This window comes from Pristiophorus japonicus, unplaced genomic scaffold (assembly GCF_044704955.1).
Source record: "Pristiophorus japonicus isolate sPriJap1 unplaced genomic scaffold, sPriJap1.hap1 HAP1_SCAFFOLD_267, whole genome shotgun sequence".
Classification (NCBI taxonomy): Eukaryota; Metazoa; Chordata; class Chondrichthyes; family Pristiophoridae; genus Pristiophorus; species Pristiophorus japonicus.
In genome coordinates, this window is record NW_027252417.1 from 154,038 (window position 1) to 226,126 (window position 72,089).

Sequence of the window (72,089 nt, forward strand, 5' to 3'; positions counted from 1 at the left end):
CTCTGAGTGAGGAATTCCTTCTCGTCACTATTTAAATGGCTTTCCCCTTATCCTGAGACTGTAAACCCTAATTATAGAAACTCCAGCTAGGGAAAACAACCTCGCAGCATCTACGATGTTAAGCCCCTTCCAAATATTGTATGTTTCAATGTGATCACCTCATATTCTTCTAAACTGCAGATAGTATAGTCCCATTTCGCAGAATCTCTCAGCATAAGACAGCCCTCTCATCTCAGGACATAATAGAGTGAACCTCTGTTGTACCATCTCAAAGGCAAATATATACTTCCTTCGAAAAGGAGACCAAATCTGTGCACAGTCTTCTAGGTGTCATCTCAGCAAAGCCCTGCATAATTGTAGCAAGACTCCATACACTTGTAATCTTAACCCCTTGCAATAAAGCACACAATTCCATTTGCCATTCTTATCAATTGCTGCAGATCTATGCTGGCTTTCTGTGTTTCTTTCACAAGGACACACAAATCTCTCTGAAGACCAACATTTCAACGTGTCTTATTATTTAAAACATATTTAGTTTTTCTATGCTTTCTACCAAAATGAATAACCTCCCATTTCGCTACATTAAGCTCCATCTGCCAGCATACTGCCCCTCACTCATTCTATCTGTATCCCTTTGCAGAGAATTTGTGTTCCCATCACAGTTTCCTGTTTCACCTAGCTTTGTATCATCAGCAATCTTGGATACATTACACTCGGTCCCTTTATCTGGGTCATTAATATAGATTGTAAATAGCTGAGGCCCCAGCAGTGATCCTTGTTGCACCCCACCAGTTACAGCCTCCAAAACCGCAACACACCCGATTATCCCAATTCACTGTTTTTTGTCCGTTAACCAATCATCTATCCATGCTAATACATTACCTCCATTCCCTTAATTACTTATCTTGTGCAATAACCTTTCAGGTGGCACTTTATCGAATGTCTTTTGCAATTCCAAATATATGACTTCCTTTGGTTGCCCTTGATCCACCATTCCAGTTACATCCTCAAAAAACTCTACTAATTTGTCAACAAGATTTTCCTTACATAAAACCACGTTGACGTATCCTAACCTTGTTTTGATTATCTCGGTGCCCTGACACCACGTCCTTATGATTGGATTCCAGCATTTTCCCGATGACTGATGTCAGTCCAACTGGCCTGTAGTTGCCTGTGTTCTCTCTCCCTCCTTTCTTTAATAGCTATGTTACATTTGCTATGTTACAATCCCCTGGGTGCTGCCCCTGGTCAGTCATTTTGGGATATATTGGGGAAATCCGCTGGATCCTGCCCCTGATCAGTGATGCTGATATATATTGGGGCAATCCCTTGGGTTCTGCTCCTGATCAATAATGCTTTTATATATTGGGGCAGTCCTCTGGGTCCTGCCCCTTCTCAGTGAGGCTGGGGCATATTTGGGCAGCGCCCTGTGTCATGCACCTGATCAGTGATGTTGGAATAAATCGGGACAATCCCCTGCGCCCTCCCCCTGACCAGTGATGCTGGTATATATTGGTGCAATCCCCTGGGACCTGCTCCTGATCAGTGATGCTGGTATATATTGGGGCAATCCCCTGGGACCTGCTCCTGATCAGTGATGCTGGTATATAGTGAGGCAATCCACTGTGTCCCTTCCTGATGAGTGATGTTGGGATATATACGGGCAATCTCGAGGTTCCGGCCCTGATCAGTAATAATGATTTTTTTTGGGGCAATCCCCGAGTCCTGCTCCTGATCAATGATGCTGGGATATATTGAGGCAACCCCCTCGGTCCTGCTACTGATCAGTGATCCTGGTATATATTGTTGCATTCCCCTGGGTCCTGCTCCTGATTAGTGATGCTGCGATATATTGGGATAATTCCCTGGGTTCTGCTCCTGATCCGTGATGCTATTATATATTGGGGTAATCCCCTGGGTCTGCTCCCGATCAGTGATTGTGATATATATTTGGGTAATCCCGTGGGTCCTGTTCGTGATCAGTGATACTGGGATACTTTGGATTAATCCCCTGGATCCTGCCCCTGATCAGTGGTGCTGGGATATAATGGAGTAATCCCCTTGGTTCAGGCCCTTGATCAGTGATGCTGTTATATATTGGGGTAATAACCTGGGTCCTGCTCCTGAGCAGTGATGTTGTGATATATTGGGGCAATCCCGTGGGTCCTGCCCCTGATCAGTGATGCTGGTATATATTGGGGTAATAACCTGGGCCCTGCTCCTAACCAGTGATGCTGTTATATATTGGATCAATCCCCTGGGTGCTGTTCCTGATCAGTGATGCTGGGATATATTGGGGCAATCCTATGGGTCCTGCACCTGATCACTGATACTGGTATATATTGGGGCAATCTCGTGGGTCGTGCCCCTGATCAGTGATGCTGATTTATTTTGGGCAATCCCCTGGTTCCGGCTCATGATCAATGATGCTGGTATATATTGGGGCTATCCTCTGGGTCCTGCACCTGATCAGTGATGCTGGGATATATTGGGGTGTTCCCCTGGGTTCTAACCCTGCTTAGTGACGCTGGGATATATTGGGGTAATCGCCAGGTTCCTGTTCTTGATCAGTGATGCTGGGGTATATTGTAGCAATCCTATGGGTCCTAGTCCTGATCAGTGATGCTGGCATATATTGGAGTAATCACCTGGGGCCTGTTCCTGATGAGTGATGCTGGTATATAGTGAGGCAATCCCCTGGGTCCCTCCCCGATGAGTGATGTTGGAATATATTGGGGCAATCTCGTGGGTCCTGCACCTGATCAGTGATGCTGATTTATTTTGGGGCAATCCCCTGTATCCTGCTAATGATCAGTGATGCTGCGATCAATTGGGACAACACTCTGGGTCCTACCCCTGATCATTGATGCTGGGATACATTGGGGCAATCCCGTGAGTCCTAATCAGTGATGCTGGGATATTTTGAGGCAACCCCCCTGTTTCCTGCTCCTGATCAGTGATGCTGAGATATATTGGGGCAATCCCATGGGTCCTGCCACTGATCAGCGATTCTGGTATATATTGGGGATATCCCCTGGGGCCTGACCCTGATCAGTGATGTTGGTATATTTTGGGGCAATTCCCTGGGTCCTGTTCCTCATCAGTGATGTTGGTATATTTGGGGAAATCCCCTGGGTCCTGTTCCTGATCAGTAATGTTGATATATATTGGGGTAATCCCCTGGGTCCTGACGCTGATCAGTGATTCTGGTATATATTGTGGCAATATCCTTGGTCCGGTTCCTGATCACTGATGCTCGTATATATTATGGCAATCCCCTGGGTGCTGCTCCTGATCAACATTGTTGGTGTATATTTGAGCAATCCCCGAGATCCTGCTCCTGATCGGTGATGCTGCTATATATTGGAGTAATCCACGTGGTTCCTGCCCCTGATCAGTGATACTGGGATATATTGGGGTAATAACCGTGGTCCTGCTGCTGACCAGTGAAGCTGGTATATATTGTGGCAATCCCCTGGGTTCTGCTCCTGATCCGTGAGGCTGGTATATATTGTGGCAAATCTCTGGGTCCTGCTCCTGATCAGTGAAACTAGGATATACTGTGTCCATCCCAAGGGTCCTGCTCCTGATCAGTGAGGCTGGTATATTTTGGGGCAATTCCCTGGGTTCTGCGCCTGATCAGTGATGCTGCGATATATTGTGGTAATTCCCTGGTTCCTGCCCCTAGTCACTGATGCTGAGATATATTGGGATAATCCCCTGGGTCCAGCTCCTGATCAGTAATGCTGGGATACTTTGGGATAATCCCGTGGGTTCTGCTCCAGATTCGTGATGTTGGTATATATTGGGGTAATCCCCTGGCTCCTGCCACTGATCAGCGATTCTGATATATATTGAGGAAATCCCCTGGGTCCTGCCCTTGATCAGTGATATTGGGATATATTGGGGTAATCACCTAGGTCCTGCTCCTGATCAGTGATGCTGGGAAATATTGAGGCAATCCCATGGGTCCTTCTCCTGATCAGTAATGCTGGGCTACAATGGGATAATCCCCTGGATTCTGCTCCTGATTAGTGATGCCGGTATATATTGGGGTAATCCCCTGGGTCCGTCTTCTGATCAGTGATGCTGGGATATATTGAGGCTGTCCCTTGGGTCCTGCCACTGATCAGCGATTCTGATATGTATTGTGGCAATACCCTTGGTCCGGTTCCTGATCAGTCATGCTGGTATATATTAGGGAAATCACCTGGGACCTGCTCCTGATCAGTGATGCTGGGATAAAATGGGGCAACCCCATCGGTCCAGCTCCTGATCAATGAAGCTTGGAAAAAATGGGGCAACCCCATCGATCCAGCTCCTGATCAGTGATGCTGGGATAAAATGGGGCAAACCCATGGGTCCAGCTCCTGATCAGTGATGCTGGGATAAAATGGGGCTAACCCATGGATCTAGCTCCTAATCAGTGATTCTGGTATATATTGGTGCAATCCACTGGGTCCTGCTCCTGATCAGTGATGCTGGGATAAATTGGTGCAATCCACTGGGTCCTGCTCCTGATCAGTGATGCTGGGATATATTGGTGCAATCCACTGGGTCCTGCTCCTGATCAGTGATGCTGCGATTATATTGGGATAATCACCTGGGTTCTGCTCCTGATCAGTGATGCTGGTATATATTGGGGTAACGCCGTGTTTTCTGCTCCAGATCAGCGATGCTGGTATATATTGGGGCAATCACCTGAGTTCTGCGTCGAATAAATGATGCGGGTATATATTGTGACAATCCCCTGAGCCCTGCTCCTGATCAGTGATGCTGCGATATATTGGGGAATTCCCTGGGTCCTGCTCCTTATCAGTGATTCTGGGATATAATGGGGTAATTTCCTGGGTCCTGCCCCTGATCAGTGATGCTGATATATATTGGGGCAATCCCCTGTGTCCTGCTCCTGATCAGTGATGCTGGGATATATTTGGGAAATCCCATGAGTCCTGCTCCTGATCAGTAATGCTGGGATACATTGTGATAATCCCCTGGGTCCTGCTCCTGATCAGTGATGCTGGGATATATTGGAGTAATCCCCTGTGTCCTACTCCTGATCAGTGAGGCTGTGATATATTGGAGTAATCCCCTTGGTCCTGTCCCTAATCAGTGATGCTGGGATATATGGGAGTAATCCCCTGAATCCTGGCCCTGATCAGTGAAGCTGGTATATATTGCAACAATTCCCTGGGTCCTGCTCCTGATCAGTGATGTTGGTATAAATTGGGGCAATCACCTGGGTCCTGCCCCTGATCAGTGATGCTGGGATATTTTGAAGCAACTCCCTGGGTCATGCTCCTGATCAGTGATGCTGGTATATAATGGAGCAATCCCCTGGGTCCTGCTCCTGATCAGTGATGCTGGTATATATTGGGGCAATCCTCTGGGTCCTGCTCCTGATCAGTGATGCTGGTATATATTGGGGCAATCCCCTGGGTCCTGTTCCTGATCAGTGATGCTGGTATATATTGGGGCTATCCCCTGGGTTCTGCTCCTGATCAGTGATGCTGGGATATATTGGGGCCATCCTCTGTGTCATGCACCTGATCACTGATGTTGGAATAAATCGGGACAACCTCCTGCTTCCTCCCCCTGACCAGTGATGCTGGGATATATTGGGGCAATCCGCTCGGAATGACACTGATCACTGATGCTGGTATATATTGGGTCAATCCCCTGGGTCCTACCCCTGATCAGTGAAGCTGGGATATATTAGGGCAATCCCCGAGGTCCTGCTCCTTATCGGTGAAGCTGGGATACATTGGAGTAATCCCCTGGATCCTGCTCCTGATCAGTGATGCTGGGATATATTGGGGCAATCCCCTGGGTCATGCTCCTGATCAGTGATGCTGCGATATATTGGGATAATCCGCTGGGTTCTGCACCTGATCAGTGATGCTGGTATATATTGTGTTAATCCCGTGGGTTCTGCCCCTGATCAGTGATGCTGGTATATATTGGGGCAATCCCCTGAGCCCGGTTCCTGATCAGTGATGCTGTGATCGATTGGGATAATCCACTGGGTTCTGCTCCTTATCAGTGAAGCTGGTATATATTGTGGCAATCCCCTGAGCCCGGCTCCTGATCAGTGATACTGATATATATTGTGTCAATCACATCGGCCATGCCCCTAATCAGTGATGCTGGGATATATTGGGGCAATCCCCTGGGTCCTGAACCTGATCATTTATGTTGCGATATTTTGGTGCAATCCCCTGGGCCATGATCCTGATCAGTCATGTTGGAATATATTGCAACAATTCCCTGGGTCCTGCCCCTGCTCAGTGATGCTGGGATATATTGAGTTAATCCCATTGTTCCGGCTCCTGATCAGTGATGCTGGGATATATTGGGGTAATCCCATTGGTCCTGCCCTTGCTCAGTGATGCTGTTATATATTGTGGCAATGTCCAGGGCCCTGCTCCTGATCAGTGATGCTGGTATATATTGGAATAATCCCCTGGGTTCTGCTCCTGATCAGTGATGCTGGGATATTTTGGGTCAACCCCCTGGGTCCTGCTCCTGATCAGTGATGCTGGTACATATTGGGCCAATCCCGTTGGGTCCTGTTCCTGATCAGTGATGCTGGTGTATATTCGGGCAATCCCCTGCGTCCTGCTCCTTATCTGTGATGCTGGTATATATTGGGGCAATACGCTGCATCCTGCCCCTGATCAGTGATGCTTGTATATATTGGGCAATCCACTGGGTCCTGCCTCTTTCAATTATTTGGGATATATTTGGGCAATCCCCTGGGAACAGCTCCTCACCAGTGAAACAGGGATATTTTGGGGCAACCCCTTGTGTCGAGCTCCTGATCAGTGATGCTGTTATATATTGGGACAATCACTGGGTCCTGCTCCTGATCAGTGATACTGGTGTATATTCGGGCAATCCCCTGCATCCTGCTCCTTATCTGTGATGCAGGTATATATTGGGGCAATATGCTGCGTCCTGCCCCTGATCAGTGATGCTTGTATATATTGGGGCAATACGATGCGACCTGCCCCTGATCAGTGATGCTTGTATATATTGGGCAATCCACTGGGTCCTGCACCGGATCAGTGATGCTGGTATATTTTCGTGCAATCCCCTGGGTCCTGCTCCTGATCAGTGATGTTGGGAAATATTGGTCAATCCCCTGGGTCCTGCTCCTGATCAGTGATGCTGGTATATATTCGGGCAATCCCCTTGGTCCTGCTCCTGATCAGTGATGCTGGCATAAATTGGGGCAATCCACTGGGTCCTGCTCCTGATCAGTGATGTTGGTATATATCGCATCAACCCCTTGTATCCTGTCCTGATCAGTGATGTTGGTGTATATCGGGGCAACCCCTGTGTCCTGCTCCTGATCAGTGATGCTGGTATATATTGGGGCCATCCCCTGGGTCCTGCTCATGATCAGTGATGCTGGAATATATTGGGGCAATCCCTTGTGTCCTGCTTCTGATCAGTGATGCTCGTATATATTGGGATAACCCCCTGGGTCCTGCTCCTAATCAGTGATGCTGATGTATATTGGCGCAATCCCCTGGGTCCTGCTCCTGATCAGTGATGCTGGGATATATTGGGTAAGACCCTGGGTACTGATCTACACCATTGATGCTGGTATATATTGTGGCAATCCCCTGGGTCCTTCTCCTGATCAGTGATGCTGGGATATATTGGGGCAACCCCCTGTGTCCTGCTCCTGATCAGTGATGCTGTAATATATCGGGGCAACCCCCTGTGTCCTGCTCCTGATCAATGACGCTGGGATATATTGGGGCAATCCACTGGGTTTTGCTTCTGATAAATGAAGCTGGTATATATTGGAGCAATCGCTTGGATCCTGCTCCTGATCAGTGAAGCTGGTGTATATTGGGGCAATCTCCTGTGGCCTGCTCCTGATCAGAGATGCTGGGATATGTTGCGGTAATCACCTGGGGGCTGACGCTGATCAGCAAAGCATTCGCTGGAAAGTGTTTGAATGTTCGAGGTGATAAATGTTTGGTCTGCCAGGTTAAGTGCAGTGGCAGAAGGACCTATTATAGCGAGTGCCTCGCCTCAAACTTTAAGAATTATAATTTCAGAATGGGCCTCGGAACCGAAACTATGCAAGGACCTGTTTAAATCACGATTTAAAATAACCCGGCCATCGGTAATGGGGCGGGTTCAAGTCTGACACCGGCTTTATTCCCCGTCAAATTGCACGCATCATTGAATTCAATGTGGATTAAACCGGCCGACCTGTAAAACTTGTCCATCCAGAATTCGCCTCGTTTCCGCCTGGCGGATCTGGTTCAAGTTTTACCTGAGATTAGAAGCAGGGACAGAAAACATGATGAATTAAAAGCATCAATTCGACAGTTGAAAATAAACATCAGCCATGAGATGTGTCCGAACAGCAGAGAGCGATAATCACTCTCAAAGGATATACTTCTAATCAAAGAGATCAGCACAAGAAGCAGAGGAGGACACCGGGCCATGAGGAGAGAGTGGTCTGTTTGAGTGGTCAAATTCCAGCAAACAGCAGAGACGGAGTAAGGCTGAATCGTCCCTATCTGTGCAAGAAACATCTGGGTTGTGAAACAACACCACCAAAATGCACCAAAGGAGAATATTATGAAATCACCTGTGGCACATGAGCTACCTCGATTGTAAAAACTCAAAAAGGACTCAACTCCTTTGGGGCAGGAAGAGGGAGACATTTTTTTTAAATGTGTATTGGCAATAATAGCGGATTTTTCCCTTTTGCTCCCGGATATGTAAAGGCAGCAACGTATTGACTGAGGGTTTTCAACTCTCCCCATTTCAGTCATTGATCACTGGGCAACCTTTCAACTTTCGGTGAAGAGGTAAACTGAATGCTGTCGCATGGGCTGATGTTTCTAAAATGCTACTCAGTTTTGTCATTGAAATCAATGAAAAGGAAATTACTGAGCTGTGCACAATCTTTATGTCTGTATGTCTAAATGTTTGTATATCTATCCATCTGTCTCTATCTCTCCATGTATCTATCTCTCTAAAAATGTATATCTTGCTATCCATATATATGTATCCATCTATATCTTTCTCTGCCTCTCCCTCTTTATATCACTGTCTGTCTCTGTCAATTTGTCCATAAAACTATATCTGTCTGACTGTCTGTCTCTCTGTCTCTTTATCTGTCTCTTTATCCATCCGTTTATCTCTATATATCTCTTTCTAATAACGCCTGAAAAGTGAGAATGTCCACTTACATCGCAAAGCTATTCACGCTCGTCACTATGAATGGGCTGGTGTTCTAACTAACAATGTGATCTTCCAACTTGAAATTGAGTTGGTATCTGAATGGAAGCCGATCACTGCTATTCTGTTGTTTTCCACTTGTGATTGAGAACTAAATAGCTTCCAATTTGGTCGAGGGAGTATAAAGCGATTAAACCATAACGGAATTTACTCTAAACATTATTCCATTTCCAATCAATTGGAAGTAAAATCTATTGGAATGACTTTTGGACAATTGCAAATCTCTATCATTCAGTTTACCCAGTATATCTAAAAATAATATCGTTAAAGCAAAGATTATCTGTCTGACTTGATGTGATAAGGTTTTCACTGTCTAACAATTAACACCCACTGTCCAGATCACACAATGATAATCGGGTGTGGAACAGACTGCTCAGCAATAATAGAACCCGGCCATTCACCTTCCCTTAAATTCAATGCAAGGACTATGGCTGGTTATATTCATCATTCTCCACTCACTTATGGTTCCACTGGCCTCATTAGTTATTGTTTAACGCCAAGATGATAACGATTCAAATCTGTTTCCAGGACTCAGAGCAGACAGCAGACTATAAACTATTCATTAAATAAATCTCCCAGTGACAATGTCGAGGAAACAATATACTTTAATTCACATAACAAGAGGAATAAACTGAATGCAATCGATTGCTGGATAAGGAGACTTGTGTAATAAGCACAAGGTTTACAGTTAAATATCGTTTACATAATAAAATAGGGATACCGTCATTTACAAGGAACAGTGACAGAAACTGGAATTTAAACGTTAGAATCCGCAATACAATTGAAATGATTACAGGATTAATATTTGGAAATGGAGACTTACCAGGAATACCAGTAAAAGCGAGGGCAGAAAAATACATTTTCTGTGGACGTGTAATTATCCTCCATTCCGTATATTCAACTGAAAACTCCGATCCATTCGTTCTACCTCTGCAGAACGCTGCTTCGGTTTGTTCTGCAGACCAAGCTCCGAGAGACAATTTGGGTTAACACATTGAGCGAATGCCCTTAAGTAAGGTGGGAGAAATCTCCACTGATATAATTAGGGAGTTCGGAGAATGAGTTTAGTTACAATGATAAACAAACAGATTCCATTCATCACTTTTTAAATAACATTTTGCAAAATCACATTTACATAAGTCAGATATTGAACAGTTGGAAAGTGAATCTCCCCAAAGGTCAGGGAAGAACAGACTATGTCAAATCTTCAGCCCGACATCACTGCGTGATCAAGAACAGATTTGGTTCAGGTTTATGATTAATTCTCTGGTTCCGTTATTTAAGAACATTTCTCTCCAATTCTCAGTGTGCACTTTAAATTCAGCCACTGAAAGCAAATTAAGTGGGTGAACCCCCTGTAATATATTTATTTCCTTTCCACCGCCCTTAAAATGCTGACACCCTCCTAGAGACGACAACGAAAGTGTAGTCATGCCGATGAATCGTTCCCAGAAATGCACAACCATTGACCCGATACAATGTCAGATATGAACATGTATCTGCTCTAAATATTGAAACATCCCTGAGAGCTCCCCACCAATGTTGGTGCACATCCAGGAACCTGTCCGACAAGTGTCCAAGATCCCCATCCCTGTAAATGGTCATGTAATCATCGTAAACGAAATAAAGATTTACAATTTCAGTAAACCTAATGGATTTATGGTACAATTCCTGAGAACCCATCCGTAAATTCAAACTATTCCGCAGAACCACTACAAATAACACACTCCCAGGAGTATGTTGCAGTTATGTTCCTACTTCCAGCGACAGAGTAAAAAAACAAACATTATAGGGGATCCTCATCAGACTTAAACACTGAATTGTTCCCAGGGACGTCAGTTATGTGGAGAGATTAGTGGAACTGGGAATGTTCTCTGTCAGCAGAGAGGTTTAAGCAGTGAATTATCAAAGACGGTCACTATCATGAAGGGGGTTGATAGATTAGATAGGGAGAAACTGCTTCCACTGGAAGGAGGGTCGGCAGCAAGATGGTACAGCAGATAACAATTCCCCAATAAACCCAGGAAGGATATGAGGAGGATTGCTTTTAAGCATCGACTTGTGCTGATCTGGAACACAATACCTGAGAAGGTAAGGAAACATATTGAAATAGTAACTTTCAAAAGGATATTGGATGTATACTTGAAAACGTGATGTGTTTGCCTTTATAGTCTATTCGTCTATTTATAAACCCAAGTAACCGATGTAAATTTAAACAACATCTCAACTTTCTCTGCCATGCTTAAGGATTTGTGGGTAAGAACAAAAAGATTTCTCTGCTCATCTTGAATTTTCCAAGCCGTGCCATTTATACTATACTGACTTTCCATATTAGTGCTCGCAAGGGGTATCACTTCATACTTCTCCATGTTGAACTCCATCTGCCATGCTTCTGACCATTTCAACATCCTGTTTCAATCAACCTAAAGCCTATAACTAGCCACATCACTACCGACTACGCCAAGTTTTGTATTACCTGTAAAGTTTAGTATTCCGCTCCCTACACCCAATTCGAGGTCATTTATAAAAATTGAACAGTAATGGATCAGAAATTGGCACCTGGGGAGCACGACATAAACCACCTCACAGTCTGAAAAACATCCACGCGCCACCATACCTTGGTGGTGAAAATGAGCCAATTTTGCATGCATAATGCCACTTTCCATTTAATTCCCTAGGCTTCCAAATTCTTAATGATTTCTGGTGTGTCACTTTGTAAAATACGTCCGCAATGTGCATAGATACAAAATCAACTACATCACGTCAAATAATGGCAAGAAAATCTTCTGCTGATTTCCAATTACCGCCCTCCCTCAGCTGACGAATCATGTTTGTTCATGTTGAACACCATTTGGAAGAAGCACTGAACATAGCATGGGTACAGAATATAATTTGGGTACGGGACTTCAATGACGATCATCAAGAGTGGCTCAGTAGCACCACTATGAAAGTGATGGAAGAGTCTTGAAGATCATAGCTGCCAGATTGGCCTTTCACAACACATAAGTGGTCGACAATGTCAACCTCCAACAATCGAGAGTCTAACCACCTTCCCTTGAAATTCAACAGCATTAACATCGCCGATTCCCCCACTATCAAATCCTGGGCGTTACCATTGATGAGAAACTTAACTTGGCCAGCTACATAAATAATGTGGCAACAAGTGCACGTAGGAGGCTGTGTATTCTTGGCGAGTGTCACACCTCCTCACTCAGATTTTCTACCATCGACAAGGCACATGACAGAAGTGTAATGGTATACTCTCCACTTGCCCGGATGAGTGCAGCTACAACAACACTCAAGAAGCTCGACACCATTCAGGACAAAGCAGCTAGCTTGATTGGCAAAGCATCCACCAAATTTAAGATACACTCCGTCCAACACCAGTGTACCGTGGCTGCATTGAGTGCCATCCACAAGATGCACTGCAGCAACTCGCCAAAGCTTCTTTGAAAGCAACTCCCAAACAAGCAACCTCTACCATCTAGAAGGACAAGGGCAGCAGGCGCATCGTAACATCATCACTTGGAAGTCCCCCTCCGAGCTACAGAGCATCCTTACATGGTAATATTTTGCTGTTCCTCCATCGTCGCGGAGTCAAAATTCTGTAACTCCCTCCCCAACAGTACTTTTACCACAAGGACAGCAGCAGTTCAAGGAGGCGGTTCACCACCACCTTCACCGGGGTAATTAGGCGATGGCCAGCAAATGCTGGCTTTACCAGCGATGACCACATCCCTGAATGAATAAAAAAAGCTCGGGTCTCCAGTGAAATCCGCTGATTTGTATTACCCTTTGGAGGACTCGAAATTCTGGACACAGAGGTCGCTAGATACTTATGTGGCCAGTGGTGAACTTATTTCTTTGCCAACAACCACAAATTCCGGGGTAATAATTGGCATCGAATTAGTGTAAAAAGTATAGAGGGTGCGGTATATAGAAAATATATTGAGGTTAGCATTTTTTACCAGTACTTAGCAAGACAAACAAGAGAGGGAGAAGTTCTGAACTTAGTTTTAGTGAATTAAGTTGGTTGGTGCGTGAGAGTATTTTGATGGCATTGATCATAATTCAGTAACATTTATAGTAGTTAATTAAAAGGAGAAAGATAGACTAGGAGTTACATTTTTCAATTGCGAAATGCCAATTTTACTGAGCTGGGATGTGATTTAACGAACGTGGACTGGAAACTACTGAAGGTAAATCAGTGTCGGAGCAGTGTGAAGCATTCAATGTGGAAATAGTGAGGGTTCAGAGCAAATATCTTCCTATAAGGAAAAAGTGTGAAATCAACATAAAGACTCCTCTATGTCAATTAGTAAGATAATGCAAAAAAGGGAAGCTAAATCAGATACAGAAATCTAAATACTGCAGAAAGCCAAGCGGAGTGTAGAAAATGGATTTAAAAAGGAAATTATAAAAGCATGAAAAGATATTGGCGACTGAAACCAAAGATAACATAAAGATGTTTTATAAATACATCAAGAGCAAAAGCCGAGCTGAAGAAAGTGTATGACCTATTAGGAACCAATAAAGTAACATGTGTATGAATTTGGCAGACGTGGGAATGTTCCTCAATAAATAATTTGTACCTGTCTTCACAAGGGACAGGATGCAGACATATTAGTTAAGTGGTTGGTGTGTGAAATATTAGATTAGATAAACGTAGTGAGAGAGGAAATGTTAAGGAGTTAACATATTTGAAAGAAGATACTTCACCAGGCTCAGACGAAATGCATCCCAGGCTGTTAAGAGAGTCAATGGAGGAAATAGCGAAGGCTCTGACCATCATTCCAATCCGCTCTGGTTAAAGGTATGGTGCCAGAGGACTGCCAGATTGCTAACGTTACACCATTGTTTAAAATGGAGAGAGGGATTCACCGAGTAATTAAAGCTGTGTGAGCCCAACGTAGACAGTGGGGAAATTATTTGTAAAAAATCTGAGGGACAGTATTAATCATCATTTGGTACGGCACGGATTAATCAAGAACAATCAGCATGGATTTGTTAAGCGAAAGTTATGCCGAACTAAATTGATTCAATGTTTTGAGGAGGTAACAAGGAGCGTCTATGAGGGCAGTTCGTTTGATGCAATCTGCATGAATTTTAACCAGTGCTTGAAAAAAAGCCCACATGGAAGAAAAATAAAAACCATGCGTTCCAAGGGAAAGTTTCAAGTTGGATCCATAAATGTCCCAATAGCAGGAAGAAGGGGGTAATTGTTGACGAGTGTTTGTGACTGGAAGGCTGTTTCCACTGGCGTGCGGCTGCTCACAGTACGAGGTCCCGTGCTTTTTGTTTTATCTATCAATGATTTAGGGCCAGACTTTCTATTAGTTTCTGCCCGCTACCAGCCACTTACCACCCATTTAAATGATCTCATGCTATAACGTCCGCTTTTCTCCCATTTAGGCAAAAAATGGAAACTAACGGCCATTTTTCGCCCATTTATTACCCATTTACCACCTGCATTAGTTTAGGAATCAAGTTAACGCCGAGAATCCATTTATCCGCCCGCCCATATTTTTATGACATTTTCACCGAGAATAGAGTTTTTTTTAAAGAGCCTAATGCCCAGGAACCGACCAGAATTTCGCTCGCCCAAGAAAACGCTAAAAAAGCGGCATTCACCTGACCTGAACCAGCGGCATGGAATCTATTTTGAAAGTCGAAGGAAATTTCACAGAAAATGCAGCTTCAAGTTTTCGGCGGCTTTGATTTAATCAGTGAGTTATTTTAAGGTGAAATAAATTTGAGGAAACATCTTATGTTATTATGGATTAATTAATTTATGAGTTTCGGATGAAAATGTATGTTTTCTGAAAAATAGGTCGAATAGTAATTGTAATGGGGCCTGCAATTTCTCAGCCTGTATTGACTATTAGTCATATGCTGCAGACTAGAGATGGGAGAAGGTGTGTCGAAGATCATTATCTGCCCAATCAAGGACGTGGCAGACTGAGGAGGAGGAGGAGAACGTAGACCCGATGCACTTACAGGGAGATATCGTCTTACCTGAGCGTGTCTGAGAAAACGTGCCTTCAGAGAATGCGATTGCAAAAGGTCATCCCTGAGATATGCCAGCTCATAAAGGGAGATCTGCAGCCTTCCGGTACCATTTTTAACGCACTACCCATTGAGGTCAAGTTCACTGCGGCACTTTCCTTCCATGAATTCGGCTACTTTCGGGCCTCAGCTGGCGATTTTCGCAATATCTCTCAGCATGCAACACACTGATGCATTCAATAGGTGACTAAAGCCCTTTGCCCTCAGAGGATGGACTTTATAAGCTTCCCTTAGACCATGGAGGCACAGACTGAGTGGGCTTTGCGTTTCTCCAGAATAGCAATCTTCCCCAAGGTTGAGGGCGGTATAGAATGCACGCACATCCCGCTGCGAGCACCCTTTCAGGATGTAGAGGTGTTTCTGAACTGAAAACGATTTCACTCCCTGAATGTACAGCTCCTGGTTGACCACAAGCAAATAATCATGGCTGACAATGCAACATTTCCAGGCAGCATCCATGATGCGCACATCTTCTGTGAGAGCAATTTGTCTGACTTGATTAGGGTCAGCCACAAGTTCACGGTTGGATACTGGGTCTTAAAGGATACGACCTTACCAGCTGACTGATGACCCACCTGCGTAATCCCCAGAGAGAAACATAGAAACATAAAAAACATAGAAAATAGGTGCAGTTGTTGGCCATTCGGCCCTTCGAGCCTGCACCGCCATTCAATAAGATCATTGCTGATCATTCCTTCAGTACCCCTTTCCTGCTTTTTCTCCATACCCTACTGATCCCCTTAGCCGTAAGAGCCATATCTAACTCCCTCTTAAATATATCCAATAAATTGGCATCAACAACTCTCTGCGGCAGGGAATTCCAGAGGTTAAACACTCTCCGAGTGAAGAAGTTTCTCCTCATTTCAGTCCGAAATGGCCCACCGCTTATCCTAATGCTACGTCCCCTGGTTCTGGACATCTCCAACATCGGGAACATTCTTCCCGCATCTAACCTGTCCAGTCCCGTCAGAATCTTATACGTTTCTATGAGATCTCCCCTCATCCTTCTAATCTCCAGCGAATAAAAAGACCCATTTGATGCAGTCTCTTCTCATATGACAGTCCAGACATACCGGAAATCAGTCTGTTGAACCTTCGCTGCACCCCCTCAATAGCAAGAACATCCTTCGTCAGATTAGGATAACAAAACTGAAACAAGATTCCAGGTGCGGCCTCACGAAGGCCCTGTACAACTGCAGTAAGACCTCCCTGTTCCGATACACAAATCCCCTAGCTATGAATGCCAACATACCATTTGCCTTCTTTACCGCCTGCTGGACCTGCAATCCCACTTTCAATGACTGATTAGCAATGATACCCATGTCTCATTGCACCTTGCCTTTTCCTTATATGCCACCATTCAGGTAATTATCCGCCATTGTGTTTTTGCCCCCAAAATGGATAAGCTCACATTTATCCACATTATACTGCATCTTCCATGCATTTGCCCACTCACATAACCTGTCCAAGTAACCCTACAGCCTCTTAGCATCCTCCTCACAGCTCACACCGCCACCCAGTTTAGTGTCATCCGCAATCTTGGAAATATTCCTTCATCTAAATCGTTAATTTATATTGTAAAGAGCTGGAGTCCCAGCACTGAGCTCTGCGGCATTCCACGAGTCACTGCCTGCCATTCTGAAAATGACCCGTTTATCCCGACTCTCTGCTTCCTGTCTGCCAAACAGTTCTCTATCCAAGAAGCCGAGAAGTATTACACTGAAAGCCAAATCGCCACACACAATGTCGGCGCAAAGACAATTGGAGTGCTTAAGCAGCAATTCGGATGTCTGGAACAGTCAGGAGACGAATTGCAATACCACCCTGAGCAAGTTGCTCAGTTCATTGTGGTATGCTGCATGCTGCATAACTTGGCTATCAGGTTGCGATAAGAATTGCCAGATGGAACTGTCGATTCACCTCAGGAGCGAGGAGAAGATGAAGAAGACGAGGTGGACGATGACCCCGGTGAAGACACTCAGGCTGATGTTGAAACCATGCCCCCACCAGCGTCTCGAGCGCAGGAAAATGCCCATGGTGGCTACAGAGTTGCAAGACTGTTGCATCAGCAGCTCATAAATGAACGTGTTGCTTGAAATAATGTTGATGGTATTTACGCAGCAGCAAGTGTTGTGTCAGCAGCTCTTAAATGCAAGGTTTGGATTATATTGCTGACAGTTACCATCACGTTTGAAGCTCGCCTTTCGTGATATGGACTCGCCAGTGTTTAACGATACAACAGTCTGAATACAATGCACAACAATATTAAACTTATTTTTAAAAGTTAACTTAACAATATTTTTTTAAGTGCGTAAAAACATAACACAATAAAACACAATACAACAGTAAAACCCTCCCACAGCCCCAGACCAATCTTTGAACATTTTAACAACAGAATGACAACAGATTTTATTTTTTTAAAACCTGCATACCACACTCACCGCCAAGCCATTCCAACAATGAAACATTTCAATACAGCAACAATTTAATCAACTAACACTGAATCGAAACACTCACCCACCCCACAGACAACAATATTAACGTGTAGCAAAAGCCACTCCCTCCCACCCTGAATCCAGGCCCCTCCTTTCCCTTCCCCCGGGGTCTGAGCAGCACCTCTTCCCTTTCCCCTACCAACACCAAGACGCTTTTCTGCAGTATTCCTCATGATCTGCTGCGATGGGCGGGGGGAGGGGAGGGGATGACTGTAGATCGTCCGATTGGGGTGATTATGGTGGAGAGGACATTTATGCGGAAATATCCTCCGAGCCTAATGCAAGATCTTCCACCTTGCTCGCGTGAGTCCCTTCAGGAACTGTGGCATCTTGGGGTGCGGTGTCGGATTCCGGGACCACTTATAGCCCTCTGGCACCAGTGTCCCTGGCTATTATCTCAATGGCCATCGCTACCCCTTTATTTTCTTCCTTCATGTTAGCGGATAGGGTGGCCATGTGCTGAGATATGCCACCCATTGCCTGGACGGGCTGTTGAACAATCTCAATGCATCTCCTGGTGAAGCTAACCATTTGCACGCTAAGCTCTCCCGTTCGTGGAGCAGTCCTACTGCTCGGAACCAAACTCCGCAGGGTCGTCGCCGGCAATGATTCACTGGAGGGAACCTGGGCAAAGCGATTGGATCCGCAATATCCTCGTTCGAGGAGGACGTGGCCTCAGGAAAACTGGAAGTTATTGCTGCTGCAGGCTCCACCTCCACCTCACCCCTGTTCTCAGAGGAGAGGAGGACCCGCAGCAGAACGAGCGAGATTCGGGGTTCTGTGCACCCAGAAATAATTATGACCAGATCAATCGGTTGAAGCGGTGGTTCGATTTCCATGGCCTAAGCTCCTGTTTGAGCTAGAAAAAAATATAGAGCTAAACAGTGGAGAAGGTGGTGCTAGATTCACTTGGGAAACCAAACACTACGGAGGAATATGCAGGAGAGCAAGTCTAGTGTTGTAAGAATGATGACAAACTGCATATTTGATGAACATCATGATAGTAGAAGATCAGCATTACAATGATTTTTATTATCCCATCATTAATTACATAACATTATATTAGATAACATAATATTACATAACATTGCATCAATAAATCACCAATGATATAATTTATGGATATAAGTGGCATTAATTGACTTTACATCACCCAATGGTTTATACTTTACTCACGTGGCGGAAGGACAGGGTCCAATACAGCACAGGTGGGCGAACGATTGTGGAACCCCAAATATACTAATGCCCGCTCCTCAAAATCAGTGAGGGCGCATTGATCTGCTGGGCCCCCACCCGTGCTCCGCTGCTCGTCCTTGTTATATGAAAGCTTTTTCAGCAAAAGGTGACAAAGACATGGCATGGCATGAGATCATTGTCAGCTATTGTTACAGATAAAGATATATAGATTATTGACAATGCTTTTTTATTATCATTATTATTGTTAATATTATTATCATTACGCAACACAACACACGTTGTTTTCCACTGTAAATGTTATCCATATCGCATGCATGGTTACATCTGACGTCTGTAAAACAATTGTTTACGGTCGAGGTTTGTATTAAATGCTGAAAGAGAGGTGATCTTATCGAAACGTATAATATTATGCGGGGGATTGACAACGTAGATTCAGATAGGACAGAGATGAGGAAGAATTTTTTCTCTCAGAAGGTTGTAAATCTGTCTAAATCGCTGCCTCATAGAGCTGTGGAAGCTGGGTTATTGAATAAATTTAAGACAGAGATAGACAATTTCTTAAATGATAAGTGAATAAGGGATTATGGGAGCAGGCAGGAAACTGCACCTGAGTCCATGATCGGATCACCCATGATCGTATTTAATGACAGAGGAGGTTCGAGGGGCCGTATGGCCTACTTCTGTTCCTATTTGTTATGTTCTTATGATTTTATTTCTATTTAAACACTCACTGTGTTGCCCTAAATTACCCAGTCCTCTATTTCTAATTAAAGAGTTACTGTCCCCCTAAAATTCCCCAGCCCTGTATTGCTAATTAAACGCTCAATGTGTTCCCCTAAAGTCCCCATTCCTCTATTTATAATTAATCATTCACTGTATTCCCCTAAATTCGCCAGTCCTCTATTTCTCATTAAACACTCACGATGTTGCCCTAAATTCACCGTCCTCTATTTGTAATTAAGCACTCACTGTGTTCCCCTAAATTCCCAGTCCACATTTTCTAATTAAATCCTTACTGCTTGCACCTAAATTCCAAAGTCCTCTATTTGTAATTATAAAATTACTGTATTTTTCTGCAATTACCTTTATATGATTCATAACTGAACAGTTGTTCTATTGCCCTAAATGCACCAGTTCTCTGTTTCTCATTAAACTCTGACTGTATCCGTCGACATGCACCTGCGCTATATTTGTAATTAAACAGTAACTTTATAACCAAAAATAACCTGATGATCCCCATTTCCTGGCGTGTACTCTCTGAGCTCATTCTGACTGCGCGAGCCACCTCGTGTTCTCTCGACCCTATTCTCACTCAGTTACACAAAATGGATGTCCTCTCCAATTTCGATCCTGGCCCAGCATGCTGGTTGATATACTGAATCTTAACCTCTGTTCCTTACTGACCCCCTTCCTTTCAAATATGCCGTCAAGATTAACTCCTAACGAATCCAAATTGTTCCCCTTTTTGATTAATTTGGAAAAAATCTCCAACTTCCCATTCCTCTCCAAGGTCCATGAACTTATTGTGTGCATGTTGCCCTTAATTCCATGTTTGAAAATGCACAACCAGATTTATGTCCTTTCACAGCACTTCTTCATCTCGGAGCAAACAAATCAAATGTCAATATGTAAGTCAGACATCCGGGAAAGCGTGCGGAGTGCCAGCGCAAATATCTGGTATGTAACCTCAGAATTCCCTCTGAGGGCAGTGCACAATGTTATGCTCCATGTCTCATCAGGAGCTACAGAGTCGCTCATATCTTCCACGTCTGGAGGAGGTGGCAACATTTACGTTGACCAGTTCTGAGGAGCGCGATGGCTCTCCACTAGTGCAAAGAAGGTTAGATCCCTCAGGTTGCAACATTGGAGTCCTCGGTGAGGAGCTCATTCCGTTTTAGTATTAAAATGGAGGGTGGCAGATTGTACCTCAGTACCCCCAAGTCAGGGAAGGAGGGATGGTGGGCCTCAGTATCCCCAAGTGAGGGAGGGAGGGATTGTAGGCCTTAGTACCCCAGGGCAGGGACAGAGGGAATGAGGGCCTAAGTACACCCAGGGGTTAGAGTGACGGAGTTTGGGACTCAGTAGCCACATGGCAGGGAGGGAAGTAGTGTGGGCCTCAGTACCCAGAAGGCAGGGAGGGAAGTACTGTCGGCCTCAGTTCCCACAGAACAGGGAGAGAGGGAGTTTGCGCCTCAATATCCCCAGGGCAGGGTGGGAGGGAATGTGAGCCTCAGCGCCCCCAGGGTAAGTAGGGAGTGAATATGGGCCTCAGCAACCTCAGGGCAGGGAGTGAGGGAGTGTAGGCCTCACTAACCCCAGAGCAGGGATTGATGGATAGTGGGCCACAGTTCTTGAAGTGCAGAGAAAAATGGAATGCGGGACTCAATACCCCCTGGGAGGGAGGGTGTGTGGTCCTCAATACCCCCAGGCAGGGAGGGAGTGATTATGGGCCTCAGTACCCCCAGGGCAGGCAGTGAGGGAGTGTGGGTCTCAGTAACCCAAGGGCAGGGAGGAAGGGAGTGGGTATGGGCCACATTGTACCCACAGTCCAGGGACGGATGGAGTGTGGGCCTCAGTACCCCCAGAGGAGGGAGGCAGGCAGTGTGGGACCTCAGTACCCCGAGGGCAGGGAGAGAGGGAGTGTGGGCCTCAGTATCCCCAGGTCAGGGTGGGAGCGAGTGTGCGCCTAAGTAGCCTCAAGGCAGGGAGGAAGAGACAGTTGGCCTCAGTATCCCAGGAATTGGGAGGTAGGTAGTATGGGTCTCAGTATCCCCAGGGCAGGGAGGGAGGGTGATCTTATAGAAACATTTAAAATAATGAAAGAGTTAGACAATATAGAGGCAGAGAGGTTGTTTCCTCTGGTGGGGGAGACAAGAACTAGGGGGCACAGCCACAAAATATGGGGGAGCCAATTTAAAATCGAGTTGAGAACGAATTTCTTCTCCTCGAGGATTGTGAATCTGTGTAATTCTCTGCCCAAGGAAGCAGTTGAGGCTAGCTCATTGAATGTAATCAAATCACACATAGATAGATTTTTTACCAAAAAGGGAATTAAGGGTTATGGGGAGCGGGCGGGTAAGTGGAGCTGTGTCCACGGCCAGATCAGCCATGATCTCTTTGAATGGCGGAGCAGGCTCGAGGGGCTTGATGGCCTACTCCAGTTCGTAATTCTTATGTTCCTATGTTCTTATATTCTTATGTGTGGGCCTGTGTACATTCAAGACAGGGAGGAAGGGAGTGTGGGCCTCAGAAACCCCAGCGCAGGGAGGGAGGATTGTAGTCCTCAGCAACACCAGGACAGGGAGAGATGGAGGGAGTATGGGTCTCAGTACCTCCAGTGTAGGGAGCGATGGAATATGAGACTCAATACCATCAGTGCAGTGAGGGAGGGAGTGAGAATTTGCCTCAGTACCCGCAGAGCAGGGATGGAGGGAGAGAATGTCGGGATCATTACCCACAGGCCACGCTGGGAGTTAGCGTGGGCCTCAGTACCCACAGGGCAGGGAGTTAGGGATGGAGTGTGGGCCTCATTATCCCAGGGATTGCGAGGTAGGAAGTATGGGTCTCAGTACCCTCAGCGCATGTAGGGAGGATGTGTGGGCTTGTGTACGCCCAGGGGAGACATGGAGGGAGAGTGGGCCCCAGTATTCCCAGGGCAGGGAGTGAGGGAGTCCGGGATACAGCAGCGCCAGGGCAGGGAGGGAGGGTGGAAGTCTGGGCTTCAGTACCCAGAGCAGGGAGGGATGGAGGCAGTGTTGACCTCAGTAACCCCAGGGCAGCGTGGGAGAAAATGTGCGCTCAGCATCCTCAGTGCAGGAAGGGAGTGAGCGAATGTGGGCATCAGTAAACCAGGGCAGGGAGAGTGAAAGTGTGGGCCTCAACACAACCAGATCAGTAGGGAGGGAGTGTCTGGCTGAACATCCTCACGGAGGGAGGGAGGGAGTATGTGCCTCAGTGCCGCCAATGCAGTGAGGGTGATAGTGTGCGCCTTAAGAACACCAGGGCTGGTAGTGTGGTGGATAGGCTTCGGTACACCCAGGGCATGGAGGTCGGGAGTGTGAGGCTCATACCACCAGGGCACGGAGAGTGGCAGTTAGCGAGTGGGGCCTCAGCAATTCCATTGCTCCGAGCGATGGAGTGTTGGCCTCAGCATCTCCCCGGCTCGGAGGTAGTGACGTAGCGTATGCCTCAGCACCCAGGGCAGGCATGGTAGCGAAGTGGGCCTCAGCACCCCCTGGGCATGTGGGGAGGGAGTGGGGCCTCAGCAACTCCACGGCAGGGAGGGAAGGAGTAGGGACTCAGCAACCCCAGGGCAGGGTGGGAGAGAATGTGACCTCAGCATCCCCAGGACAGGGCGGGAGGGAATGGGGCCTCAGCAACCCCAGCGCGAGCTGAAGATGGAGTTGAATGTCATAGAAACAATAAACATAGAAATTAGGTGCAGCATTAGGCCATTCAGCCTTTGAGCCTGCACCACCATTTAATCTGATCATGGCCGGTCATGCAAATTCAGTTCTTCTTTCTTGCTTTCTCTCCATATCCCTTCATCACTTTAGCCGTAAGGGCCACATCTAACTCCCTTTTGAATCGATGTAATGAATTGGCTTCAACAAATTTCTTGGCAGATCATTCCAACAAGTTCACAATTCTCTGAGTAAAGAACTTTCTCCTCATCTCGGTCCTAAATGGCTAACCACTTATCCTTAGACGGTGACCCCTGGTTCTGGACTTCCCCAACATCGGGAACATTCTTCCTGCATCGAACCTGTCCAATCCTGTCAGAATTGTATATGTTTCTATGAGATCCCCTCGCATTCTTCTAAATTCCAGTGATTATAAGCCTAGTTGATCCAGTTTTTCTTCATATGTCAGACGTGCCATCCCGGGAATCAGTCTGCTGAACCTTTGCTGCACTCCGTCAGTAGCAAAAATGTCCTTCCTCAGATTGGGGAACCAAACTCTACACAATATTCACGTTGTGGCCTCACCAAGGCTGTATACAAATGCATCAAGACCTCCTTGCTCCTACACTCAAATCATCTCGCTATGAAGGCCAACATGCCATTTGCCATCTTCATCGCCTGCTGTACCTGCATCTCAACTTTCAATGACTGATGTACAATGAATCCCAGGTCTCGTTACAGCTCCCATTTTCGTAATCTGTCACCATTCAGATAATATTCTGCCTTCCTGTTTTTGCCACCAAAGTGGATACCCTCACATTTATCTACATCATGCTGCATCTGCCATGCATTTCACAACTCACCAATCATAACCAATTCACGCTGCGGACTCTTGAAGTTGTTCAAGTCTAGCCTTGTTGGCTATAGGCTGACGAGGTATGTAAAATGGTCCACGGTGGCCAAATTCTCGTGATGGATTTGATAACGACGGGGTGGCGCGGGGGGGAGGGGGAGGGGGGCAATGCTGTGTGTTGGTGGCAGGTTGTTATTGGATCTTTCTCTTATGGATGTTTAATTTAAGGCCCATGCTCTCGCATGTATCGGTGAAGGTGTTGATGAAGGCTTCGTGTTCGGCCAACGAATGTGCGCAGACACAGGCATTGTTGTCGCACTGTAGTCCCATGAAGGATTTTGGGATGAACTTCCCTCTGGTTGGGAGACGGCGGATGTTGTACAGATTTCCGTTTGTCCTATATTTTAGCTCCTCTCCAGGGCGAAGCTTGCTGAACGTGTGATGGAGCATAGAAGCAAGGAAGATCTGGAAGAGCGTGGTGCGATGACACAGCTTTGTTTGACCCCGGTCCGTACATGGAATGGTTCTCTAGTGGATGCGTTGATCGGGAGCACGGCTAGCATTTCATCCTGGCGCATGGTGACAAACCTTTAAGTGCAGCCGAACCTGAGTAAGTCGCTCCATAATCCCTCACGGTTGACAATGTTGGAGGCTTTCGTGCGCTCAAAGAAGGCCATGTACAAGTGCTCGTGCTTTTCCCTGCATTTCTCTTGCATCTGCGGCGTGGTGAAGATCATATCCATTGTTGCAATTAGTGGGCGGATTCGGCATTGCGGCTCTGGGAGGAGTTTTAGCCACAGGGAGAAGGTGGTTGAAGATAATTCTTGCGATGACTTTGCCGTTGGTTGAGAGCAGCGAGATTTCTCTGTCGTTACCACAGTCGGACTCATCACCTTTCTTTAAGATCCTCGCAATTAAAGCTACTCTTAGATATCCTGGCATGATCTTCTACTTCCAGATAAGACAGATCATGTAATGAATCCATGCCAGTAGTGCTTCGTCGCCAAGCTTCACTACTTCAGGTAGAGATTCCATCTGCTACTGAGGCTTTGCTGTTTTTAGTTGTGGGATGGCCTTTTCAAACTCGTGCCGAGCTGTGATTGTACCAATGAGGTGATGGGTAGCTTGCTATGGGATGGAGCCAAGGATACTCACGTCGAAAACTGATTCTTGGTTGCGATGATCCTCGAAGTCTGATTTCCAGCGAGCACTGACAAGCCTCATTGTCCTTGATGAGCACCTCTTCGTGCTTCGCTTTCAGTGGAATAGGATCTTCGACCATAGGGTCTACGGCAGTGAACAATCCACCCACGTCGTATTTGTCGGATAGATGCTAGATCTTCTCATCTATTAATTATCTCTTAGTTGGAATTTCTTTCTTAAATTCACGTTCTCTATTAGTATGAGGTACTATAATAGTTTGAGGGGCTGTATTAGGTTGAGTTTCTCGAATAGATTGAAGTGTATTATTTAAGGTGGTTGTATTTGTTTGAGGGTCTCATATTGGATTGAGTTTCTCTCATAGTTTGAAGTCCTATATTAGCTTGAGTTTCTCTAAATTATTGGAAGTGTTATATTATTTTACGCTGCTGCATTTATTTTAGATTCTGTATTCATTTGAGTTATACTTATCAGTTTGAGGGGCTGTGATTTTTTGAGGTTCTCTCGTAGTTTATGGTTATCTATTAGTTTGGGGATCTTTATTGTTTTAGGGGATGTATTAGTTTCACGTTCTCTATTAGTTCTAGGGGCTGTATTATTGGAAATGCTGTATTGGTTTCAATGGCTGTATGAATATAACTTGCTGTGTGTGGTGCAGTTGCTGCATTAGTTTTACGTCCTCTATTAGCTTGAGGTTCTCTGTTAGTTTGACGTTCTCTATTTATTGTATTAGTTTGAAACTCGCCATTCGTTTTAGTGTCTGTATTAATTAGAGGTTCTCTATTAGTTTGAGAAGCTGTATTAGGTTTAGATTTTGTATTAGTTTGAGGCCCTGTCGTGGTTTGAGGTTCTCTATTAGTTTGATGGGATGTAATATTTTGAGCTTCTCTGTAAGTTATATGTTCTCAATTAGTCTGGGTATCTCTATTCGTTTGAGTTTTCTATTATGTTGAGTTCTGCAATGCTTTGAGAGGTTGGATTAGTTTGAGCTTCTCTATTACTTTAAGGATATATATTAATTTTAGGTTCTCGAAAAATTTCTGTTGTAGTATTATTTTAAGCGGCTGTATTTGTCTTAGGTCCTCTACTGGTATGAGGACATCTATTAATTTGAGGTTCTTTATTAGTTTGAGGGGCTGCATTAGTTTGAGGGGTTGTATTTGGTTGAGGGACTGTATTAGTTTGAGGGTCTGTGTTAGTTTGAGGGGCTGTATTAGTTTGAGGTGCTGTATTAGTTTCAGAGACTGTATTAGTTTGATGGATTGTATTAGTTTCTGGGTCTGTATTAGTTTGAGGGACTGTATTAGTTTGAGGGTCTGTATTAGTTTGAGGGTCTGTATTAGTGTGAGCAGCTGTATTAGTTTGAGGGTCTATATTCGTTTGGTGGACTGGATTAGTTTGATGGGCTCTATTAATTTGACGGACTGTATTAGTTTGAGGGGCTGTATTAGTTTGATGGTCTGTATTAGTTTGAGGGACCGTATTAGTTTGAGCGTCTGTATTAGTTTGAGGGACTGTTTTAGTTTGAGGGGCTGCATTAGTTTGAGGGACTATTCGTTTGATGATCTGTAATAGTTTGAGGGGCTGCATTAGGTTGAGGGACTGTATTAGTTTGAGGGTCTGTACTTGTTTAAGTTTCTCTATTAGTTTGAGGTTCTCTATTAGTTAGAGTTTCTATAATAGTTCGGGAGTGTATTAGAATGATGGGCTATATTAAGTTCACATTCTCTATTAGTCTGAGATGCTATTTTTGATTGGGCTGTGTTATTTTGACGTTTGGTATTACTTTCATGTTCTTTATTACTTTGCGGGGCTGTATTAGTTTGAATGTCTCTATTAGTTTGAATATTTCGATTATGTAGAGCCTTCTTATTAGTTTCAGGTTCTCTATTAATTTGAGTGGATTATTTTCAGGCTCCCTATTATTTTGAATTTATTAGTTTCAGATTCTCTCTTCGTTTGAAATTAAAAATTAGTGTGAGTTTCGTTAATAGTTTGAGTATCTCTGTTAGTTTGAGGGTCTGTATTAGCTTTTGAGTGTCTTTATTATTTTCAAGGTTCGCATTATTTTGAGGTTCTCGACAGATTTATTCAACATTAGTTTGATATTCTTTATTTGAGGTTCTGTGTTACTTTGAGGATCACATTTAGTTTGAGGTTTTCTTTTAGTTTGAGGGGTTGTATTAGTTTTAGTTTAGGTACTATCCAATATTAAAGGGTTATTTTAGTTTAAGGTTCACTTGGTTTGAGGGGCTTTACTTGTTTGAGGTTCTCTATTCGTTTGATGTGCTGTATTATTGTGAGTGTCTCTATGATGATAAGTGCTGTAATTATTTGCATTCCATTAGCTATATGAGTTTGAGGTGCTGTGTTACTTTTTGGTAATCGAATTACCTAAAAGTAACACAGCACCTCAAACTTATATACCTAATGCACTCGTGAATGAGGTGCATTATGGGTATGAGAGGTTTAATGAATATGAGGGCCTGTATTAGCTTGAGGACTATCATAGAAATTACCCACTTTAATTTTTGAACTGGATTTCCGTAGTTAAAGAGATCAGGCACTTCCTAGACCGCAGTAGAACAGCCTTGAGAAGGATATTGTACATTTTTAATTGAAGTACTGAATGCCTGCATTTAAAGGGAAGCCACGACCCGCTATGTAGTGCAGCAGCTCTAACATTGCGAATGTAATTGCTGAATAGCTACAGTTAAAGAAGGCAGCCACATCACAGTGCATGGAGTAGCCCTGAGAGAGAAACTCTAACATTGGGAATGTAATTGCTGAAAGGCCACAGCAGAGTAAAGGACATCACCCGAAAAAATATTCGATCTCCAGTTTGGCCTGATGTTTTTTGAAACAACAACCAAATTGCTGGGAGAATACAGGTGGAAACTTTTGTGAGTTAATTAATGTGAGCAGAATTGTCCAGACTTTCGGGTTTCCAATTTGAATGTCTGCAGTAAATATATTCGTTCGCAACAGGGACTTAAATCGGCTGTCGTAATCTGTTTGTTCACGTTTGAAAAATAACTATTTTGATCGATGCGACCTCAATGTCCCCGTGGAGAGCCCGCAGGGTATAAATTAAAGGCGCTGGAATTGTACCGCCTCAGAGTATAATTCAGGGAGACTGCCTGCAGCATAAAGGGACACACAACTTCACGCAGAAAATGCTTCCAATACAACATGCCGAGAGAATATGTTTCATTTTCATTGCTGTCATTGGTATTCCTGGTAAGTTAGTAAAGCCATTGAAGTTGTGCATATCTTTGTTAGAGTTGGCCTCTGGTTTTGATCTGTGACTGATAATGTTACATCCTGGTCTAGTGGTGCCCGGTATAGTTACCTGATCGGTGATATCATTCCGTTCAGACAAATGGCCTGAATAACTTCTGCGGTTTGATTTAAATGCTCCATCTGAAAATAAACGTCTGTTTTTAACTAACAAGCTTATTGAATTATCAAGCTATTGTCTTTGGTGGAATATTGTGTACTTTTGAATCAGTCCTTACTCGGCGCAACTATCTGAGAGAAGGTGTTAGGAGGAGTGCCTATCACTGTAGCATGTACTGAATGTGAGTCACGATCCGGCGTGGAACTTGGTAACCCAGTGATCATTATTGCTGAGAGTGTCTGTCACTGTAGAACTGTACCGACTGTTGGTAACTAACCGGTGTGGAACACCATACCCCAGTGACCATGTATTACTGGGAGTGTCACTGTAGGATGTACTCAATGTGCATCATTAACCGGTGTGGAACACCGTACCCCAGTGACCATGTATTATGTGGAGTGTATTTCACTGAAGGATATACCGAGTGTGGATCACTAACGGTGTGTTAAACCGTCCCCCAATGACCATGTATTATTGGGAGTGTCTGTCACTGTGGGATCCCCTGAACGTGGGTCACTACCCGGTGTGGAACACCGTCCCACTGTGACCATGTATTACTGGGGGTGTGTGTCAATGTGGGATGCACTGAGTGTGGGTCACTAACCGCTGTAAAACACTGGACCCCAGTGACCAAGTTTTGCTGGGAGAATGTGTCACTGTCGGATGTACTCGGTGTGGGTCACTATTTCCTCTACTTCCGCTTCAGAGGCATACCCTCAGAATCGAGGAAGACTAGATTCTCGACTAAAAATTATTTCCCAGAGGGCTGAATATTCCAAAGCATGACCTACATTCTCTGTCACAGCTGGGGCAGCTATTGGTTGGTTAACGGGAGTGCGGGATGTCTGGGTTGCTGCGAGCCCCTTCCGCTACCTACACTTGGCTTCAGCTTGCTCTCAGCGATAACACTCGAGGTGCTCTGCGCCATGCGGATGCTTTTCCTCCACTTTGGGCTGGCTTGTGCCAGGGATTGCGAGTTGTAGATGGGGACGTTGTAATTCTTCAAGGAGGCTTTGTGTCTGACATGTTACGTTTCCTCTAGCCACCGGTGGCTCGCTTGCAATAACGAATCACTGAGAAGAGCGTTTGCTTTTTAAATCTCATGTTAGGCGTGCCGTCGATGTAGCCCGCCCAACGAAGCTGATCGACTTTGGCTAAAGCTTCGATGCTGGGGATGTTGGCGTGACTGAGAGCACTGACGTTGGTGCGCCTCTCCGGCCAATTAATTTGCAGGAAATTGCAGAGGCAGCATTGCTGCTTCTCCAGTGCTTTGAGGTGCCTGCTGTAAATATTCCATGTCTATGAAGCATATAGGAGGGCGGGTATCACTACTGCCCTGTAGACCATGAGCTTGGTCCGGGGTTTGAGGTCCTGGTCTTCAAACACTTCCTTCCTCTGGCGTCCGAAGGCTGCACTGTCAAACTGAAGGCAGTTTTGTACATTGCCATCAAAGTCTGCCCTTGTTGACAGCAGACTCCCCAGGTATGGAAAATGGTCCACATTGCACAGTGACTCGCCCAGTAAACCAGAGCTCCCCTGAAACTCGCAGCGGATAGCGAGTTTCCCTCCACCTATCGCCGCTGATAGATTCCGATTGCCGCATTTGCAATTTAATTCATTCTCCATTTACACTGGAAGTCCTCTCGCCCTCACCGGCTTTGAGCTGGGAATGAAACCCTTGCGGCTTGCGGATCCTTATGCTGACCCCAGTGCACTGCCCTTGCTGAAAGTACAAGTGCTGAACATCTGGTCTGAACAATGTTCTATCACCACACTCCAATGGTGCTGGTATGGGAGTTCGGATGGAACCAAGCTATGCTGCATTTTCTTGATATACGGGGAAACTTCAATGTTCCAATTCTACTCAGGTACCCTCCTTTACATATTTGTCAGGCACATTGATTACTGTGGTAGCGCAATTTCCTTTCCTAGCCATGAACTGGAAAATGTCCTAACTCGAACAAAGTCTTGATCACCCATTACCTCAAACCTTTGCTTTGTGTCCGATATTGGCTCCTGGTTAAAGAACGCCTCGATTTTGAGAATTATCACCCCTGTTTACAAGTCTCTCCGTGGCCTCGCACCTCCCTACTTCTGTAATAATTTTCAGCCTCACAACCCTTCAAGATATCTCCGCTCTTCAAATGCTGCCCTCTCGAACATCGGTCATTATATTGCCTTACCTTCAGCTGGTTGGGTCCTAATCTCTGGATGTCTCTCCATGAACGTCTACGCTTCTCTGACTATTTTTCCATTTTAAAGCCGCACCCTAAAAGCTTTTACCAAGCTTTTACTTATATGCCTTAATTTCTTCTTTTTTGTCTCGGTGTCATATGTATCTTTGATGTTCTATAATTGCAGCTTCGACGCGCCTTGGGAAGTTTAACAAAGTTAAAGGCGCGATTTAAATAAAAGTTATTATTATTAATAATATTAGTTATTATTCATATTAATATTATTATTAATAATAATAGTAATAAAAATAATACTGTATTCAACTTTGCTTCTAATTTATGCCCCTATCTATCCTTGACATGTTCCGTCAGACGCTTTGTTTCGCTTCCTCGACAGCTCTAAGTCTATTTCCGAAGATAGGCTCTCAACAAATATCCACCATAATCTGGCCGACTCCAACAGCTACCTTGCTTATATGACCTCTCACCCAGCTTGCTGGAAAGAATCTATTACATTCTCCGAGTGTCGCTGTCAGCGTTGCATCTGTTCTGATGATGCCGGCTCGCACACCATTGCTTACAACATGTCTTCCTTTTTCTCATGCTTAGGATACTCGTTCTCTGAGGTGGACAGGTTCCTCCACCGTGTCAATCCAATTTCCCGCATTTATCCTCAGAGGAGGATTCCCCACCACTGTGGTGGAAAAGGCCCAGCGCAGAGTCAATCAAATTTGCTGCATTACTTTCATCGCCCCTGATCCTCCCTGCTCGAACCATAATAGGATCCCCTTGTCCGCACCTTCCACACAACCAATCCTACCATTCAGAAGGTCATTCTCCACCATTTCCGTCCCTTCCTTCTTATTCCCACCATTAAACACATCCCCTTTCAGCATTCCCAATGGATCGGTCCCTCCATGACATCCTGGACCACCCCTGAATCGCCCTCAACAGTTCCCCTTTCCACCGGAACTTCCAATGGAAAACGTAGCAGATGCAAAACCTGCCCTTTCACCTCCATTCTTCCCATCGTCCAGGGCCTTTAACGTGAAACAGTAATTGACGTATATTTCTTCCAATGTAGTATACTGTATTCACCTTTCATGATGCAGTCTCCTGTAGATTGGACAGGACTGGACAGAGATTGTGTGATTTCATTCCTGAACTTCTCCATTGTGTTCAGAAACGTGTCTCTCTCCCTCCCACTGTCTCACAGTCCCCGGTCACTTGCCCCTTCAATTCTATGTACCAATAACAGTCTGAAATCTCTACCTTCGACCTTCTAAAATGTTCCCCTTTGTAACCCAATGAGGAACAGCACCACATGTTTTGATTACGCAATTATTGCAACCCTGACATAAAACTGAGTTTAAACATTTCAGATCAATAATACCGCTCCCGTTTCCTCAGATGAAGCATGTCTTCAGCAGTGCCACTGGGACTGGAGGCGGTATGCTCTGGTGCTTCGGACCGCCTCTTGGTACACGTCAGACGGGTGGCTCCGCACCCATGGGGTCTACCGATCTTTCCCCGCCACATTCACGGGCCATGGGAGTGGAGGAGGTATGTGCTGGTGCTTGTGACCGCCTCTCGGTACATGGCAGGCGGGCTGGTCCGCAACCCTGGAGTCTACTGACCTACTCTGCTGCATTTCCGTGCCATGGGAGCCTAATGATCTTTGCCAGATTGGCCTTGATCCCACCCGCCCCACTCTGTATTTCTGCTCTATCCAGTTACACCTCCTCTGGACCCATTTCCTGTTCCTTTACTTGTCCCATTTTTCTTCCACCATCATCCGTTTTCTCATTAAATCACTCCTGCCCACTATCCCATTAAAGACCTTCAGCTTTATTCTTTCCTGCTCCTACCACAATTTTCTCCTCCTCTAAGTATGCGTTAAAACTGTTCATCGCTCACGTATTCCAGTATTGATGAAGGGTTATCACCTGAAACGTTAAGTGTGCTTCTCTCTCCACAGACGCTGCTTGGCATACTGAGTGTTTTCAGCTTTCTCTATATTTTATCAGATTTACAACGCTTTGTAAGGGGGATAATCTGAGCAGAGGGAGAGAGAGGGAGAGCGTGTCGGGCCTTGCGGAAGGCACACCTGCATATCCTGGCCCACAACCAGGGTCTTGAAGGCAATTCAATTGTCCCCGAAGCTGTACTTGGCTCAATTTACATGCCGGGTATCCCGAGGCCTGGGAAACACAGCCGGCCACAGTAAAACCCGTAAAACAGGTTAAACCAAATGCTGCCAGCCGCATTGATACATTTATATTGCCCATCCGCCCGCTGGGATCGCTCGGCTTCTCTCCCTCTGCACCGTCTCCGCTAAACTTTGAAGCAGCAGGTTGGAGGCAGGTTGAGTTGGGATGATATACTTTACAAATTTGTGCTGAATCACAGGCCTTACTGTCTGGGCTCAGTCACCGACAATGTGTGACCAATAATTGACCATCCCTTTTCCCTTCTGTTTATTACAGTGAATTTAGTGGCGATTGTGGACTTGTCCCGGGGAAAATGTGGGCTGTCCACCTGCACCACTCGCTACCTGCTGGCCATGGCAGCGGCGGATCTACTGGTTGTCATCATGACGTAATACTTTCGCAGATCAGTTGGTATAATTTCCCGGGATCTTTCCTGGATATCACCCCTGTGTTTAGTGTTATCGACGTCCTATCCAGTGCAGCCACAGACTGTTCTGTCTAGTTCACCGTCACTTTCACCTTTGATCGATTTGTTGCCATTTGTTGCCAGAAACAGAAAACCAAATGTTGCACCGGGAGAACTGCGGCTATGATTCTGGCAACAAGCTGCATTCTGCTCTTTTCAGAAAACGTTCCCATCTACTTTACAAGTGAACCTGGGGAGGTAATTGACAATGTGCCGTGGTTCCGTGACACAATGCCAGACTATTATACTGAACCCGGATGGGTGGGATTTGACTGGTTTCTTACGCTTTTAACCCCACTGCTCCTATTCGCTGTAATTTTGTTGCTCAACGCTCTTACAGTCAGACATATCCACCAGTCGAGTCCGTAAAGGATTGAGGGGTGAGAGCAAGGGGGAGAATGGCAGTGACCCAGAGATAGCGAGCAGGAGGAAGTCTGTGATTTTACCCTTCACCATATCCGGCAGCTTCATATTGCTGTGGCTGGCATATGTTATAGATTTCTTATATTATAGCATAACAGGAACAAATCCTGATTATTACAATGATTCTTTATTGACCTTCAGAAAAGTCGGTTTTATCTTACAGAATTTAAGTTGCTGCACAAACACATTTATTTCCGAGGTGACCCAGTCCAAGTTCAGAGCGCAGTTGAAGAGTGCGATGAAATATCCGGTTACATCAATTATACAATTAATTAATAAATGTACCAACTGAGCACAGCCCAGAGACAGGCCCCAGTGTTTCCAGTCCAGAAATTTAATATTTACCCACAGGCTTCCATCCACTGATTTAAAACTGGAATGGCTGGTGATCTGATAATACATCCAGCGGCGGGGCACACACTGTGTTTCGGTCACGGCAATACTTCTGATTGACAATTCCCACATGGTCTATCGGGACAGCACCACGAACTGGTTGTATTCTGTCTGAGTTCTTCTCTAATGGGTAACTACAGCTTTTTCGTGCAGCTATACATTGAATCTCCAGAGTGGGAGGTTCGACAATAGTAAGTCAGGCAGGGCTGGGCTCTAGTTCAGAGGATTATATAATGTAGAACGTAGAGCAGAGAATCAGACGATTCGGCCCAACTATTCTGTGCTGGTGTGTATGCTCAGCCCCAGATTTGAAAGTGATAAACTGAATGAGGCAGAGGTTCAATTTAAGAAGTGCCAGACTGAGGAGGAGTTACAGGCCATAGACACCCCATATTTACAGGGTGAAGAGGCCTTACCTCGACTTACCAAGCACACCTGCCTTCGCAAACTACGCTTCCACAAAGTGGTTATCACTGAAATATGCCATCTCATCAGGGCAGATATGCGGCCTGCCAGCACCTTCATCACATAACAGTCCATTGAGGTCAAGGTCACCATGGCACTGTCGTTCTACGTGCCCGGTGCCTTTCAGGCCTCCACAATCGACATTTTCCCTCTGTCTCACGATGCCACACATTGCTGCATTAGAATGGTCACGCAAGCCCTGTACGCACATAGGATGGATTTATCAGCTTCCCTATGAAGAAGGAGGCTCATACTGACAGAGCTGGAGCATTCAACAGCATTGCTAATGTCCCCAAGGTACAGGGAGCAATTCAAGTCCGCAAGTCGCAATGCAGATACCTTCTCACGACCCAGAGTCTTTTCGCAACAGAAAAGTATTTCACTCTCTGAAACTGCAGCTAGTTATTGACTACAACCCGATAATTATGGCAGTGAATGCCAAACATCCTACAACTTCGATGAGGCTCATATCATCTGTGAGAAGCCTATTCTGACATGTTCACCAGTCTGCCCCAAGGGCAATGCTCGATGCTTGGTGACAAATGTTACGACACAGCCACCTAGCTGATGACCCAGCTGCGTGACACCCACACCGAGGCCGGGGAGAAATATAATGAGAGCCACAGAGCTGCACGCAATGTGGTCCAGAAAATAATTAGTGTCGTTTAGCAGCTCAGAAGGGGAGCTACAAACAACTCTGATCAGGTAGCTCAATTCCTGGTCGTATGCTCCATGCTGAACAACCTGGCTATCAGGAGGGGACAAGAATTGCCACCATAGACTGATGGTCCACCACATGAGATAGAGGAAGAGGAGGACGATAAGATGGATGCTGACATCGGGCAAGAAAGTCAGGCTGACCATGCAACAATCCCACGCCCCCCTCCAGACAACAATTGGCGACATAGCTGCAAGACTTTTAAGTCAGCAGCTCATAGCTGAGCGATTTGCCTGAAAGAACGTTGTTCTTATTGACAAAGCAGACACACTGCTGTGTGTGCAGCTCACATAGCAATGGTCGACATCATCTTGTTGCCAGTTAATGCTTAAGTTGTTTCAAATTATGTGTAATTATACCCTTTTATGACAAGGAATCACCAGTGCGTAACTGTCCAGCTATGTAAGAAAATGCACAACAAGGTTATGTTAAATAAAAACATTTAATACCACCCTTGGTCTGAAATCATACGTGTCATTGGCAAAAACACCCCACCCCATCTCACCCCCATTTTTCGAAAATTGACATCAACCAAATGGTCAACATGTCCAGCAAAACAGAACACAATTGCAATCCAACAGGTTGGCCCCTTCCTCCCATACATTACAACAAATTTCATACACCGAGATGGAGATATAACAAAGCCATCACCTACAGACATTCACTTCATTTTCCTTCCCCCTCCCATTCTTTTCCCCAGCTCTACCCCTTCCCCTCCTCAGTCCACACAGCCTGTCCGAGGCGCTATGCAGACGGTGACTCATTGAGGGGGATGAAGGCAGAGCGGTTGGCAGCAAGCATTCGGGAGTGGGGAGTACCGAGGTAGCAACATTATCGGATCCAGTAGCTGGATCTTGCTCCAGCATCTCATGTGTAGTTGGCGCTGGGGGTCCGGAGTCTCGGGGTGGAGTGCCGCACTCCGGCACCACTGGGAGGCATATACCACGAGTGCAATTGGCTATCGCCATCCACGGAATGTACTCTGCCAATGTGCTGGAGATGCTGGCCAGCTGCCCGGATTTGCAGCACAATGCCAGGAGGATCTGCTTACCTATATCTACTGTCTTCCTGAACAACTTTACCATCCCTCCGCTCTCATCTGGCGCTTGTGGAGCAGACCTACCGCGTCCACAAAAAGTCTGCGGGGTCGGCGCCATTCTGTGGACACCTGGGTGGCCTGTGGCGATGTGTTTGGGCCCGGTATCTCCAGAGTGAAGGTGGTAATGTTCACAGGAGCACAAGATAGTCTTGGGGTGGAATGCCTTCTGGAGCGTGGCGATGCAGATTCCTCAAAGTCTGTGCTCACATCCGTGGAAAATAGACTCAGCTGATTGACGGTCGAGAATCGGTGCTCCTCATCATCCGATTTCGGATAATCTGGTTATTCTGGCCCCACGCCCCCATCTTCTGGCCTCTATAGTCTTGCCCTGGGACACGCTACTGGCTGAGTTGCAAAACACAAATTAGGTTATTAAAGAAGAACAGGTTGCTAGGTTCACAGGGTAATTCCAGCGATAAACACTGCATATGTATGATAGAAACACCACCGCTTTCAACTTCATCATCGACATCACATTTCATGGTCATCAGCACATTCTGCATTGCAATGATTCTCACGAGCCCTGCATTATTTATAGGACAATTTTAGATACCAGCTAACATATATTATTGTTCAGATATGAGTGGGTGTGGCATCAATTTATCTTACATCAGGCAATGTTGTATAATCTACTCACGTGGCTTCACTTCAGGGTCTGCAGCTGCTTCCATGGCAATCCGGGGGTGCCTCCCCACTAGTGTGAGCACCCGCTCCACCATCTCCGTTATGACGCTAGTGACTGGTGGCCCGCACCCGTTTGCCTCTGCTCGGACCTAATCGTCGATAGCTTCTTCTGTAAAAGGTAACAGGACGACATAGCATGAGCCCATTGCGTGATATCATTGCTTGGTACAATCATAGAGACTGATACAACACATAACCGACAGAAGTAATCACGTAATTATGATAATGATTATTTTTGACCTAAAGACGTGCACCATGACCACAGGCTTTGAGTACAACATACCCGGTAAAAGTGAAATGCCTCACATCTGATGGTAGTCATTCATGACTCTTACAAAGCAAATTATGCAAATACATAAGTGCATTTAAATAAACATCATCCTTACTCTTGCGGATCACACAAAGCCGTTCCATTGCTTCTGGCATTAGTTGCACTCACGCACCTCATTGGTCGTTGACGAGACCAAGTCTGCTATCTCGGTCCATAACTTCTGGTAGGTCTTTGACGTGGCCTTCCCACACCCTCCCTGGATCAATTTACCGCAGCGTGACTCGAACTCTTGCATGAGGCAGGCATTTGCAATGTCCGAGATCCTCCTCGCTCTCTTGCGTCCTCCAATGTGTTCCTCTCCCATGTCACTGCTCTCGCCAGGATCAGTTTCCACAGCTTACTGCCTTGCCTCCTCCATTCCCTCCATTAATGTCAAGAAATTCTTGCAAATATCTGGTTCAAAACAGCTTATTCTTTTTCCCAATTTGTAGTAAAGCTCGAAACACTCCCTCCTTCCTCCCAAATCACCACACCACACCCACACACAGCTTCACTCCCTCTCAACTCCCTCTCTCTGTGTCTCTTAGAATGCACATGTAATGATGACCCCTGACCTCATGAATCGCGGAAATCGAGCGTTGCCATGCTGTTGCGAAGGACGACGACACTTTACGGCCCATGACATATCGCGCGCGGTAATGCCCAATTTTTAAAATGGAGTCTAGTGGCTTTGAAAATGGGCGAAAAGATGGCGATCTGAAAACCCATTTTTACCATCCACGCCGGAAATAACGCCCCTTTTTGGGTGATCTGCCCAAAAGCAGAAAACCTAGCCCATAATCACAGAAGAATGGGTCGCGCATTGAAAACTGAGATGATGCGGATGTCCTTCTCTCAGGGGGATTTAAATCTGTGGAATTCTCTGCCCCAGGGAGCTGTGGAGGCTGGGTCATGGAATATATTTAAGACGGAGACAGACAGACTTTGTGCGATAAGGGAATAAAAGATTATGGGGAGCGGGCAGGGAGGGAGAGCTGAGTCGAAGATCAGATCAGCCAAGTTCTTATTGAATGGCGGATCAGACTTGAGAGGCCAGGTGGCCTACTCCTGCAACTATTTCTTATATATTGATGTTCCTGCCAAAATACCACACTTCACAGTGTCTGTGTTAAATTCAATCAGCCATCTCTCTGCACTTCTTAATCAGAGTTAGGGTATTGTTGTAAGCGAAGGGATAGAATTTGGACAGAAACGTCATCCAGGCAGTGAAGGATCAGGTCAGAGTCTTCTCCGAAGTTTTCTTGCTCTCCAGCCTGAATACATTTCATGAGACTCAAGTCCCAATCAAATCTGCTGGTGATTTAGCTTCGGGCCTGTTTTAGGGGGCACTGATATTGTATTCGTTTAATGCAAAATTTTTATCACTTAGCAGAAAAAGTACTTAACTTTATATGCAGGAATGAGTGTCAGTTCGAAGGTGTTAAATGATTGTGCATTTTTGCCGATGATCAGCCCTGACCTTAGTGAATAGCAGAGCAGGCTCGAAGGACTGAACGGCCTACTCCTGTTCCTATTTTATAATTTCGAATGATCCCCAGTCAGATTCTTCTCTCCTGAGGTCTATTACTATCGTCCTCATTGCCTACTACATTTCCTAGTCTCGTATGATCTGCAAATGTTAAAATGATGCAGTTTATACCAACTCTTGTTCATGAAGATACATATCAAACAGAGCAGTACTCCTAATTCCGACCCCTGGGGGAGATAGCAGTATAGCTCGCGCAAGTCTGAACAACAACCAGTCACCAATGTTTCCTGTTATCGGTCAGTTAGCCAATGACATGACCATACTGCCCTGTTCCTTTAATCTCATGCGTTCGGATTTTATCATCAAGCCTATTAAGTGGCAGTTTGTCAAACAACTTTCAACAGACTTATAACATCATCAAAAACTTAATATTTTTAAATATATCTAGATTCCTACTTAAATGTATCACCTTACCTTCATCTTTAAATTAACTTCCCACTTCACCGCACATTCTACGTGTTTCCTAGTCGTTATTGTGAGATGATCATAAGAGAATTGCCTCTTAAAAATTTGAAGCAAAGCATCAAATAAAATACTGAATAAAAAAATTGATAAGGCAACAAACCAGCCATTAACAACTGAGTGAGATTTTGCAATTGATAAGGAAACCAAAGGGTTTATTGTTATTCGGTGAAGATGTAATATATTTCAACGAACATAGAAACATAGAAACATAGAAAATAGGTGCAGGAGTAGGCCATTCGGCCCTTCGAGCCAGCACCGCAATTCAATGAATTCATGGCTGAACATGCAACTTCAGTACCCCATTCCTGCTTTCTCGCCATACCCCTTGATCCCCCTAGTAATAAGGATTACTTGTAACTCCTTTTTGAATATGTTTAGTCATGGTAGATGCTGCCACCTTCTCCATGGAAGTAGATTAATCATCCCTATCATGCGCCTGTTGAGCTCCGAATCACACCCTGGAGCACGTCATTGAACACTTCCCCGATACAGTGCCTTGATTACATAAACCTCACTTTGTGTCTTTACATATCTAATTCTGCACCAAATATCCGCAGACCCTCCCCACCCAACCCAATATCCTCTGCTCCTCCCCACATCACCCAATATACTCCGCTCCTCCCCACATCACCCAATATCTTCAGCTCCTCCCCACCCCACCCATTATCCTCAGCTTCTCCGCACCCCACCCAATATCCCCATACCCTCCCCACACCAACCAATATCCTCAGGCCCTCCCCACACCATCCAATATCGTCAGACACTCCCCACCCCACCCAATATCCTCAGAACCTCGCCACCTCACCCAATATCCTCAGACCCTCGCCACGCCAGCCAATATGCTAAGACCCTCCCCTCCCCACCCAATATCCTCAGCTCCTCAACACCCCACCCAATATCCTCAGACTCTCCCCATCCCACCCCGTTATACTCAGACCATCCCAACCACACCCAATATCCTCAGACGCTCCCTACACCACCCAATTTTCTCAGTAGCTTACGACCCCACCCAATATCCTCCGCTCCTCCCCAGCAATGTTCCCTCTAATTGTTTGTACTGAGTGGGCCAGAAACTCCTTTTACCGCGAACATTTCACCCCTGGGGAAAGTTTACAACAACAATATTTACAACAACTTTTACAACAACAACAGCAGCAGCAACCACATGAATTCATATATAGAGATATGCCATCTTGGCAGCCCACCCTCTCAGGTAATTAGACAATCAGGCAAGGTTCGATACAGCGCTTACATAACTTCTCTGCTGCTGATTTATAATCCTATATAAATGATCTCCAGTTCTTCATTTTCTCTTATATGGCCTTATTATTCTCCATTGTTACATTTAGTGACTTGTGTATCTGTACCCAGAGATCCCTTTGCACTTTTACCCCATTTGTACACTTAGTTTCCAAGGGTAGGTTGGGTGCTTATCTCTCCTATCAAAATGCACCAACTCACACTTATCTCTGTTGAAAATTGTTTGATATTATCATGATTATTATGCACGTTTGTTTTGCGACAGAATTAATGAAAACCTTGTAGTTCCTCTTGTACAAAATCGATTAAAAGCATAACTGATCACAAATGAGTAGTTTAGAAAGGAACTGCATAATAATACATTAACGCTACATAACCATCACTCAGTTTCTCGGTTATGCATCAACAAACAATCGAAAAGCCCAAGGTGAGCTGAAAGAGGCATATATATTCGTGTGATTTGTATTAATGTTAAAGTTGTCAACATATTTGCCGCATCTCTCATATGACCATAGCAATGGCAGCACAAGCAGCAGGAACAGTGACTTTCCTCGGATGCTGATAGCCTGCACATCCACTTAAATAATTAGAATATTCATGATAATAAAACAGGCAACCAGCACATAAAATTGCCATAATTATTTAGTTCAAGTTATGAAAAAGAATTGAACAAAATAGACTGCAATCTCCAACTGCAATCACTTCCATTAATAAAGGTGACCTTCTTGTACCAGCTGCACCTCATGTAACATGTCGTAAATTAGACACTTATTCACAAGTGTAGAAAAACACATACACACTGTGCATCACCGAATATAAACATAATGCAGGGAGAGCTGTTATTTAACAGAAATAAACATTCATCCAATCAGTCTGACTTGGAAATGTTTACTAATATGGTGAATTAAAGATGTTAAAATGCAAATGTTGCTTCGAATATTTTTTTCACAAACATTCGGCACTATATTAATCCCTGCTTTTATTACCAAAAGTTTTGAATTATTTAAGGTACTTCCTAATTATATAGTGGGAAACAAATTTCATTGTACTGTCAATTTTTGTTCTCCTATTTCAAAAATATATACCAAATCTAAATTGTACTTTGTCAGTTTAATCAAAGTATTTTCTGCGTCGTTCTCAAAAAACAAATAGTGATTTCTTCTAAAATCGCTTCCTGCTATTTTATATATCATTATATAACTCTTGTTTCTATTAACATTCCATAAAAAGTTTAGAAGGAAATCTATATTTACATTTTTCCTGAGACTTGTTTGGACTATAGAACAATGGAAAAAATAAAATAGTTCCCAATAGCAATAAAAAGCGGATACTGGAATCTGAAACTAAAATAGAAAATACTGGAACTACTCAGAAGGTCAGGCAGCTTCTGTGGAGAGAGAAACTAAGGTATCCATTTAGGTCTGTGAGCTTTCGGTCAGGACTGGAAGAAGTTAGATATGTAACGGATTTTAAACAGATGCAGAGACAGGATTTAACCTCTCCTGTAATCCACCATAACAGAGACGTTTCGTTTTGTTCCTTCCTCCCCTCTCAACGTTCTCTGCCTCTGCACCTGGTTTGAATCGGCAGCATCTGTAACATTTTACAGTTCTGATGAAAGTTGACAGACCTGAAACTTTAACTCTGTTTCTCTCTCCACAGTTACTGCCTGACCTGCTGACTATTTCCTGCAATTTCTGTTTTTATGTTATATAAATGAAAAAGGATTGTGTTTTTACGTATTTTTTGCTTCTATTCCAAAACGGCTGAACAGTACTTTTTAATATCAATAAAAAGTAATGTGTAACTCCAATGCAGCCTGCCCTGCCCTGCCCTCCCCTCCTCAACAGCATGGGGTGCCTGTTTGTGTAAAGCTGCTCACTTTATTCAATTGCCCAACATCAAATATTGAAGACCATCAATTTTAAACGTGTTAAGCAATTCGGAGTCTCTTAGGAGCGTTTGGAGTTCAAGACCAGGTTAGGACTTGTTCAGTGGAGAAAAAACTGATTTTTGCTTGTTTATTCCGAAATCATCTTCGAAACTGAGGGGGAAACGTGTTTTCAACGCTCGTTTTTTGAGAAACGTTCATTAAAAATCTTTAACATTTTCTTGTCTCGTTATAGCACTATGAAAATAATCTGCTCCAAGTTTCTCTTTCCTGCTTCAATGCTGTCGTTAAACTCTCAACAAGAATAATAAAATAAACGGATTCAAAATGGAGCTTAAATAAGAAGGTGAATAAAGTGGTGAAACTTCCTAAGAAGGCTGTGATCTTATCTACCCTCAGATTTGGCGAGGAGTTGGGATCAGTTTTGGAGAAGTTGTTTTTGTAGTGTCCTTACACCTTACTATAGATTCCACACGAGGCATGGAATGCAGACAAGGTCACAACGTGACTTGAAACTATATTCCCAGGAACAAGAAGTGATGGCCCTGCATGGGACCTCCCTTTATATTCCTGGATGCCCAGTTGAGGAGTGTCTCCCACAAGTTCACCCCCTGTGGTCAATGTGTGCATTCCTTCGGTGTATACAGTATGCAGTGTTGTTACAGGAAGGTTACAGTTACATGAAGGTTACAGTTGCATGAATGTTAGATACATGACATTTTTCTCTATCTCTGTTGCCGTTCCCTCCGTCTCTCACAGACTCTGAGATAAAAACGGGTCTAAAAACCATATCCCGTCTCCTGTAGCATGATTTGAATAACCCCGAGAAACACTTTCAAAAAGGGGACCAAAACCTCGCAAAATGTAACTGGAACTGAGCTCGGGACTCCGTGAGCCTAAGAATTGGTTGCTTTAGCCTCCTCCCAGCAGCCACAGAACATTTGCTGCACCTCCACCTGTGTTGTTCTGGATGAGCAGAAATGTTCTCCAATTGAATATTGGGAAGAGCAAAGGCATTGTTTCCGGTCCCCGCCTCAAACTCCGTTCTCTAGCTACTGATTCCATCTCTTTCCCCATCTACTCTCTGAGACTAAAAAAGACTGTTCGCAAACTTGCTGTTACATTTGACCCTGAAATGAGCGTTCCACCACATATCCACAGCATAAGTAAGACCACCTATTTCCACCTCCATAACATCGCCCATCCCCGCCCATTGCCTCTGCTCGTCCGGTGGTGAAACCCTCGTCCATTCCTCCGTTACCTCTCGACATGACTATTCAAACACACTCATGGTTGGCCTCCCACATTCAGCCCGATGTATACTAGAGCTGATCCGAAACTCTGCTGCCCATGACCTAACTCGCACTAAATTCCGGTCACCCATCTTTCCTATGCTCACTGAACTACATTGGCTCCGGGTTAAACAATGCCTCGATTTCAAAATACTCATCCTAGTTTTAAAATCCCTCAATTGCACTTTACCCCTTTCCGCCTCCAGCCCACAACCCTAGAGATGCCTGCAATCCACTAATTCTGCCTTCTTGAGCATCCCTGATTATAATCGCTCAACCATTGGTGGCCATGCCTTCTGTTGCCTAGGTACCAAGCACTGGAATTTGATCCCTAATTCTCTCCACCTCCCTACCTCTGTTTCCTCTTAAAAATGTTCCTTATAACCTTCTGCATGCACCAACTTTTTGATCACTTGCACTAATTTCTACTTGTGCGGTTCAGTGTCAAGTTTGTTTTATCTCATAATATACCTATGGAGCAGCTTGGGACGTATCACCACTTTAAAGGCACTATATAAATATTAGGTATTGTCGTAGGTCCATAATGCGACCGCTGTGCAGTCCCGGGGAATGGACTAGACAAACCTCAGTCTCACCACTCTCTCTCTCTCTCTCTCTCTCTCTCTCTCTCTCTCTCTCTCTCTCTCTCTCACTCTCTCTCTCTCTCTCTCTCTTTCCCCCTCTTTTGCTGTCTATCTCTCTCGCTCTCCATTTCCATATGATACTGTTTCACAGTCTCCCTCGCTCTGTCTGTCCCTCTCCCTCTCTCTCTCTCTGTAACTGCATGTATGTCTGTGTCTCTGTCCCTGTTTCACAGTCTCTCTCTCACCCACATCACTAACTCTCTGTCCCCCGCTCTCCCCTCTATTTCCGACACTCTCTCGAGCCCCTGTCTCAAATTCCCTCATCGATGCTCACTCCAGTATCTCTCACTCCCCAGTCTGTATCTCTCAATCTCTCCCACTTTCTCTCCTCAATCTCATTCTCTCCCACTCTATCTCTCTCCCCACACTTGAATTGCCCCAGCTTCACTATCCGACATTTTCTCTCTCCCATCCCATCCCCACCACTACACCTGATGATCTTGGCCTAAAGCATTCAGTGTGCCAACGCACTTAATAAGAGCTCCGTCATTGAAGCCATGATTCGCAGCACATTATCTACATTCGCCTGTTCTACACATATTCAGTGACTCAGTGCTCCGGCCTGTAGCGGCTTCCAGGTGACAGGTTCCGAAATGGGGCCAGCCCACTCGCACCAAAGTTTTCTCCAGCAGGTTTGAGGAACGAGCGTTTGGAATATGATTGTAACGAGTGCCTGCAAGTTGAAGCCTTTGACAGGCAGACTGCGCGACATGCAAATTCTGGTGTGGGGAAACTTCGAGATCAACACACAACTGCACAGCTTTGGAGGAATAGTGTGTAATGCCCATCCAGATACATCACTGACCTCACTCAGACTGTCACTACACATCCAGATACATCACTGACCTCACTCATGCTGTCATTACCCATCCAGGTGCATCCTTTTTTGTGTTATTGTAATAGTTATCATCGAGAGGACTCAGGCCAGATTACCCACATGGAACAAGAGAAAGTTGTATGTGAACACCTTTTTGTACATGTCATAAACCTATGCCACGAAAACCAATGCTGCCAGCTGTTGGGTCTGTACCTATGTCCCCACAGACATGGAAGTAGAAATTACCCAACAATCCATCCCATTGTGATAATGAGACGGCCAACTTTATGTTAGGAATTCGAACAGGATCCACATACGTTGGCTCTTATGCTATAGAGGCAGACGGCAGCAACATATTAAAACTTAAAAGTCATGGGTATAATCCAGAACAGTTTAGTGGGTGAAGAAGATCAACCTATAACGATTCCTATCTACCACCGTTCCTGAGAACAAGTTGAATTAAGGGACAGGGAGGGGGGCTAAGTCTCACAAGGCAAGGACGACTGGCAGATCCTATTGTGGGGTATAGTAACTGCACATACAGCCTTACCTTACCTGCCGAAAGGGTTAGGGTGACACTCCCACCATTAAACGGAAACGGTGACATTTCAGTCCAATGGGACCTCATAGCGAAAAATAAGTATAAGCCCTACAACGGGATAATTTTTTTGCGGTCACAGGGCATACACCTGGTTGCCCCGAGACTGGACGGGTTCCTGTTAACTGGCTTAGAACGTAGCCTACATGTGTCACTTGGATTTGTTAAAGGACTTCCAACGGAGAGCCAGACGAGCCATCACGGAGACTGAAAGATGCTGGGACATTGTATTTCCTTGGCATCGAGCGGGTAAATAGGAAAGGGAATCCATTAACATGACTTCCGTCCTGGAACAGGTGGCCAACGATACAGCTGACGCCCTAGTTAAGGTTAATGCAGAGATGTTAACCATTCTCTGATTCTATGGTTCTAACTATCAGCATAAGCCTCTTCCCTTCTCCCTCATGTGCTGCTCTTAAGTGCATCGATATTGGAAACCGATCGCCAATCCTGAGCCGCTCTGCATCGGGGTGGGCACTGGATGCGGACGTTGCTCCCTGGCCTCCTGTGTGGGTCTTTTTATTGCATCAGTTTGAGCTGAGTGGAGAGGTGGGGTGGGGGTGGGCGGGAGAAGCTGCTGGGTTTAACCCCCAGTACGTCTGAGCCCCGTAGGGCCCAACAATTTCCGTTGAGAGACTGTCAACGGCGGTGGATTCTATGGGAGATTAGGTTGTGAAACACACACTGTCCGCACAATGTAGAAGGGTATTGTTTTAGAAACAAGTATTTCTGTAGAGGCTTTAATGTACAGATTTGTTTTAATCTATTCGTGGGATGTGGTTGTCGCTAGTAAGGAGAGAATATATTTCCAATTTCCATTTGCCCCTTGACAAGGTGATGCTGAGCTTTCTCCTCGACCGCTGCAATCAGTGTGGTGAAGGTTCTCCCACAATGCTGTTTCGTTAGTAGTTTGCTGGTTTGCCCAGTTGTGCACAAGGCTTCAGCCGATCATTCAACCTGGGGAGACACAATTGCAGTCACAATGGGGAGAAACTGTTTAAATGTGGGGACTGAGGGAAAGGTTTAAAATGCCCATCCCAGCTCGAAACACACCGGTGAGGTCACATTTGGGAGAGGCCATTCACCTGCTCCGACCGCGGGAAGGGATTCACTAGTTTATGCAACCTGCTGAAACACCAGCGAGTTCAAACTGGGGAGAGTTTGTTCACCTGCTATGAGTATGGGAAGGGATTCACTCAGTCATCGAACCTGCTGGCACACCAGACAGTTCACACTGGGGAGAGGCCGTTCACCTGCTCTGAGTATGGGAAGGGATTCACTCTGTCATCCAAGCTGCTGAAACACCAGCGAATTCACACTGGGGAGAGGCCATTCACCTGCTCTGACAGGGGGAAGGGATTCACTAATGTATGCTACCTGCTGGCACACCAGCGCATTCACACTGGGGAGATGCCGTTCACCTGCTCTGAATGTGGAAAGGGATTCATTGAATCATCCAACCTGCTGGTACACCAGCTAGTTCACAAAGGGGAGAGGCCATTCACCTGCTCCGATTGTGGGAAGGGATTCACTCAGTCATCCAGCCTGCTGAGACACCAGCAATTTCACAGTGCGGAGAGGCCGTTCACCTGCTCCAATTGTGGGAAGGGATTCACTCAGTCATCCCACCTGCTGACACACCAGCGAGCTCACACTGGGGAGAGGCCGTTCGCCTGCCCTGAGTTTGGGAACGGATTCACTCGGTCATCCACCTGCTGAAACACGAGCGAGTTCACAAGTAACTTCAGCGGTTGGATTCTCCTGTTATCGCTACTGGTAATCACATCCCGACTTAACCATCTTCATTCAGAAGTTGGGGTTTGTTTTCGCTGATGTTAATAACTCCTGTAACTGGACAGAACTTTAATATTTGGGATAAAGACACATAAATTAGTGTTGCTTTCAACACATTGCTGGCGATTTTTGTCTTTCCCATCCGAGTGTTTAGCATCACCTGGTTGGAGCAGAGAAAGGACAATCTGTGGGGAGGATTGTATGGAGGGAGAACTTCATCCTGCACATAGTCCTTCGGGGCCACACTGAGAGGGGCAAACGGCAATTTGTTCTTTCTCATCTCTCTTCACTGACAGCAAAGTCATCATGCATGTTAATCTTGACGCGTGTAAGATGCGGATGTTTTCCACTCAAGGGTGTTTAAAGAGATGGGACGGGTGCTCTGTCAGGCCCTTGCCCATATCTCCAATAGCTCAGTAGATTCATGGGTTGTTCCCTAATATTGGAAGTAGCACACGTAATTCCCATTATGCAAATTGGGCACAAGTCTGAGCTCAGGAACTGAATGCTCATCAACGTGGCCTCGAAGGTGTTTGAAGGGCTCCGGAGAGATGATGTTTTCCATCATGTGGAAAGGGAAGGGGCCACTCGAGATACAGAACACGGATTCCAGTAAACAAGGCCAAATCTTACTAACTAGCTTGAATTTGTAAAGAAGTTCTTAAGTTGGTGGATAGGCGAATCCAGTTAACAATGTCCACCTCAGGGGTATCATACTCATTTTCTATGGTGGGACTTATCCAATATCCTGGCACTTGGCATGGGCCACATTCAGCAAAGGCTATTAAAATATGAATAAGTGAAGATGAGATGTATTGGAATTTAAATTTAGCTTTGATTTACTGCCGCTGCTCCCGATCCCTGTCATCTCTTAGCTTGAACAATGATGAACTGACCCTGCTCAAACTATAACCACAAGCATACCGGTGCACGGTTCTGCCTGTGACCACAAGACTGTATCACTGCCACACACACATAGCGTTTCCTTGTTTCACATCTCCATACAAAGACCATCACTTCATACATCCCCTTTCTACACAAAGGCAGCAGACATGAGCAAGGTGATGAGGCTTATTAAAAGACATTGGTTTACACTGGGAGAAATGTTCAGTTATTACCCATTACAGGCAAAATGCCGGGCAAACCAGCAGCACAATGGCACCTGAAAAGTGTCTCATCGACCGTCAGGCTTTTCTTAAATAGAAATAGCTGAGTGTATATAAACATAAACCAGCTTTCCAGGTGTGATGCTCTATTCACACATTAAAGGTGAGAGAGAGGGCACACGCTTTGTCCAGTAGCTGAAAGTGATTAACAGACTGGGTTTAGGGTTTAGTGATCCCCGGCGTGTTACCAATACCAACAAAAATGAAGCCCATGGAAAAAACGTGACAGTGGATACTGTCTCACTGTGAACGAGTCAGAAAGACAAGCTTTAACAGCAGCCGATGTTTACAAAGCTAGACCTCACCAGACCAAAGGACATTGATGGAGTTTAACGGGCTTTTTGTGTCACTGGCCCACAGGAGGCTATTTGTGACAGAGGAAAAGCTGGTCACAGCAAACAAAAACAGTTTACCGGCCTGTCCAGCGCCCACTCTGACCTCCACCTTCTCTCTCTCACTATTTATGGACACTGCTGCAGTAATTGCTCCTCTGACCTTTCCTCTCTTGTCCCTCCTACACCCCTAATACACGGCCCGACACAATCTCCCAACTCCTAAATCCTCACTGTGCTGGAATCGACACCAGTCTCCCCATTTGCTCCTTTTTATCTCCTTGAATATTGAAACTACAGAACTCATTCTTCCCCTTCTGAAGTCTACAGGCTCTAAAACTGAAGCTTGGTGGCCCTCAGTCCTAACTCCTTGATTTACCTCCGCTTCTCTCCTCCTCTGTCCCACTGGGTTGTGTTCCACACTCTGGGCCTTGGGTCTTCCTCGGCAATTCTCAGTATGAACAGGGGGATGTTTGTTGTGACAGGATGTCCCACCTCTCCTTCTCTTTCCCCCTTGGTTGTGTTCCAAACTCTGGGCCTTGGGCCTTCCCTGCGGATTTTCAGTATGAACAGGGGGATGTGTGTTGTGACAGGATGTCCCAGCTCTCCATCTTTAAAGCGAGAAGTAGAGGACCAGGTGGGCTGAATGGCCCTGTTTTAAGATATCACTGCGGTGCCTAGCAACCAACCTCCAAGAGCCCTGCTCATTATGGACTGGCAGTGACTGCTGGGACAGTGTAGAGAGAGAAAGACTTGGATTTATTTGGCGCATTTCACGGATCTCTCAAAGCGCTTCACAGCCATTGAAGTACTTTTGGATTGTAGTCACTGTTGTAATAAGGGAGATTTACTCTATATCTAACCCCGTGCTGTACCTGCCCTGGGAGTGTTTGATGGGACAGTGTAGAGGGAGCTTTACTCTGTATCTAACCCCCTGTACCTGCCATGGGCGTGTTTGATGGGACTGTGTAGAGGGAGATTTATTCTGTATCTAACCGCGTGGTGTACCTGCCCTGGGTGTGTTTGATGGGACAGTGTAGAGGGATATTTACTCTGTATCTAACCCCCTGTACCTGCCCTGCGCGTGTTTGATGGGACAGTGTAGAGGGAGATGTAATCTGTATCTAACCCCGTGCGGTACCTGCCCTGGGAATGTTTGATGGGACAGTGTAGAGGGAGCTTTACTCTGTATCTAACCGCGTGCTGTACATGCCCTGGGCGTGTTTGATCGGACAGTGTAGAGGGAGGTTTTATCTGCATCTAACCCGTGCTGTTCCTGCCCTGGGAGTGTTTTTTGGGAGAGTGTACAGGGAGCTTTACGCTGTATCTAACACTTGCTGTACCTGCCCTGGGAATCTCTGATGGGACAGTGTAGGTGGAGGTTTCTCTGCCTCTAATCCGGGCTGCACCTGTCCTGGGAGTGTTTCGTTAGAAAGTGTAAATAAGAACATAAGAACATGAGTAGGCCATACGGCCCCTTGAGCTTGCTCCACCATTCAATACTATCATGGCTGATCTGATCATGGACTCCGTTCCACTTCCAGGCTCGCTCCCCATAATCCCTTATCCCCTTATTGTTTAAAAAAGTGTCTATTTCTATCTTAAATGTATTCAATGTCCCAGCTTCCACTGCTCTCTGAGGCAGCGAATATCACAGATTTATAACCATCTGAGAACATAAATTTATCTTCATCTCTGTTTCAAAAGGGCGGCCATTTATTGTAAGTTCATGCCCTCTAGTTCAAGTCTCCCCCATCAGTGGAAACATTCTCTCTGCATCCATCTTGTCGAGCCCCCTGATAATCTTATACGTTTCGATAAGATCGCCACTCATTCTTCTGAACTCCAATGAGTAGAGGCCCAACCTACTCAACCTTTCCTCATAAGTCAGCCCCGTCATCCGCGGAATCGACCGCGTGAACCTTCTCTGAACTGTCTCCAAAGGAAATATATCATTTCGTAAAAATGGAAACCAAAACTGCACACAGTATTCCAGGTGTGGCCTCACCAACACCTTGTACAGCTGTAGCGAAACTTCACTGCTTTTGTACTCCATCCGCTTTGCAATAAAGGCCAAGATACCATTGGCCTTCTGATCATTTGCTGTACCTGCATACTATACTTTTGTGTTTCATGCACAAGTACCCCCCAGTCCCGCTGTACTGCGGCACTTTGTAATCTTTCTCTATTTAAATAACAACTTGCTCTTTGATTTTTTTCTGCCAAAGTGCATGACCTTTCCATCATTATACTCCATCTGCCAAATGTTTGCCCACTCACTTTGCCTGTCTATGTCCTTCTGCAGATTTTATGTGTCCTACTCGCACATTGCTTTTCCTCCCATCTTTGTATTATCAGCAAACTTGGCAACGATACACTCGGTCCCATCTTCCAAATAGATAATATAGATTTTAAATAATTGGAGTCCCAGCACTGATCCCTGCGGCACCCACTAGTTACTGGTTGCGAATCAGAGAATGAACCATTTAACCCGACTCTCTTTTCTCTGTGAGTTAGCCAATCCTCTATCCATGCGAATATATTAACCCAATCCCGTGAACTTTTATCTTGTGCAGTAACCTTTTGTGTGGCACCTTGTCAAATGCCTTCTTAAAGTCCAAATACCCCAGATCCACTGGTTCCCCTTTATCCACCCTGTTCGTTGCATCCTCAAAGTGTTCCTACAAATTTCTCAAAAATAATTCCCCTTCAGAAATCCATGCTGATTCTGTCTGGCTGAATTTTGTTTTTGCAAATGTACTGCTACTGTTTCTTTAATAATGGGCTGCAACAGTTTCCCAACCACAGACGTTAGGCTTACTGATTTATGGTTTCCTGCTTTTCGTTTGCCTCCTTTTTTAAATAGAGGCGTTACATTTGCAGTTTTCCAATCTGCTGGGACCTCACCAGAATCCAGGGCATTTTGGTAAATTACACCAATGCATCGACTATCCCTGTCGCAACTTCTCTTACGACACTAGGATGCAAGCCATTAGGTCCAGTTCATTAATCTGCCTTTATTTCAATTATCTTACTGAATGCCACCTCCTTAGTGATTGTGATTGTGTTAAGTTCCCCCCCACCACCCTACCGCCCCCTATAGCCCTTTGACTATCCTCTGTTGGAATATTGTTGATGTCCTCTACCGTAAAGACTGATACAAAATATTTGTTCAGAGTTTCTGTCATCTCCATGTTCCCCGTTACGAATTCCCCGGTCTCGTCATCTGAGACCAAAGATTAATTTAGCCACTCTTTTCCTTTTTATATAACTATAGAAACTCTTGCTATCTGTTTGTATATTTTGTGCTAGTTTACTTTCGTAGTCTATCTTTCTTTTCTTAATAATTTATTTTAGTCGTTCTTCGCTTCATTTTAAAAGCTTCCCAATCTTCTATCCTCCCACTCTTTTTGGCCACTTTGTATGCGCTTGTTTTTAATTGGATACTTCCTTTCTTTCTTTTGTTCGCCATGGATGGCTATATTTTCTCTCTCGCCCATTCCTCCTCACTGGAATATATTTTTCATGAGAGTTCTCAAATATCTCCTTAAATGTACACCACTGTTCAACCGTCCTGCACTTTAATCTATTTTCCCAGTCCTCTTTACCCAATCTTCCGGTTGTGGAAAATTATTTCCGAGACTGTATAATATATATAGAGAGGTTTATTAAATTGGAGACAAAGCTTTGGGAGAAGTGCTAAAGACCCCTGTCTTTGAACCATCTTCTCAAATTGGTATCTGCAATGAAGTCCTTTTATCTTCCAAATTACGTCACTTTACAACACATGCTTTAGCATTACAAAGATTTGACTATCGAAGGCTAAGTTTTGATATATAACCCATCCTGCATTGTGACAGGGCAGTATAAACAAGTGCAGGCTTTTGACACCGGTAAAAACAAACATACCGAGCACTTAACTCTCCAGTGTTCATTATCTCACTTTCCTATCTCCAGCATAATGCATCAGTATTGTCCCTTACAAAATTCATTGCAATGGGAGAATAAAACAAATGTTTGTTCCCGTCTACTAGTCCAGTATGTGTCCAAAAATCCGCTCCAACAACTTTCCCCCTTTTGGTCCTGGAGGATGTTCACGAAATCCCGATGACCACAATGATAGTATCATATTCTCACATATTCATCCTTTGGGGTATGTTACTTCCCTGATGTTCTGTATGTCCACCTTGCCTGTAGCTCTAGTCTACCGTTCAAAGATAGTGGTCGGTGTCATCGTTGTATGTTTCTTCATCCATGGTGTCTTCAGGTATTTCCATCAGGTGTGCTTCTTCTATGGCGATTACACTAGCTACTGGCATCAGTCGAGCCATCATAACTTTACAGCAGATATTAAAACACCCGATAATCAGACAGCAAGTAATTATTATTACAACCAGAATAATTACTCCATACATAAGATAGGACCCCCAGGATCCACCTAACAGCCAGTCAAACCAGCCAGGTCCTCCTGCTGTTGTGGATAACTTCTTTACCTCCCTTCTTATGTGATCAGTGAGGTTGCTTATGTTTTCTGAATTATCGGGAATGTAATTGCAACATTCAGCTCCAATTAATGTACATTTTGCGTATGGCTACCAATTCAGCCGTTATGCCCTCTATTGCTTCAGCAGTGTCGTTTACTATCTGTTCCAGTACCCTCTCTAGGTTACGCAATTCATCCATGGTGCGTTCTATCCCGAATGGGAGCATCATGACCCCAAATAATCTCTCTACCGGGGTAAGATCTCGTCTAAGTCGACCTGGTGTCTGTACTTCTGCTAAATTATGTACCCGTCTGACAAAAAGGAACCACATATCCCAAATAACAGAACCCCCTCCAGTTCTGAGGCAACCAGTGGTAGGCCTTATGCCCACCTACAAAATAAGTGCCATTGTATGCTGTTAGATTCGATCCCAATCTCTCTCTCAGCCCCCGTCGCCACCTAATCTTAGGGTCCCAGTCCTGGCTACTTGTCTGATTCTTCAAACCTTCAATTTCAAAGAACACCTGGTTTGTTGTTTCGCTGGCTGTTATGTTCCACCTGGCGAGTTTAAAGTATTGCATACAGTTGCTATATCCTGCAACAAAACCTGTTTCCTCACCAGTCAGGTCTCTAGTGAAACAAATGTCAGCGGTGGGCCTTCCAACTTCTGAGGTGTTGGTCAAAACCAGGAACGGGGGTCGTGCCGACCTATTGTATTCCGGCTGTTACCATCCGTCAAATGCATCCAACAGGTAACCCCCGATCTCTACGTTTCTTTATCCCCACTCTGGTTCCAAGTATCATTTACTTCTCCTGTACCATTTTGTCGCATTAACCACTCTGCTACTTCCCGAATGTTAAGGGAGATTGACCTCAAGGGGATGCCTCCTTTGCTATGTATGGGGATGTGCGAACATACCCAGCAACTAGAAAAGTTCTCATTTTGCGCACAAACATAAGACATGTACAAAAAGGTATTCAAATGTAACTCGTTTCGGTCTGGCTAGCAGGCCGGACCTGACACAAACTATGATAATCGCACCGATCGCAATATATAGTTTCATCTTATTACTCTATAATTAACAAATACTCAAACGCAAAATGTCCATATGGCTTGCTTCAAGAATCTCTCGCTGTTAATCTGTAAATAGACAAACAACAACAAGTAATACGTGTGCCAAACGGCTGGTTCAAAAAACTTAATCTGGGTTCAATGCTTCCATTGTCCGTTCCTTTTAACACCGATGCAGGCACAAGTGTCCCTGCTGATTATAACCTCATACGATCCTATCCATTTTTGAGGCAAACACCGGTTTTCCCGGGAGGACCCTTACCATAACGGGACTTCCCGCCAACGGGACTTCAGGGAGCTTTGTAAGCTCTGCTTCCGCGTCTCTTTCTTCCTGATTGTCCCTAACTAATTTACGCATCCCTTTTAATTGAGTACTTAGTTTAAAACATACCGTTTTATTTTGTCTTTTAATGGGCTTACATCGGCCCCCTCCTGTTATGATGTTCTCTGGTAATTGCATCGCCCTTCCTGTCATTAGGTCATAAGGAGTTAATCCGGTTGTCCGCTTTGTCGTGGCTCTTAACTTTATCAATATAATGGTTAATACTTCTGTCCACGTTTTTGCTGACTTTTGCATAGCCTTTGCCAGCCATTCTTAAGGGCACGGTTCATGCGCTCTACGCTCCAAGAACTCTGCGGGTGGTAGGGGATGTGGAATTTTTGTTTTATGCCCATCAGCTAAGGGGCAAAGGACCAGTGAAATCAATTTGTACGTGTTCCCATGGCCACCGTGGACGGGGCTTGTGTCCCATTTTAATTTTAATGGGCCTACCTGGATTATATTGTGCGCATGTAACGCATCGATGGCAATATAACTCTCCCCATCCCTTTCCACCATCAATCTCTCCCTAGACTCCCGGTCATGGCCTCTCGTTCTGAATGAGACAGGCCATGATGCAACTCTAATAAGGTATTCTGTATGCATTCAGGCACCTATACCTTGTCGTTTCGTCTCCAAACGTTATCCTTCCCTTGCGTTGCGCCCTGCTTTGTACACATACTTATTTCCTCCTCAGAAGTGTCCTGGTGTAGTTTCTCAATACTTATCTGTTCATCTCAGGCCCCAGTGGCACTGACTTAATTTTAATAATTTAAAATCATTATCAATGGAGTGTTTTTTTTTACCTCTTCAAATTCTTTTTTTTTTAAATTAAACCAATATCTTTTTCACAGCTGATATCAACTGGTATTTAGTAACTTATGGCTTTATCCATCGCAAACACCCCTTCTCCAGCATGAAGTCATATAATCGTGTACTACCCCAAATGCATATCTGCTGTCCGTATAGATATTAACAATGTTATTTTCCGATGATTCCAGTGCCCGGGTAAGGGCTAATTTTCTGCCACTTGAGCTGACCATCCCGCATTTATTCGCCCTGATTCAACTGTCTCTAGATCCTGGTTAACTACGGCCCATCCGGTAGGAGGTAGTCCCTCTACGTATTTTCGTGAGCAGTCCACAAACAAGGATTGTTCTGCGGTTTGAAGGGGAGGCGTCTTTTATTCTATCCTCTTCCATATCCTCACATACCTCTTCGCAAAAGTGGGGTTCCCCTTCACCCATCATACCTTCTGCGCGGTTGTTTCCTACATCCCTAGTTATGGTTACCGCTTTGTTGAGTATTAAGAGGACTGCTTCCCAATCTGCCCGTCTCATATTCGATACGGTTTTCAGTTTTACTGTTCTTAACATTTCTACCAATGTGTTTTTCGTGTGCAGAATGATTTTTCCAGTCATCACCACAGGCTCGCTTAATTTTTACCACCCAAGCTGCGCAATCTAGCGCGGCTGTACATCTGGATAACCCAGTCACCACCCAGCTTTCGGTGGTCGGTTAATAGGCTATAGGTCTCCTTTTATCCCCGTGATCTTGGGTGACCATGGCCATATAGAACCCACCTTTATTGTTACAGTGGATGTGGAAATCCTTACTCATGTCAGGCAGTCCCAATTCAGGTGCGGAGACTAGTTCTGACTTCAGTTTACTATACGCCTGTTCTTGTTCAGGGCCCAACTCTATGAGGTAAGGATTGTGGAGGGGCTGGCCACAATCGGGTATAATTTGCAGGGTGACCTTGTTAAGGGCAGTGTAGTCGATAGTGAGTCTATAACTCCCATCTGGTTTCCTTACCGGTCGTGTTAGGGAGTTTGTGGTGCTAACTGTTTCTTTTAAGATACCCTTTTCCACTAGCCCTTTTACTATTTCTACAACCGCTGTTGTAGCTTCAGGTCTTATAGGGTATTGTCGGCGTGGTTTATGAGGTGGTCCAGGAAATTTAATAGGATCCATCTTCGCCTTTCCTGTCTTTTTTCTGTGCCCAGACCCCGGGCACAGTGGCACATATGCCCCCATACCCTCCAGTCCCGATAAGCCAGTCAGTTTTTGTGGTTGTAGCTACACCGATACTTTCCACATGATGGGCTTCCTCTCCTCAATCTCCCTTAATACCATCCGCCTTTGGCCATGTCAGTTTCACCTTGCCGCAATCAATCAAGGCCTTAGATTCCCTCATTACATCATTCCCCAATAGTGTTCCCTCACGATTCATGCATACGTAAAATCTCATGGGTATATTTCAGTTATCAATTTCCACCAATTGTGTGGTACTCAGGTAGGCCAGTGTGGGCCGTCCATCTACTCCGTTTATCAGAGCCTTCTTGTCGGTGACGGGAAGGGGATATTGGTAATGGATATTGAGGATCCCGTGTCCACTAGCATCTCACACTGTCGGCCCCCTACAATGCATGTACATATATCTTTCCCTCGTTTTAACTTTGTACAGGGGCCGCCGGACATCAGCGGGTGGCTTTGTACGCCTGCCACTGCTGGGTATTCCTGTTCTGAACGGTTCCTTACCTTATCTGTATAGCCATTTTTAGCATAGCATGTCGCTTCCACGGTCCCTTTCCTACCATAATACGTACATTGCTTTTCACTGCCTTTCCCTTTGCATTCCCTGGCAAAATGGCCCAGTTTTCCACAATTATGGCAAGTCCCACTTTTCTGCCCTCCTTGTATTCCCGTGGCAGAGACCTTTTCCTGTTTTATATTTTTCTTTTCTCAACTGCTAAAGCTTACTGTTTTTGCCTTTTTCAAAAGTACCTTTTACACCTTCACAGATAGCTCACCACTCGCCCAGCAGTTTGACCTAATCCCTGAAAGTATTTCTAAATTTAAAAGTTTTTTTTCTTACCGAGCTAGAAGCTTTCGTGTCACGGTTTTACACAAAGGAAAATGGGAGCGTTTTAAAAGTCATTCTTTATCTTATTCCTCGACTAAATTTATGTCTTTCAACCCAATTGCATGTTTTCTTTTGAACATTAAGTGAGCGTGTCAAATTCTTTTTTTTTTTACTACCGGGACTATGTATTTTTAGCTTTTACTCAACAAGCCTATCCTTTGTGCATTTCCTAGCTCTGTAACTTATCATCCGAATATATCCACACGTTCGTTTCTAACTTAAAATGTAATACCATAAGGTTCACAGTTTCTTAAACTTCCCGCATACAGAACAACACTACGAAGGGTTAAAACATTTTTTACTCGGTTTGGAAAGAGTAGGCGGAGCTAAAACAGGCAGGCAACTCCACACCTTCCCAAACAGGTTTTCATTCATTCCACAGTCAAAATCACTCGAGTACTCTCCTCATTCAAAATAGACACTCACAAAAGTCTCTCTTCATTCAACAAAGCTTATGGCTGGATCCATATCTCACTTAACATAGCCACTATCAGCTTTTTTTAAGGCATTACTTAATTACACAAGTTACAATTAATGATAGGAATTAATTAATGACCCGGGCAGTCCGCGTTTTACATTCCCTTCCTTACCTTCCATGTTCGGCAGTCTCGGACGTTTCCCTTTGTTTCTGTAATACTCACGGGCACGACTGATCTGTGGAGACCCTTTGTCTTCACAACAAAGCTAGCGTGTTTCCTTATCACCGGAGTTTTCGGCTCTAGGTTGGAGTGATCAGTTCCCTTCCGCACCGATCTTATTTACTAAAGGGACAACTCAATCTGGTAAGTCAGCCTCTTCCCGCTATCGGTTTACTCGTATCTTATACACTATCCAGTCGTGCCCGTATACCTCCCTTTTCAGTCTCTAACACCAGATTCCAGATACTGTCTTAAGTGGTCACGTCTGATCGGACAGTATCCTTTTCCCGTGACGCCATTTTGTTGTGAAAAAATATTTCTGAGACTTTATAATATATAAAGAGAGGTTTATTAAATCGGATACAAAACTTTGGAAGAAGTGTTAAAGACCCCGGTTTTTTAACCATCTTCTCAAATTGGTATCTGCAGTGAAGTTCTTTTATCTTACAAATGATGTCGTATTACAACACATGCTTTAGCACTACAAAGCTGTTACCATCGAAGACTAAGATTTTGATATTAACCTTCCTGCATTGTGGCAGGGCAGTATAAATAAAAGTGCAGGTCTTTTGGCACCAGTATAAACAAACATACCCAGCACTTAACACTCCAGTGTTCATTATCTCACTTTCCTATCTCCATAACTCAAGGCCAGCATACCTTGAAGTCTGACTGTGTTTTAATGCATCAGTATTGTCCCTTACAAAATTCATTAAAGGGGAAAATAAAACAAATGTTGGGTCCCGTATACTAGTCAAGTATATGTCGAAAAATCTGCTCCAACAAGGACTGAGATGAGGAGAAAACTCTTCACTCAGAGAGTTGTTAACCTGTGGAATTCCCTACCACAGAGAGTTGTTGATGCCAGTTCATTAGATAATATCATGAGGGAGTTCGATATGGCCCTTACAGCTAAAGGGATCAAGGGATATGGAGAGAAAGCAGGAAAGAGGTACAGAGGTGAATGTTCAGCCATGATCTTATTGAATGGTGGTGCAGGCTCGAAGGGCCGAATGGCCAAGTCCTGCCCCTATTTTCTATGTTCTATGTTTCTATGTTTGGAGCACCCTCCTTGCAAAATTGCAAAACCTTTAATTACATGCGTACATATTTTAAACCTTCTGTTTAATGGGTAAAGTGCCAGACCTGAACGGATTAATATCCCCTTGTGCAATGTCTGTAATTACTAATACTTTCTATGGGAACTAATTATTGTTATTAATTCCAGTCAGTTCAACACAGCAGTTTCATACAGTATACTTCTTCATGTTTATTATTTTGGAAAATATTTAGAACATATTTCAGATCTGCATGTTGCTCACGGCAATAAATCAATTCCTATCATGTAATCATTAAAATCCTGACTGTAAATCATTGAGCGACTTTGATGTCACTCAGTGAGGTTGCATTGTCAGTGATGTATCTGCACATGCAGTGATAGTATGAATTAGTTCAGTGATGTATGTGGATATGTATGGTTTTCTAGATCAATATGTCGAGGAACCAACCAGGGAGCTGGCTATCGGAGACTGGGTGATGTGTAATGAGAAGGGACTAATTAGCAATCGAGTTTGTGCGAGGCCCTTTTGGGGAAAAGTAAGCAGAATATGGTAGAATTCCTTAGTAAGACAGAGAGTGACAAGGTTAATTCGGAAACTCGGGTCCTGAACTTAAGGAAAGTTAACTTCGACGGTATGAGATGGGAATTGGCTGGAATAGACTGGCAGAGGATACTTAAAGGGTTGACGGTGGAAAAGCAATGGCAAACATTCAATGAAGACATGGATGAACTTCAGCAATTGTACATCCCTGTCTGGAGTAAAAATAAAAGTGGGAATGTGGCTCAACCATGACTAACAAGGGAAATTAAGGATCGTGTAAAAACCAAGGAAGAGGCTTGTAAATTGGCTAGGAAAAGCAACAAACCTGAGGACTGGGAGAAATTTAGAATTCAACAGAGGAGGACTAAGGGTTTAATTAAGAAGGGGAAAATAGTACGAGAGGAAGCTTGCAGGGAACATAAAAACTGACTGCAAAAGCTTCTATAAATATGTGAAGAGTAAAAGAACAGTAAATCCCATGCAGTCGGATTCAGGTGAATTTATAATGGGGAACAAAGAAATGGCAGATCAATAGAACCAATACTTCGGTTCCGTCTTCACAAAGGAAGATACAAATAACCTTCCGACTGTACTAGGGGTCAGTTGGTCCAGTGAGAATGAGGAACTGAAAGATATCCTTATTAGGTGGGAAATTGTGTTAGGGAAATTGATGGGATTAAAGGCCGATAAATCCCTGGGTCCTGATAGTTTACATCCCCGAGTACATAAGGAAGTGTCGCTAGAAATAATGGATGCATTGGTGATCATTTTCCAACAATCTGTGTCGACTCTGGATCAGTTCCCATGGACTGGAATGTAACGCCAATTTTTAAAAAAGGAGTAGGAGAGAAAGCAGGTAAATATTGACTGGTTAGTCTGATATCAGTAATGGGGAAAATTTGGAATCAATCATTAAGGATGCAAAAGCAGCCCATTTGGAAAGCAGTAGAGGATCGGACTGAGTCAGCATTGATTTATGAAAAGTAAATAATGCTTGACGAATCTTCTGGAATTTTTTGAGGATGTAACTAATAGGGTGGACAAGGGAGAACTATGGATGTGGTTTATTTCGACATGTCAAAAGGCTTTTGACATGTCCCACACAAGAGATTGATGTACAAAATCAAAGCGCATCGTATTGTGGGTAATGTACTGACGTGGATAGAGAACTGGTTGGTAGACATGAAGCAGAGAGTCGGGATGAACGGGTCCTTTTCAGAATGGCAGAGAGTTACTAGTCGGGTGCCGCAGGGCTCAGTGCTGGAAGCCCAGTTTATTACAATATACATTAACGATTTGGATCAATGAATAGAGTGCAATATCTCCAAGTTTGAGGATGACATTAAAAAGGGTGGCGGTGGGAGCTGTGAGGAGGACGCTAAGAGGCTGCAGGGTGACTTGGACAGATTAGGTGAGTGGTTAAATACATGTCAGATGCAGTATAATGTGGATAAATGTGAGGTTATCCATTTTTGGGGCAAAAACTACGAAGGCAGAATATTATCTGAATGGGGCAGACTAGAAAAATGTGAGGTGCAATGTGACATGGGTGTCCTGGTTCATCAGTCGCTGAAAATGGGCATGCAGGTACAGCAGGCGGTGAAGAAGCAAATGGTATGTTGGCCTTCATAGCGAGGGGATTTGAATATAGGAGCAGGGAAGTCGTACTGTAATTGTACAGGGCCTTAGTGAGGACTCACCTGGAATATTGTGTTCAGTTTTGGTCTTCTAATCTGAGGAAGGACGGTATTGCTGTTGAAGAAGTGCAGCGAAGGTTCATCAGACTGATTCCAGGGATGGCTGGACTGTCATCTCAGGAGAGACTGGATCAACTGGGCCTTTATTCACTGGCGTTTAGGAGGATGAGAGGGGATCACATAGAAACGGAGGCGGGAGCTCGAAGTGCCAGGTGAGGCCTACAAAAGGCCCAGCGGCTGCGAGAGGCGGCGGCAGATCGGAGGCGGGAGCTCGAGGTGCGGTGTGAGGCCGACAGAAGCCGTGCTTGTGCAGCTCCAGCCGCGAGAAAAAGCAAAAATTAAGTACAAAGAAATCAAAAGGTGACGTCACAGCCAAATGGATAAGTGATTGGCTGGAGATTGGTGAGTAGATTTTCTTTTTCTTTTTTTATCAGTAAGTAACCTGTTAACAGTGTTGTCGCCAAACTAAGTGTATCTCAGGGTTAACTCATGGGAGGAGAGGTCGATCATGTGATATGCTCCTCCTGTACAATGTGGGAACTCAGGGACACTTCCGGTGTCCCTGACGTCTACGTGTGCGGGAAGTGTCTCCGCCTCCAGCTCCTGACGGACCGCGTTGTGTAGTTGGAGCTCAGGGTAGAATCACTCTGGAGCATCCACGATGATGAGAATGACGTGAGTAGCACGTGTAGCGAGTTGGTCTTAACGCAGGTGAAAGGTCCACAGCCAGATAAGGAATGGAAGACCAGCAGGAAGAGCAGTGCAAGGAAGGTAGTCAGGGGTCCCATGCGGTCATCCCCCTGAAAAACAGATGCACCACTTTGAGTACTGTTGACGGGGATGACTCATCAGGGAACGGCAGCAGCAGCCAAGTTCATGGCACCCTGGCTGGCTCTGCTGCACAGGAGGGCAGGAAAAAGAATGGGAGAGCAATTGTGATAGTGGATTCGATTGTAAGGGGAATAGATAGGCGTTTCTGCGACCGCAACCGAGACTCCAGGATGGTATGTGCCTCCCTGGTGCAAGGGTCAAGGGTGTCTCAGGGCGTGTGCAGGACATTCTGAAAAGGGAGGGTGAACAGCCAGTTGTCGTCGTGCACATTGGTACCAAAGATATTGGTAAAAAAACGGGATGAGGACCTAAGAGACGAATTTAACTAGCGAGGAGATAAATTTAAATGTAGGACCTCAAAAACAGTAATCTCGTGATTGCTACAAGTGCCACGTGCTAGTCAGAGTAGGAATCGCAGGATAGCGCAGGTGAATATGTGGCTTCAGCAGTGTTGCAGCAGGGAGGGATTCAAATTCCTGGGGCATTGGAACTAGTCCTGGGGGTGGTGGGATGAGTACAAACCGGACGGTCTCCACCTAGGCAGGACCGGAACCAATGTCCTATGGAGATTGTTTGCTAGTGCTGTTGGGTAAGAGTTAAACTAATATGGCAGGAGGATGGGAAACAATGGAGGGAGACAGAGAGAAACAAAATGGAGACAGGAGCAAAAGACAGAAAGGGGATGAGTAAAAGTGGATGGCAGAGAAACGCAAGGCAAAAAACAAAAAGGGCCACTGTGCAGTAAAATTCTAAAGGGTCAAAGTGTAATAAAAAGGCAAGGCTGATAGGTCGGTGCCTCAATGCGATGAGTATTCGGAAACGAGGAGAGGGCTCTGAGCGAGTAAGAGTGGGTGAGAGCTCAGATGAACAGGACCCCAAGATAGAATGCAAAAGGCAGGAGGCAACAGAAAAGAGTAGCACTGGGGTAAGTGTAAACCACAAGGTGATAGGAAGGTACAATATGTATGAATATAAAGGGGCCGTAGGAGGGGTCAAAACTAAAAATTATTGTTTAAAAAATAGTATTAAAACACTTTACCAAAACGCACGCAGCATTCGAAATAAAGTAAATTCGTTGACGGCAAAAATCATTACAAATGGGTATGATTTGGTGGCCATTACAGAAACGTGGTTGCAGGGTAGCCAAGACTGGGAATTACACATACAGGGGTATCTGACAATTCGGAAAGATAGACAAGAAGGGAAAGGATGTGGGGTAGCTCTGTTAATAAAGGATGATATCAGGGCAGTTGTGAGAGACGATATTGGATCTAATGAACAAAATGTTGGATCATTGTGGGTGGAGATTAGAGATAGTAAGGGGAAAAAGTCACTGGTGGGCGTAGTTTATAGGACCCCAAATAATAACTTGACGGTGGGGTGGACAATAATCAAGGGAATAATGGAGGCATGTGAAAAAGGAACGGCAATAATCATGGGGGATTTTAACCAACATATCGATTGGTCAAATCAAATCGCACAGGGTAGCCTTGAGGAGGAATTCATAGAATGCATACGGGATTATTTCTTAGAACAGTATGTTACAGAAGCTACAAGGGAGCAAGCTATCTTAGATCTGGTCCTGTGTCACGAGACAGGAATAATAAACGAACTTCGAGCAAAAAATCCTCTCGGAAGGAGTGATCACAGTATGGTTAAATTTGTAATACAGATTGAGGGTGAGGAATTAGTGACTCAAACAAGTGTACTATGCTTAAACAAAGGGGACTACAGTGGGATTAGGGTAGAGTTGGCTAAAGTAGACTGGGAAGACAGACTAAACGGTGGCACATTTGAGGAACAGTGGAGGACTTTTAAGGAGCTCTTTCAGAGTGCTCAACAAAAATATATTCCAGTGAAAAAGAAGGGCGGTCAGACAAGGGATAACCAGCCGTGCATAACCAAGGAAATAAAGGAGAGTATCAAATTAAAAACCAATGCGTATATGATGGCCAAGGTTAGTGGGAAACTAGAAGATTGGGAACATTTTAAAAGGCAGCAACGAATGACTAAGAAAGCAATAAAGAAAGGAAGGATAGTTTACAAAAGTAAACTTGCCCAAAACATAAAAACAGATAGTAAAAGCTTTTACCGATATATAAAACGGAAAAAAGTGACTAAAGTAACTGTTGGTCTCTTCGAAGATGAGAAGGGGGATTTAATAATGGGAAATGTGGAAATGGCTGAGACCTTAAGCAATTATTTTGCTTCGGTCTTCACAGTGGAAGACACAAATACCATGCCAAAAACTGCTGTTCAAGGGAATGTGGGAAGGGAGGACCTTTAGATGATCACTATCACGAGCGGGGTAGTGCTGGACAGGCTAATGGGACTCAAAGTAGACAAGTCCCCCGATCCTGATGAAATGCATCCCAGGGTATTAAAAGAGATGGCGGAAGTTATAGCAGAAGCATTCGTTATAATCTACCAAAATTCTTTGGACTCTGGGGAGGTACCAGCAGATTGGAAAGCAGTTAATGTAACGCCTATGTTTAAAAAATGGGGCAAACAAAAGGCAGGTAACAATAGGCCGGTTAGTCCAACATCTGTATTGGGGAAAATGCTTGAAGCTTTCATTAAGGAAGAAATAGCGGGACATCTAGATAGGAATAGTGCAACCAAGCAGACGCAGCATGGATTCATGAAGGGGAAATCATGTTTAACTAATTTACTGGAATTCTTTGAGGATATAACAAGCATGGTGGATGGAGGTGTACCGATGGATGTGGTGTATTTAGATTTCCAAAAGGCATTCGATAAGGTGCCACAAAAAAGGTTAATGCATAAGATAAAGGTACGCGGAGTCAGAGGAAGTGTATTAGCATGGATCGACAATTGGCTGGCGAACAGAAAGCAGAGAGTCGGGATAAATGGGTCATTTTCGGTTTGGAAATCGGTGGTTTGTAGTGTGCCACAGGGATCGGTGCTGGGACCACAACTGTTTACAATATACATAGATGACCTGGAAGAGGGGACAGAGTGTAGTGTTACAAAATTTGCAGATGACACAAAGATTAATGGGAAAGCGGTTTGTGCAGAGGATTCAGAGAGGCTGCAAAGAGATTTAGATAGGTTAAGCTAATGGGCTAAGGTTTGGCAGATGGAATACAATGTCGAAAAATGTGAGGTCACATCCACCTTGGAAAAAAAAGTAAAAGGGAATATTATTTGAATGGTGAGTAACTTCAACATGCTGCGGTGCAGAGGGACCTGGGTGTATTTGTGCATGAATCCTAAAATGTAGTTTGCAGGTGCAGCAGGTAATCAGGAAGGCGAATGGAATGTTGGCCGTCATTGCGAGAGGGATGGAGTACAAAAGCAGGGAGGACGTGCTGCAACTGTACAGGGTATTGTCGAGGCCGCACCGGGAGCACTGTTTGCAGTTTTGGTCACCTTACTGAAGGAAGGCTATACTCGCTTTGGTAGGGGTACAGAGGCGATTCACTCGGCTGATACCGGAGATGAGGGGGTTACCTTATGATGATTGATTGAGTTGACTGGGTCTTTACTCGTTGGAGTTCAGAAGTATGAGGGGTGATCCGATAGAAACATTTAAAATAATGAAAGGGATATACAAGATAGAGGTACAGAGGTTGTTTCCACTGGCCGGGGAGACGAGAACTTGAGGGCAAAGCGTCAAAATACGGGGCAGCCAATTTAAAACCGAGTTGAGACGGAATTTCTTCGCCCGGAGGATTGTGAGTCTGTGGAATTCTCTGCCCAAGGAAGCAGTTGAGGCTAGCTCATTGAATGTATTCAAATCACAGACAGAAAAAAATTGTAACCAATAACGAAATTAAGCGTTATCGGGAGCGGGCGGGTAAGTGGAGCTGAGTCCATGGGCAGATCAGCCATGATCTTGTTGAATGGCAGAGCAGGCTCGAGGGGCTAGATGGCCTACTCCTTTTCCTAATTCTTATGTTCTTATGTATAAGATTTTGACTGGACGGGACAGGTTAGATGTGGGAAGAATGTTCCCGATGTTGGCGAAGTCCAGGACCAGGGGACACAATCTTAGGATAAGGGGTCGACCTTTTAGGACTGAGATGAGGAGAAACTTCTTCACTCAGAGAGTTGTTAGCCTGTGGAATTCCCTGCCGCAGAGAGTTGTTGATGCGACTTCTTTGGATATATTCAAGAGGGAGTAAGATATAGACCTTACGGCTAAAGTAATCAAGTGGTATGGAGAGAAAGCAGGAAAGGGGTACTGAGGGAATGATCAGCCATGATCTTATTCAATGGTGGTGCAGGTGCGAAATGCCGAATGGCCTACTCCTGCACCTATTTTCTATGTTCTATTATCTATGTTTGGAGCATCCTCTTTGCGAAATTGCAAAATATCTCTACTTATATGCGTACATATTATATACCTTCTGTTTTATATGTAAAGTGCCCGAGCAGAACAGGATAATATCCGCCTGAGCAATGATTGCAATTAATATTACTTTCCATGGGAAATAAGTATTTATAGTAATTCTAGTCACGAGACCGCAGCAGTTTCATACAGTATACTTCTTATTGTTTCTTTTTTTGGAAACTATTTACAACATATTTCAGAGCTGCATGTTGCTCACAGCAATAAATTAATTCCTATCATTTAATCATGAAAACCCTGACTGTAAAGCACGAAGCGTTGTTCATCTCACTCAGTGTGTTTCCATTGTGGCAATCGGTGTCAGTGTGCAGTATTTAAAGTACACTCCTTGTGTGGGACTGGTCGAATAATAGCAGGACTTTCATAATACAGTAACAGATTGTCCCATTGTAAACAACAGCGTTCAAAGTTTCATTGTTCTTCTTTATAATTTCAGTCTAAAATGCATCAATTTGGAAATCCCCATCCCTCCTAAAAAGGCAGGAAGAACACAACGCAGACAGTCACTCATTGTGGGGAGGGAGATTGAGCTGAAAGTTTGCATAAAATGGTGAGTATCTGGATTATACGTTTTAATGCTCTGGTACTGAACGAAAACTGTCCAAACAAGATCACTTTGGTACTTCAAACACGAATAGCCATACTGAATTCCAGCAATAAACACGAAAGGTTACTTAACCGGCCGTTTATGGATGGGTAGTGACACTATGAGAGAAGGCAGTGATAAAGTGAATGGATAGTGACAGTATGAGTGAGTTCTGTGATGTACCTGCATGGCCAGTGACAGTATGAGTGAGGTCATTGATGTACCTGGATGGGTAATGAGAGTAGGAGAGAGGTCAGTGATGGAACTGGAAGTATTATGAAAGTATACTTGAGAGCAACGATAAACATTGGATGGTCTGCAACTATTGATATTATGTCAGTGATATATCCAAATAGCTGCCAAATCTTTCCGCATCTTCTGTGTGAAGCGACCATTTCTGTTGTTGGTGTTGCAAATTTCATTGATTCCTTCAGATCAAATCACCATATTAGTTCCAGTCAGTTGCACAGAGCAGCATCAGAAATTATCCCCAGTCATGTTTATTAAATAACTGAATTTATTAAAGTACAGGTATCTAGCAGGGAGAATCAGGATATTCCAATTTACCCAAAGATCTGTTTCTGAACACATCACATTTGTTAAAATAGTATGATAGTTAAATCGTACTAGAGCAGATAATGTTAATTACTGATTTGCACCATGAATCATGGATCGACTTGAGTGTAAACTGAACATTATGATGTAATGTCCGAGTGAATGTTAGTTATGAACTGACTTGCGCCATGGTTTAGGAACCGACGAGGCAAATTGGATCGACAGACGCTGAAATTATATGATTACAATTAATGACCGGAATTTCCAAAGATCTCGCTGAAAATCTATTCCCTCTACCCGCCAGTGCTATCAGACTGTAGTGCCCATATGCGCTAAACTTTCCAGTAGTACTAAAATAGGTGCATAGGCAATAGGCAATCACATGACAGTGACAGGGTCGGTCCAGGTCAATAATTGTACATTCCTGTCTGGAATAAAAATAAACTGGGGAAGCTGGCTGAACCGTGGTTGACAAGCGATACTAAGGATAGTGTTACATCCAAGGAAAAGGCATATAAATTGGCCAAAGAAGCAGCAAACCTGAGGACAGGGAGAACTTTATATTTCAGCAGAGGAGGACAAAGGGTTTAATTAGGAGGGGGAAAATAGAGTATTTGAGGAAGCTTGCTGGGATCTTAAAAACTTACTGCAAAAGTATCTATCGATATGTTAAGAGAAAAAGATTAATGAAGACAAACGTAGGACCCTTGCAGGCGGAATCAGGTGAATTTATAATGGGGAACAAGGAAAAGGCAGACCATTAGAACAAATACTTTGGTTCTATCTTCACGAAAGAAGACACAAATAACGTTCCGGAAATTATAGGGGACTGAGGGTCCAGTGAGAATTAGGAACTGAAGTAAATCCTTTTTAGGTGGAATGTGTTGTGAGATTGATGGGATTGAAGGCCGATAGATCACAGGAGTCTGATAGTCTGCATCCCAGAGTACTGAAGGAAGTAGCCTTAGAAATTGTGGATGCATTGGTGATCATTTTCTAACAGTCTAGCGACTCTAGATCAGTTCCTATGCACTGGAGGGTACCGAATGTAACACAACTTTTTAAGAAAGGAGGGAGAGAGAAAAACAGTAATTATATCCCGGTTAGCCTGACATTAGTAGTGGGGAAAATGTTGGAATCAATGATTAAAGATGAAATAGCAGCGCATTTGGAAAGCAATTACAGGACCGGTCCAAGTCAGCATTGATTTACGAAAGGGAAAACAATTTTGAAAATCTTCTAGAATTTTTTGAGGATGTCGCAGGTAGAGTGGACAAGGTGGAACCAGTGTATGTGGTGTATTTGGACATTCAAAAGGCTTTTGACAAGGTCCCACACAAGAGATTGGTGTGTAACATTAAAGCACATGGTATTGGGGGTAGAGGATGGAGAACTGGTTGACAGACAGCATTCAGCGAGTCGGGATAAACGTGTCCTTTTCAGAATGGCAGGCAATTACTAGTGAGGTGCTGCAAGGCTCAGTGCTGGTAGCTCAGCTATTTACAATGATTTAGCGATTTAGATGAACGAATTGCGTGTAATATCTCCAAGTTTGCAGATGATACAAAGTTGGGTGCCGGTGTGAGCTGTGAGGAGGACACTAAGAGGCTGCAGGGTGATTTGGACAGGTCAGGAGAGTGGCTAAACGCATGGCAGATGAAATATAATTTGGATAAATGTGAGGTTATCCACTTTGGTAGCAAAGACACGAAGGCAGAATATTATCTCAATGGCGGCAGAATAGGAAACATAACATAATAACATAGAAATTAGGAACAGTAATAGGCCATCTTGCCCCTCGAGCCTGCTCCGCCATTCAAGAAGATCATGGCTGATCTGGCCGTGGACTCAGCTCCACTTATCCGCCCGCTCCCCGTAACCCTAAATTACCTTATTGGTTAAAAATCTATCTGTCTGCGATTTGAATACATTCAATGAGCTAGCCTCAACTGCTTCTTTGGGCAGTGAATTCCACAGATTCACAACCCTCTTGGAGAAGAGATTCCTTCTCAACTCGGTTTTAAATTGGATCCCGTTATTTTCAGTCTGTGGCCCCTAGTTCTAGTCACCCCGACCAGTTGAAACAACCTCTCTGCCTCTAACTTGTCTATCCCTTTCATTATTTTAAATGTTACTATAAGATCACCACTCATCCTTCTGAACACCAACGAGTAAACACCCAGTCGACTCAATCTATCATCATAAAGTAACCCTCTCATCTCCAGAATCAGCCTAGTGAATCGTCTCTGTACCCCCTGCAAAGCTAGTATATCCTTCTTTAAGAAAGGTGAGCAAAACTGCACGCAGTACTCTAGATGCGGCTTTGCCAATACCCAATACAGTTGCAGCAGGACCTCCCTGCTTTTGGACTCCATCCCTTTCGCAATGAAGGCCAACATTCCATTCGCCTGCCTGATTATCTGCTGCACCTGCAATCTAACGTTTTGGGATTCATGCACAATGAACCCCAGGTCCCTCTGCACCGCAGCATGTTGTAATTTCTTCTCATTCAAATAATATTCCCTTTTATTGTTTTTTTTTCCCCAAGGTGGATGACGTCACATTTTCCAACAGGAGAGGTGCAGGTGGACCTGGTTATCATGGTACATCAGTAATTAAAAGCTGGCATGCAGGTACAGCAGGTGGTGAAGTCGGCAACTGGTATGTTGGCCTTCATAGCTTGGGCTATTAAGTACAGGAGCAGGGAGGTCCTTCTGCACTTGTAGAGGGCCTTAGTCAGGCCTCACTTGTAATATTGTGTTCAGTTTTGGTCTCATAATCTTAGGAAGGACGTTCTTGCTACTGAGCGATTGCAGTGAAGGTTCACTATACTGATTCCTGGGATGGCAGGACTGACATATGAGGAGGGACTGGATCGACTGGGCCTGTAATCACTGGAGTTGAGAAGGATGAGAGGGGATGTCATACAAACATCAACAATTCTGACGGGACTGGAGAGGTTAGATGCAGGAAGAATGTTCCCGATTTTGGGGAATTCCAATACCAGGTGACATAAACTTCGGATAAGGGGTAATCCATTTCGGACTGTGATGAGGAGAAAATTCTTCACTCAGAGAGTTGTTAATCTGTGGAATTCCCTACCGCAGAGAGTTGTTGATGCCAGTTCATTGGATATATTCAAGAGGCAGTTAGATATGGCCCTTACAGCTAAAGGGATCAAGGGGTATGGAGAGAAAGCAGTAAAGTGTTCCTGATGTGAATGTTAAGCCATGATCTTTTTGAATGGTGGGGCAGGCTCGAAGCGCCAACGGGCCAAATCCTGAATCTATTTCCTATGTTCTTTGTTTCTATGCTTGGAGCATCCTCCTTCCGAAATTTGAAAAACTCTCTAATCATATGCGTGTATATTATATACGTTCTGTGCTATATGTAAAGTGCCGGACAAG